This window comes from Fundulus heteroclitus, chromosome 4 (assembly GCF_011125445.2).
Source record: "Fundulus heteroclitus isolate FHET01 chromosome 4, MU-UCD_Fhet_4.1, whole genome shotgun sequence".
NCBI classification, from domain to species: domain Eukaryota; kingdom Metazoa; phylum Chordata; class Actinopteri; order Cyprinodontiformes; family Fundulidae; genus Fundulus; species Fundulus heteroclitus.
Window position 1 is genome coordinate 4109451 of NC_046364.1, and position 61806 is coordinate 4171256.

A 61806-nucleotide genomic window follows, 5' to 3' on the forward strand; every position below is an offset into this window, starting at 1 on the left:
AATAGTTGGAATAGAAATTAATTTATGCATTATTTTATGTATTTTTCCAGGTGGTGAAAAAAAAAAGAAATGAAGCAGCATGTGAACAGGACTCCAACTGATCTACATTAGGTCAGGTGTAGTCATGTTCACTTAAACATGCAGCCAGCTGGAGCCGCTGGATGGTCATCCTCCTCTGGATCCACCTCCTCATCCTCCACGTCAAGCTGGTCCCCTGCCTCTATACTAATATTGTGAAGGATGCAGCAGGCGGCGATTACTTTTGGGGCAAACATCGGCCAGCCAGCAGAGGGTCAGCAGCACCTCTGTCTCCTGTGGCCATCCATGGACCTTCTGAATGGACAGCAGCTGAAGGAGGAGGACGATGGTGGACCTGTTTAGCCTGAAGGCTGGTCTCAGGTCTCCTTCATTAAAAAATAGTTGGAGGATTGGTACCGAGGTGTTTATCCTCACATATTTTGTTGCTTTTTCTTCCTGTAAATAAAAAAGTCCAAATGTTACCAAATTTGTTTGTTTTTTTTAGTTCTCACCTTTTCACACCATAAAACTATACCTGCTTAACATGCAGATTAATATAGTTCTCAAGAAATAAAAAGTAAAATGTACAGTGCTGTAAAACTAGTCATATATAGTAAATGTAACAACTGGCTTCCCTTCTCTGGTATTTTTAACATTTCACTTAAAGAATGAGCTGAACTTACTGCACATAATTTAAAGATTAATCACTGTAAGGGTGGGCAGACATAGAAATGACTCGTCCTTTCTAAATATTCAATGCTGGAATGGTCAATAAGTGCAAATGAAATGGCTTAACACTACTGACATACTGTTACTAATGTTAAAATTGTCTTTTTCTTCATTGAGCAATAGTCACAATTACAACCTGCTCACGTGTTTAATACCATCCTCAATGTTTTTGTTTTGTTTTTGTAAAGATAAAAGTTGAAAACAGGCTGTCAATCTTAAAATGCCTACCAGTTGGAACAGGTGGGCGAGCAAAGCCTGCCTTCTGAGCCTCCTCTGCCGCATCAATCTCCTCCTGGTTCGTATTTGCCTCCTCAACTGCGCCGCCCGTTGTGCAGCCTGCTGGTAAAGGTGACTAACGGCCAAAGCAACAGCAATAGAGCGCCTATTGCTCATTTTATTTCCACAAAGGAATGATTTATTTGCAAGTCTTAATCGACGCTCCAACTACGAGCAGCACAACTCCCAACAAAGAAATTCCCGCGACTGCTGCTTTTATACCCACAGTTCTGTTAAAAAAAATAGATTTTTTAGGCGTTTTAAAAATTAGAAATGTTTTTGAAAAAAAATCAATAAGATTTATTGTGGTGTAGTGTATAAATGGTTTGGAATGCAAATGAAATGCTAAAGAATTGTGCGTCTCACAACGTCACGAGTACGCTTCTGTTCCAATACACAGTGCGTGCTGCGTGCTCGCGTTCTCGTCAAGTCCGATCTTCCTGTGTTCTTACCGAGAACAGACTTGACGAGAACGCGAGTACGGACTCGCGTTCTCGTGAATTGAGAAACGGCCCATGTGTTTTCCAGACAGACGCAGCAGGGTGCATCTGCCGGGCTTTCTGGAGACTTCCGGTTGGGTTTGGACCGTTTTGGTTGAACATTTGCAGAATTTTCTCTCAATGCAAGGTCGAAATTATAGATAAAAACACTCGTTTGGGTAAATATATTTTAGCCTCTTGCAGTTAAATATTTCTCTCTGGATATTTGAGCCTTTTGTTCAGCAGAACTAGTGAATTCATTTTATATGAACTGGCTTCGTATAGGTGGCGTATAGGTATATATATATATATATATATATATATATATATATATATATATATATATATATATATATATGTATATATGTATATATATGTATATATATATATATTTATATATATATAAGTATATATATGTATATATATATGTATATATATGTATATGTTTATATATATATATATATATATATATATATATATATATATATATATAGACCACTATGAATGTAAATAAGACATCATATGCCCATTCCTATTTCTTTTTTGTATTTTTTGGTATTCTTTTTGATCCATCGTATATATGAAGATTCACTGTATATAACTGAATGCACCTTTCCTACTCTGCACCTTCTTGTACACTGCAAAAACGGAACTTAAAATAAGTATAATGTTCTTAAAATGTGTGTATTTGTCCCTGATTTGAGCAGGTAAATAAAATGATTTGCCAACGGAATGAGAGTTTTGCACTTAAAATAGCAACAACTTATCGCCATCATCTTGTTTCAAGTGCAGGATGTCTAACTATCTTATTTTAGGGGTCAAAATACTCATTCCATTGGCAAATAATCTTATTTACCTGCTCAAATCAAGGAAAAATACACTCACTTTAAGAACATTTTACTTATTTTTAGATCCGTTTTTGCAGTGTATGAGCCGATGTGACGAGTGAATTTCTCCATTGTGAGATCAATAAAGATTATCTTATCTTATCTGACAAACCTGAGTTTTTAGGCATCCATCCGCTGTCTTTGTCCGCTCCTCTCTGCAGTGCATCTCCAGAGTTCATCGGTGCAATAGGAGGCCACATACTGGACAGGTCGCCTGTCCAAACAGTCATGCAGACACATGCTTACAGGACAATTTCAGGGCTATCAGTTAACCTAATGGTCATGTTTTTTGGACTGTGGGAGGAAGTGGGAGTACCTGGAGAGAACCCACACATACAGGAGGAGAACATGCAAACTCAGTAGAGAAAGACCCGAACCCAGGATTCAAACCGTGGAGCTTGTTGCTGCACGGCAGCGGCGCTAACAACGGCACCGCTGAGCTGCAGGGTTCAGGGTTTGGGATTTGGAACGGCAGACACAGTAGCGTAATGTCTGCCTCCGTTATCCACTCCAAAACCAGTTTTGATGGTAAGAATTTGAGGGTAGACTTCTCCTAAACTAATCCTGATGCTGCCTCCACCATGCTTCATGATCTATTGTTCAGTTTGGAAGCCTCACCTTGTCTACTCCAAACATATTTACTTTTACTGTGACCAAGCAGCTTACTCTTTGTCTCGTCTGACCAGATAACTTTACTCCATACGGCATTTGGCTCGTTCATGTGGGCAGCTTGAGATGTAAAACTGGCCCCACTGTGGATGGGACTTCATGGCAGGCTTGGGAGTCGGACTTTTAGCAAAGTGATGACACACCTGACCAAACTGCACCTCTTAACGGTCGCTTACGTTTATCAGTTTGGAATCTGCCGTTTCTTTTTAGAGAAAGACTATGACAAAACTTTCCTAACTTGTGGTTTTGACCTGATCTGCCAGTGGAAGTTCTTCTTTTGCAGACATTTTAAATCTTCTGAGCTGCAGTGGCATTTAGGTTTGATGTGGTGCAGTTTGTAGCATTTGCTGCTTTGCAGTAAGAAGGCCATGGGTTTAATCCTGGCCTTGGGCCTTTCTGCATACAGTTTGCACATCTTCCCCATGCATGCATGCATGGATCCTTTCCTGCTTCCTCCCACAGTCCAAAACATTACTTTTTGGGTAACTGATTACTGTAAAATCACCCTTAGGTTTGACTGCATGCATGGTTGTTTGTCCTGTGTGCCTCAGAATTGCCCTGCAACACATGGACAACCTGTCCAGGGTGTAACCTGCCTCACAGCCACTGCACACTAGCTACCCTGCAGGGACCCTGCAGGATTAAGCAATTGACTGTTAGATAGTTTCTGAATGTGTTGCTAGAGCCCACTGTTATTTAGCTTTCTTTGTTACAGGTTGGCGGATTCAGTCAAAGAAAAACAGAAAAAAACTGTGAAGGCATGGAGAACCTTGCACTCCAAATGCAGCCCCTCCTTAGAAACATCTCAAAGATGCCCTTTAACACAGAAGCAGAGAATGAAAAACTGTAGGCTGTCAAACACAGACACACAAAGGCAGCACTAATGGCCTCGCATGTTACCCGCACGGACGTGAGGATTACTGTAAACACTCAGCTATCAGTCTCTCAGTAAAGAGGCTCGGCACTTAACGATGAAGTGTGTGTTTTCTGTAACGATGGGGGAACCGAAGGGAGGGGAAAGCTCTCTGCGGGCTGGGACAAGTTCACAGAGGCCAGGGCTCCGAACTAATCGTTATAAACAGCAAGTAGCTGCAGAGGCACAGCTCACCTGCGAAGGAAACATTTAGTCAGCACTGCCATCGAACTATTTCATTTAATTCAATAAGACTTTATTTGTATAGCGCCAATTAACACATGTCATCATCAAGGTTCTTTCCAAAGTCAGACTCCATCAGATCCTCCAGGTTGGTCAGAAAGTTTCCTCTCTAAGGAAACCCAGCAGGTTGCATCAAGTCTCTCCAAGCAGCATTCACTCCTCCTGAAAGAGCGTAGAGCCACAGTGGACAGTCGTCTGCATTGTTGATGGCTTTGCAGCAATCCCTCATACTGAGCATGCATGAAGCGACAGTGGAGAGGAAAACTCCCCTTTAACAGGGAGGAGAACCTCCAGCAGAACCAGAACCAGGCTCAGTGTGAACGCTCATCTGCCTCCACCCACTGGGGCTTAGAGAAGACAGAGCAGAGACACAGAAAGCACAGAAGCTCACATTGACCCAGGAGTACTTTCTATGTTAGATGGGAATAGAGGATGATCTGCCTCCCCTGATGATGTCACAGCTAACAGAACACCAGACCAGGTGTACCTTCTATAAAGAGAAAAATGATAGAGAACAAAAAGGTAAAAACTGAAATAACAACAAGCAATGCAGATTGGAGAGCAGTAGGAGAACTCAGCAGAGAGAGAGAAATAGACCCTGATGTCCTCCAGCAGCCTAAGCCTATAGCAGCATAACTATAGAGATAGCTCAGGGTAACATGAGCCACTCTGACTAGAAGCTTTGTCTAAAAGGAAAGTTTTAAGATTCGTCTTAAAAGTAGACGGGGTGTCTGCCTCACGGACCAAAACTGGGAGTTGGTTCCACAGGAGAGGAGCCTGATAGCTAAAGGATCTGCCTCCCATTCTACTTTTAGAGACACTAGGAACCACCAGCAGACCTGCAGTCTGAGAGTGAAGTGCTCTGTTAGGAACATACGGGGTAATCAGAGCTCTGATATATGATGGAGCTTGATTATTAAGGGCTTTATACGTTAGAAGAAGAATTTTAAATTCTATTCTTGATTTAACAGGAAGCCAATGAAGGGAAGCTAAAATTGCAGAAATAAACACTGTCATTACTTTTGACTCATTCCATCCTTTCCTCGGTTCTAACAGTCGACTCTTTCAGGGAAACGACCATCATCTGCATGTCAGGACACCGCTCCAGATTAATCACCTCTTCTTCACAGGAGCGTCAGTCTTCGTACCTCTGAGTGTAACTGTATCCTTCAGGCATCTACTTGGTCTCTTTCTGGGTGTTTTATTTCTGACAAGCCGTAGCTGCTTCTAGCAGCTTCAGGTTCACCACCCTGTGACGTAGGAGGCAGGCCTTCTCTAGTTCTCCTCAGCTGCCGATCTCATCGGATGTCTCGGTGATGGTGCAGAAGCCACTTGGCCTTTCTCTGAACTCAGAGCCCCGTCTCCTCCTCCGTCTGCCGTGTTCCCTTTCTAGCGGCGCCAAAGGCGAGGAAACAACTCACCCGAGCCGGGCTACAGTTTCAACACGCAACCTTGAACCATCATCCGGAGCCGTGCAGACACAACAGAGGAAACATCAGAGCCTTTGTATCTCCAAACGGAGCCGAAGGAATGCTTGAAGCAGTGTCATCTGTCCAAGTGTCTGATTCATGCGGCAAGTTTCCTGTTTTCTGCCATCCGGGGCGTGGAAGAGTTTTAGTATATTAGGTTAACGAGAGCAAGCTGCTCGGGTGCAGAGACGAGACGAAGCAGTGAAGGAGACAGCAAGCAATCATCTGCCAGTGTTGTAGTCAAGTCACTATGCCTCGAGTGTAGAACAGATTACTAGATCAATGTGTGCTTCTGTGCTTTTTTGTTTCTCTTGTTGTGTCTCTGTTCTGTCTTCTGTAACCCCAGTCGGTCGAGGCAGATGACCGTTCATACTGAGCCCGGTTCTGCCGGAGGTTTTCCTTCTAGTTAATGGGGAGTTTTTCTTTCCACTGTCGCTTCATGCTTGCTCAGTATGAGGGATTGCAGCAAAGCCATGTACAATGCAGACGACTCTTCCTGTGGCTCTACGGTTCCCCAGGAGTGAATGCTGCTTGTCGGGACTTTGATGCAATCAACTGGTTTCCTTATATAGGACATTTTTGACCAATCTGTATAATCTGACCCAATCTGTATAATATGATTGAACTTGATTTTGTAAAGTGCCTTGAGATGACATGTTTCATGATTTGGCGCTATATAAATAAATTGAAATTGAATTGAATTGAATCGAGTCCAAGTCCAGGTTCGAGTCTCCAGTGTTCAAGTCCGAGTCAAGTCCAAGTCATTAAAAAAAATCCGAGTCGAGTCACTATTGATCAAGTCGAGTCCAAGTTCCGCACTAAAGTAAGCATTGCCTACGTGTTTTTAAACTAAAAAAAAATCCACACTCCACCACATTGCACTAATAATTTAGATATTAAAATCATACACCAAATAATACTCTAATGACATATTAAAATTATAGCCTAATGATATAAAAAAGTCAAGTCTTTTTCTCAATTTCCGAGTCAGAATGATCTGAATGTAGGAGTCCGAGTCCAAGTTCGAGTCATCAGTGCTCAAGTCCAAGTCAAGTCACGAGTCTCTAAATTTAGCTAATGACTCGGACTCGAGTCCTACAACACAGTCATCTGCCCTTTCAGCCTGAATCCTACAGAGACAGATTCACAAATTACCGCTGAATAAGGCGTTCAGCTCTCTATGACCTTCATACCACTCTGGCCTTCTCAGACATCAGTGTTGGATGCTGAGCAGCGCAGTAACAGGCTTAGCTGAGCTTTAATCCTGAACTAACAGCTGATTATTGGACCTCTGGTGTAATGGTGACCCAGTCTCATGTTCATGTCTTCACTTTTGGTTTAATCCGTTTTTGGCGGTCGGTTCTGTTTTTGCTCCTTGTTTTGTTAAATATGATAAACATTCTTGGCAATAGATTTCCGGAATAATTTTGAAGGTTTTTTTTGGAATTTGGCCATTTTTCCCACTTATAGTCGGGACTCGTACCTGAGCAGGACAGAATAACCTGCAAATTGGGATTGAAAAGTGAACGACAAATCATCAGACCTAAAACAAACATCTCCAGCATCTGAAAGTCATCTATAGAGTGGAAACAATTGTGTTTTCGTGTGGAAACTATTTGTCTGTCCGCAAGGTGCTGGAAAAATATAGACTTAATTAAATAAATGAAGCAATAATTTGATTTGGGGCCCATCAGCACTGCTAACGCTGTTTCAGTACCGCTTTGGTAAAATCTGGGAGGGTGGCCCGAGTTTCATGGCTGAGCTTTTAATTAATTATAAATAATTTCTTTTTATTTGCTGAGATAACATTAGTTTCTAACTATGGTAACAGAGCAATCAAACAATGAAGATTGTTCTTTGAACTTTTACATCGTAAAGACGCCAATTCCTTTCAAACATTCATTTAAAGTTTAAGCCGATTAAAATCTTTTAACTTATCAAATGTAATAGTAATCTCACTCTCAATAAAATAAATAAATGCAACAATGTGGCGCACAGACCAAGCTGCAGCCTTAAAGATATAATCCACACGGCTATGACGCTGGATCCAAAAAAAAAACAAGCTTAAAAAATACATTTTATTTGTAGTCTACAAATATATTTAATCTACATGTGGATTTTTAAAATGGATTTACTGTGTGCAGGTTTTTAAAAATGTTCTTATTTGTCTGCAGAGAGATGCAGGTGTTTCCTTCTGGGTTTTAAGTGCCTGGACTTCAGCCTGAGAAGCAAACATCTAACAGAATCGCCGTCATGTTGTGTTTCAGACATGGTGGTGGAGACAAAGCTTCCACTCATCTCCCCGCGTGTGATGGGATAAAATCAGTTGACTTTGAAGATCAGAACCAACGTGATTTTTTTTTTCAGCCCCGTTTGTCCCTGAAACCAGCCGTTTCTCCTTTGGTTTGTCTGCCTTTGAAGCTCGAGCTGCAGGAAAAACATGCATTATGTTGTAACTTCAGGTGATTTTAAAAGGATCAGAGTCCTAATTATAAACAGGGAAGTAGCTGAGGAATTACATCATGGATGAGTTATTTACGCAGGCAAAAATAAATCAATTTTCCAGGTATAGTGCTTTATTTTGTGGTTTATTTCTCCTTTGCAAGCAAGTAAACAGAAATGGACAAACATTTTCCTAAATGTTTAAAAAACAAACAAAAAAAAAAAAACATATGCCCACCCAGATGCATGCTGGTCCTACCACTGACAGCCTATTTATTACCTATTTATAAACATAATCTACCCAAATTGCTCATAACTAACCAGAAACAAAGAAACGTAACTAAATAACCAAAAAACATAATCTCAAAACAAATATCAAACAAAATAAAATAAATAACCTTAAATAGATTATCCACAAAAAATAAAAATGTAATTAATTAATAACAAAAAATAATTGGCTCCTACACTCCGGTCCCTAATTGTGCTTACACTTAATCACAATTACTGTTATTTTTATAAGATGAATAACAGTGTTGGTGCCTAAATCCATCTGTCCATGGAGATGTTGCCAGTCCATCACAGTTCATCCTTATTCATATATTTAAATTAAACAGCCTGTCTCCTTTATCCGGGCCAAGAGCCTGTAAACAGGAACCAAAAGAGACAATCTGGTGGACTTTCTTGACTTTATTTGATTAATTAATCTAAATAAATATATTTGACATAAATAAATATATTTATATAAAATCTTTTATATATATATATATATATATATATATATATATATATATATATATATATATATATATATATATATATATATATATATATATATATATATACACTCTGCAGTAACAATACTGTTACACTCTGCAGTAACAATATAAATGGACAAAAAAAGGAGCGAATACAAATAAATTTGTCGATTTAAAAGGTGAGATAATGATGGTAACTAGCCTGGACCAAGGGGATGATAATCTTAGTCAAGGAAAGTCCTGTTCCTCTCAGACATCTGATTCTTGGAGCTCGGCCCGCTAAAGAGACCCGGTTCCTAAGTAGCCTTCTTTTTTTGTTGCTTTGTCAAAGTTATTACCAAAAACTGGGTAAAACTGTTAATTTGTAGCACACTGACTTGTGCATAATTATTATATCAAATATTTGCAGAAATGGCCAAAAAAAACTTTACTTATGTTAAAAGTAGTCGTTCACAGAAAACCTCTCAGAGTAAAAGCTAAAAAGTATATGGTAAAAAAAAAAAGGCGACCCAGAGCTGAGTAACAGTTTGATCACAGCATCTGCGTTAATTTGTGAACATAATGTGATCAGACAGACAAAAATATAAAGTTATGCACAAATTATTGCAAAGTAATAAAATAAAAGTAAAAAAAAGATGATGTATGTTTGTCCTTTTGTGTTTGCGGCATTGACCTCTGTGTTAACATAAACTAGTTAGTTAATTAGTTAGTTAGTTAGTTAGTCTGGTGCATTTTTGGGTAAAACATGTTGGATCTTAATTAAGTGAAGAAACTCCCTGTGGCTCTACGGTTCCCCAGGAGTGAATGCTGCTTGTCGGGACTTTGATGCAATCAACTGGTTTCCTTATATAGGACATTTTTGACCAATCTGTATAATCTGACCCAATCTGTATAATCTGATTGAACTTGATTTTGTAAAGTGCCTTGAGATGACATGTTTCATGATTTGGCGCTATATAAATAAAATTGAATTGAATTGAATTGAATTGAAATCAAGGGTTGGTGGTGTAGCCAGAAATTTCAGTGAACTCCTTCAAAATAATACTAAAGTAAAACTTATGGAGCAGTAAAACTACATTCTATTAAAAAGTCACTCTAGTAAATGCAACAGGTTCCTAGAAACCTGTGAATGAACAGCCTTCTCTCTCGGGATGTTTAAATAGAAAATACCAAGCAGGTGCTGCATGGAGTTTTTTTTTTTTTTTTTTTTTTTTGTAAAAAAGGAACTTACGAGAACAAAATAGAACATAGAACAATCATTACAAACAGATACAATATCAAAGGTCTTTATAGAACAGAACAATCATTTTAAAATGTCCAAATCAAATCTGTGGTGCTGCATGAATACCAAATCTCTGTTGGCCGTACGTGACGTCATCACTTCCCTGCAACTTTGGGCTGTGACCTCTGCAGCGTTTTGAGGCATTTCCACATTTTAGTGGGAACATTAAACTGGGCTACAAAACATTGCAGATGAAACATTTTTGCCAAACAAAAACTATAATAAAACAAAAACTTTTTAAAAACTGCGCCTTTTTAAAAAAAAGTAGGTCCCGAACAGCCCAGCTGCGCAGCGGAGGCGCTTAATAACTTCTATGTGACTCCTCTTAGTTGTGCGCAGCTGCTGGGCTCTGATTGGCGCAGAGAGGCGTGTTCCCGGCAGGAATACGGCGCTCAGGTGGAGGCAGCGCCGCGCACCGACCTCACTGCGCTCCCACGGCACGCAGGACCCGCAGCGCTGCGCGGACTGGTGAGAGGGGACGGCTCCTGGAGGAAGCTACCTGCTGCTGGCGCCGGGGATTGAACTTGGAAACGGTCTGAGGGAAAGGTTCATGTCTCATTGGGGAATAATTGGCTCATGACTCACGGCTGGAAACGTCTCTCAACAAGTCACTTCATGCACCCGAGTGTCCTCAAGAAGATGCGCGTTTTTCACATTCAGCTTTCCCCGGAAGACTACAGTGATGTGATGCGTTCTGGGAGCTGGTAACGCAGCTGCTCGGATGGATCAGCTCTCCAGCTGAAGACGAAGGAGAGTTAAAAAAAAAAAAACAGTCCCTTTACGCGTGGAGTGGATCAGGACGTGGGAAATCGGCAGGGTTGGGTCTGGTCAGCCGGGATGCGCCATGCGTCAGACGTTTCACAGCATGATGCTTCATCAAAGCCGCACCTGACACGTCGTCCCGGTCCGTTTTAATCCACCAGGAGCCACGATGCCCCCAGCGCGCCACAGGTGAGAGAGAGCCGGCTTTCAAAACGAGTCTCAAAGTTTCCCTGCAGATGCATCCGTGCTGGGGAGGGGGGGCACATCCCCCGCCTGTATGTGGAGACCGTGTTAATGGCTTCATCTGTGCTGCCTTTAAATATTTACCTTGAGGTCCTTTTTCCTTGCAAGGAGCTGCAAAGCCTTGAACATTTGTTGCACCACAGTGAAGGATGGGAGGTGATACATTCCTGGGAAAGTTTGAGTTTTTCCAGGTTGGAAGATGTTTGTTCTTAGTTTTGCTTCATTATCTAAACTGCAGAGTTGCTTTTATTGCTGCGGATATGGCAAAGTTTGCGTTTGGCTGTTTGTTATTCGCTCTTTGTGGAGAAATAATGGGAGGTGACCCTGTCTTCTGCTCAGCTCTACGCCCCCTCCCATGATTAGATCCACTCATCTCGGTAACTCCAGTGTCTCCGCAGCATGATGCGTCCCCCGCCGTGTTTCACTGTGGGGACGGCGTGTTCATGCAGATGTGTAACGCCAGTCTTCCTTCACACGTGGCAGTCTGTCAGAAAGCCTTCTGGTGCCGCGGGTCTCTGCAGCTCCTCCACAGTTACGAAGGTCTCACTTGATTTTTGGTTCCGGGGCGTCAGAGTGAAGTGAGCTTGAAACTAAGGGTTGTTAAAGCTTTTAAAGTAAAGAAACATTAAAAATTAATGTGTCATTTGGCTTCTACTTCACAGTAATGTGCAGCCTTGGTCTATCATGAAAAAAAAAAAAAAACAATAACATAAAGTCAGGGTTTGCAGCGTGAGAGGATCGGTTGCAGGACCCAGCGTAGTTTTCTCCACCCAGGCTCCAGCGGGTGAAGCGCTCCTCCTTCCATATCAGGAATATTGCCACTCCTGACTCCACACGTCCCGCTGCTCCACCTTTATCTCCTCTGTGTCAGCAGCTATAAATACTCATATTTTATCTGATCCCGGCCCCGCAGCAGAGCACGCCGACAAAGCAGAGCTCAGAGCGGCGCAGCCTGTGCTCCACGTTTTCCTAATCTGGCTCCTGATGGCAAACCCTTGTTGACTGTATTATCTAAACACGTACAGCAGACGGGGAAATGTTTGCAGCTGGATCTGATGAGATGTGTCATAAAAATTAGCATCCTGACAGTAAGGGCTGACTGGTCTACAGGAGCAGAAGTTTGGCTTCGGGCCCTTTTTTTCTTCTGATGACTGTCAGGAGGAATGCGAGTCTGAGACGGAGCCATCAGCCTCATGAGCAGATTTAATCTCCTTAGCTCAGAACACGGAGCATATAGTGTTCAAAGCGAGGACGCTGATTTGATGTTATGATGTCACTCTCCGCTTCGGGGAGGAATTTGAGGCCTGAGGACGCGTGGTGCGAGCACCAGGTATGGACACGAGTTTCTCTGGAGAGGGATTTGTTGTTAACAAGGGAACAAGGCTCAGGACGCCAGAACAGTTCAATCAAGCTCTCGTTTGTTGATTAAGAACAACTTTAGGTTCTCCAGAGTTGCAGCGAGGAGGTCCATCACGGCGGTGCGCGGTAATGGAGAGCAGATGCGGGATAGAAACCCACAGCGGCCGCCGTAAAGTTTCAGCCTGAAGCGACGTCACCGACGTTTCTGTAGCAGCATAAACCTCTAACTTATCTAATTTACACTGAATATACGTTAGGATCTGTTGGAGAAGCACTAAACACAGACGTCCCTGGTCAGAAACTCACATTCACACATCAGAGACATGACTATAACAACAATTTTAACAGTTATTTATATAAAAAATGTCCAGAAAACAATAAATACCGATGATTATTTAAAAACAACAACTGGGTTCACAGGAATAAAATCATTGTAACGTCACACTGGCTCACATTCAACCCCTTTAATTTTTGGGTTTATTGTTCCTTGGCAGGTTGCTGGACTCTTTGCAGCCATCAGGCAGGTTCTGGTGCCGTTCTGGTTCATATCTGAACTCTCTTCTGGCCAGAACCACTTCAGTTCATTTAAACTGGTTGGCTTCCTGATTCGGCTTTCAAGCGCAGCCCATTTATTTGTTACAGGATTGGTGTCGGACCGTTGAGGCAACTCTTTAAGCCTAATATTAGTCCGTCTGATCCGTCCCAAACCCATTTGTGGATGTTTGTTCGGTACCGCCGTCCTGCTGGAACACCAAACTGTTCAGGTTTGGGCCATTTAGCTTTTAAATTCTGACTTACGTGGAAGAATTGTGGGAATTCAGCACCAAACTACCCCAAAGCATGATGCTGCCGCCACCGTGCTCGGTTTGAAATCTTTACTTTTCCAAACATGCGTCTTGTAGCAACGCAGCTCTATCTTGTTTTTTTTTCTGAGCATAAAACAGTTTTTTTTGCCCACAGAAGGTATTTGGCTTGTCCGTTTGGGAAGCTTCATGTTCATGTTCATGCATCGCTGGTGGCCTCTCAGTCCATGGTGACGTTAAAATGTTGCAGCAGTTTCCAGTTGGTGAGCATTGTTGGGTTCTGGGTTATCTCTGAACTCTGTAACCCGTTTCCTCTCATCTAAGGGATGGGTCCGGTCCAAACGATCAAATCTTGGTTTTCCCAGCAGGGCAATGATCTCAAACACTCATCTGAAGTGATTTAGGCTGGATGAAACCGGCTCACTATGACGGTTCTGCTGCAGCCTTCCCAAACCTCAACCCTGCTGAGAATTTGTGGACTTTGATGAAGTCTTGGTCAACCGGATGATTTTCAACAAGCTCCTGCAGTTCCATCAAGAAGAAGTCAAATACGTGGTCATAATGACATGTAGCCCAGGTTTAAATGCGTATATTCCTGTCTAATTCTGACTCGGTGGGGATTAGATATAAATTCACAACTTATTCAAACTGGTTCACGAAATTGCTGTTTTGTAAAATCGCCGAAGCAGTTTGATGCGTAATCGTTCCCAGATGGAAAAAAGAACGCCCTGGATGTCTTCATGAAGGATCAAAGAGATCAGAAACACTTAATTGCGTAATCTCTGTATTTGTTTATTGTATTTACCGCCAGCTTTGTGCTTTAAGTCTCAGATGGGCCTTTTGGATCAGGTTGTTGTTGCATCCATGTTTGGTTTAGCATCAGAGTTAAGAGACCTTTAATCTCTATTTCGTCTGGTTCAGTTCTTCGTTATTCTCTTCTCCTCTCGCATGTTTTCTACCTGAAGGACGCTGCAGATGTTTCAGGAAATGTTTTCCTCCGTCTCTTTCATAGTGGACAGCTTTTTATCGATACTACAAGCTTTAGCATCCTCTTACCTTTCCAAATATGTTCAGTGCACTGCAAAAACGAAACTAAAAATAAGTAAAATGGTCTTAAAATTTGTGTATTTTTCCCTGATTTGAGCAGGTAAATAAGATTATCTGCCAATGGAATAAGATTTGTGCACTTAAAATAGGAACAACTAATCTCCATCATCTTATTTCAAGTGCAGGATATCTAATTATCTTATTTTAGGGGTCAAAATACTCATTCCATTGGCAGATTATCTTATTTACCTGCTCAAATCTAGGACAAAAACACAAGTTTTAAGAACATTTTGCTTATTTTTAGATCCGTTTTTGCAGTGTGAATAAACACGTTTCACCTCCATGAATTACATTATTCACCATTTAAGTGAGAAATGCTACAATGGGGTCGAATGACTCAGTTTGTTTTTGTCACACACCAAAAATGAAAATAAATGCCACTGCGGTAAAACATCCTCCAGCTTTGACATCCTGCTCCTGATTTAAAACGTCTCACAGTCCTTCCAGCTGCAGCTTGAATCTGCAGGTTGGATAAAGGAGGTTTTGCGCAAAAAAAAAAAAGGAAAGTTAAAGAACTAATCAGCGACTCTGAGGGTTCAAATGGAGATAAAATGAAGCTAAATATCCAGCTTAGTTTAAGTTTAAGTGATCGGATCCCTTCTAACCCAGCGTTAACTAACCCAATTCACAGAAAATGATAATAATAATAAGTTAGTGATTATACTGATAAAACGCCCGTTTCAAGGTTCATCCAGATAAAACTTTACAGCTCTGCGTTTGCGTCTCCAGAAATGGACGCATGGAGGTGTCTGAATGCTGCGGCCTCAGGCGCCCAGCAGGCATGTTCTTCATTTGTTTCGTCTGCAGGACAGTGGAAAGCCATCGTCCTGCAGATTTTCCATGAAATGTGGCGGATTTGTTGGTTCCAGTAGCTGTAGGTACGAATCTGAGGGATTGTAGTCCTGCCTGGTAGCTCAGCTTTGAGATGCTTCTTGACATGTTCTTAAAACTGTCAAAATTAAAGTTCTTTTTACCACAGTGTCGCATATTTGCATCCCCCCCCCCACCCCCCAAGTCTCTCATGTTGCAAGAGCGTGATTGCAGATGACCTTGGAGGCTCTGCAGAAGGATAATCTCATAATCCCTGAGGTATGATGGTGTACTAAGTCCGTGCTCTTTGTCATGAAAGGAGCGAATTAGGCAAAGAAAGGAGAACAAAGCGCAGCTGAATCTGGACACGTTGCCAACAGGAAAACTGACAATGTTTTGTGATTTTTCTTCTCATTTCTGTTTTGCAAACAGCGTCATCGAGTAGTGTTTCACCTCAATGACGTGTTTTTTTCTTCCAGACCTTCTTGTAATCTTCTGAGATCATTAGCTCCTTTCTGGATTTCCTTCCCAGTTTAGCTCTAGACTTTGGCTGCTTACTTAGTTAGTTTAACCCCCATATCTTATCGTTTTCACATGAAGTTAATGAACTTTTACGTGACTGACCAAAACCCAGTAAGGCATAATTGGGAGATGGAAGGAAAGACGCACGTTTATTTTTCTGTGAATGCACATCTGAAAAGTGTTTTTACTTTCTTTAAGCCGAAGCTTTTTAGATCCACATGTTGCTCACATCCCGGCTGTCTTTATCAGACTTTCACATCTAATAAAATGAACATTTCTACCAATTTTTCTTTGCAAAGCAGCTCAAGCTCAAGCAAACTGTCTGGAGAGAATCGCTGGACTTGAGTTTCAACGTCCCACCACAAAATTGTAATTGGATTTATGTCTGGACTTTGACTTGGCCATTCTCACTCTTGAATATGCACTGCAAAAAGGGAACTAAAGGGAACTAAAAGTAAGTCATGTTTTCTATAAGTGCATTTGCATTTTAGTGCATTTGTCCTTGATTTGAGCAGATAAATAAGATAATATGCCAATGGAATAAGATGTTTGCACTTAAAATAGGAACAAATCATCTTCATCATCTTATTTCAAGTGCAGTATATCTAATGATCTTATTGTAGGGGTCTAAATACTCATTCCATTGGCATATCATCTTATTTACCTGCTCAAATCAAGGAAAAATACACTAATTTCAAGAAGATTAGACTTAGTTTTAGTTCCCTTTTTGCAGTGTGCCTCCACGGAAAGCCTTTGTGTCTCTGGCTGTATGTAGACTTTCTTCTTACCACTTTTATAAAGACTTACACAGATAAGTCAGATTTATAGAGTTCCTGAGGGAGCTGTGGATCTCTGCAGCTCCTCCAGAGCCACCATGGTCCTCCTGCTTCTCTGATCAATGTTCTCCTCTCCCAGCCTGTCAGTCCAGGTGGACGTCCATGTCCTGGTAGGTCTGCAGGAGGTCCATCCTCTCTCCGGGTCCAGATGGATTGATCAGAGCTCTTGGAGACGTTCAAAGCTTGGGATGTTGTGTTTGAACCTAAACCTGCTTTAAGCTGAACCAGAACTTTCTCCCTGACCGTTCTGCTGGGTTCCTCGGTCCTTATGGAGCCGGTTGTTCTCTAAAGAAGTCCAGAAACAGAACAGCTGGATTTATGTTGAGATGAAATCACACGCACATGGTCTATTGAACTATTCACTATTAAGATGATTGGTTTCGCTTCATTCCTTCACAGTTCAGCTCACGTAAAACATATCTTTAGACACAGCAACGTGTGTCGCAGGATGAAGTATCAGCAGGACAACAGGCTGATGAAGGCATTAGGAGTTGTTTAAATCCTCTTTGAGGGAACCGTGTTTTATTATGTCTCAGCGAAGCAGCTGCAGCGGCACAAAGAGGCTCTGCTTAAGTGGCTTGTTTTGTTACGCCGTACCGACCGAAGGCCGACACAAACGCGGGGTCAGAGCCCTCAGACGACACATCTGTTCCTGCTTGTGTCAGCCCATTCAGGAGCGTGCTCAGTAGAACCATCCAGCAGGAATTCCCCAAACTCTGGGCGGGTCCCGGATAAACCTCTGAGAGACGTGCGGCCTCTCTGGATGTCTGCGGGGTGTCGTGTAAAAACGCTTCAGCCGAGGTGTCTCCAGCGCCCATTCCCACCTTCGCTCGGGTCAAAGAGGACATTCTCACCTGGAACGCGGTCGGGCCACATGTGGAGGTGCGATAACGGCGTAGAAGCGTTGTTTATTTGTGCAGGAGGTGAATGATGGCGCTACCTGCCTCTCAGGGCGTGTTGCAGACGACGTCTGTGAGTTAAACCAGCCAGATGTAACCTGGGGAGGGGGCGACAGCGTTGACTCCTGCAGGTGGAGCTGTTTGGGGAAAGATGCCACAGAGTGAAGCTTTTTTTTTAATGTTCACTCTGTTTTTAACCCCCAACAGCGCTCACTGAGGTCTGTGTGGCTGTAAATACGTCTGCAAAACTAGCAGAGAGCCAAACTCTTCCACATTTGCCACATCTGGAGGCTGACTGATGGACCAGCAAGAGGCAGAAGATGAAGAGGAGAATCTCACAGAGCACTTTTCAGTTTATGGTCTGAACATGGACAGAGGATGGACCATCTGCACATCTACCCAGACAGGAAGGAGAGCATCACGCTCCACAGATCTGGACGTCAGGGAGGAGGAACGGGCAAAAAGCCGCTGCTGAAAGAAGTCCATAAGGAGGGTCCTGTTTTCTGTTCGGCCCAATTTATGTAGGAGAGACGCAACAATCAGGTGGGAAAAGGTTCTGTGGTCAAATAAGTAGCCATGAAAAACCAACCCTGAACACGCCATCTCATAGTCCAGGGAGGCTTTTCTCCAGCAGGGACAGTGAAGCTGGTCAGTGTTGATGGGAGGATGGATGGAGATAAATCCAGGATGAAAACCTGTTGGAGGCTGCAGAAGAGCTGAGAATAGGGTGGAGGTTCACCTTCCATCAGGACAACAACCCAAAACATACAATCGATGGTTCAAATCAATTCAATTCAATTCAGTTTTATTTATATAGCGCCAATTCATGAAACATGTCATCTCGAGGCACTTTACAAAGTCAAAATCAATCATATTATACAGATTGGTCAAAAATTTCCTATATAAGGGAACCAGTTTATTGTTCAAAGTCCCGACAAGCAGCATTCACTCCTGGGGAACCGTAGAGCCACAGGGAGAGTCGTCTGCATTGTACATGGCTTTGCAGCAATCCCTCATACTGAGCAAGCATGAAGCGACAGTGGAAAGAAAAACTCCCCATTAACGGGAAGGAAAACCTCCAGCAGAACCGGGCTCAGTATGAACGGTCATCTGCCTCGACCGACTGGGGGTTAGAGAAGACAGAGCAGAGACACAACAAGACAGACAAAAAAGTACAAAAGCACACATTGATCTAGTAATCTGTTCTACATTAGATGGTAGTAGCGGGTGAGCCGTCTTCCCTGGATGATGTCACAGCTAACAGAACGTCAGACCAGGTGTACCTTCTATGAAGAGAAAAATGACAGAGAGCAAAAAGTTAAAAACCGAAATGACAAGCAATGCAGATTGGAGAGCAGTAGGAGAACTTAGCAGAGTGAGAGAAATAGACCCTGATGTCCTCCAGCAGCCTAAGCCTATAGCAGCATAACTATAGAGATAGCTCAGGGTAACATGAGCCACTCTGACTAGAAGCTTTGTCAAAAAGGAAAGTTTTAAGATTAGTCTTAAAAGTAGACGGGGTGTCTGCCTCACGGACCAAAACTGGGAGTTGGTTCCACAGGAGAGGAGCCTGATAGCTAAAGGATCTGCCTCCCATTCTACTTTTAGAGACTCTAGGAACCACCAGCAGACCTGCAGTCTGAGAGCGAAGTGCTCTGTTAGGAACATACGGGGTAATCAGAGCTCTGATATATGATGGAGCTTGATTATTAAGGGCTTTATACGTGAGAAGGAGAATTTTAAATTCTATTCTTGCATCTTTATGTACTGTATTAGAGTGGCCTGGTCAAAGTCCAGACCCAGATCCAGTTGAAAATGTGAAGCAACCTGATGTTTACCGATGCTCTCCGTCCAATCTGACTGAACCTGAGCAGTTTTGCAAATAGGAACGAGGAAAAATCTCCACCTGTAGACGCTCAAAGCTGGTAGAGACGAACACTAAAAGTGTTTCGGTATTTTAAGGCTCTTAAGTATCAACTCGGGTCAGAATGCATACGAAAAAAAAGAAAAAAAAGAATGCATACGCACACTTGCATTTATACGACCCTGTTTACTAACTGGGTTGGTTGAAGCGGATTTTATTTAAAGGAAGATGGAACCAGAGGGTTTTTATTAGGAAAACAAAAATGGGGAAAAAACGATGTATCTATCTGCACTCCTTTGTTGGTCTGTCACATGATATGCCAATAAAAATCCTGAAGATTTTAGTGGTAATTGGAGAAAATACAAAGAGGTTTTATAAGGCGCTGCATACTGGAGATGGCTGCAGACTTAATGCAACGTCTGTTTTTTGATCAAATGCTGGCCAAACGTTCGCAGCTGGTTTCCCATCATGCATAGAGGCGTGAGTCGGTCCCTTGAGGCGAGAGATCTTAAACTTGACTTTGACGTCCTGATGTGGCAAAAAGTGTCGCCTGAAGCGCCGATCAGCCGCGGTCAGCCTCACCTCATCTGGTCTAAATCAGCGCTGAAGAGGCTCTGGCACTTTTAAACTGTCTGTGTGGCAGAGGTTCTGGCCCCTGGTACAAAAATGTCTAAACATACATTTTTCCTCTTACCCTGCATGCTATCTGTCTAACGATGGCATTGCTTTAGTGTTATATGCGTCCTGCAGGCACAGGACTGTGTCAAACGTCCTGGTTGTGTCAAAATTAACAGGTCGTCTCGCATTGATTAAAGACGTTTCGCTCTGCCTGCCCTGCAGTTATTCACTAATGTGCTGCTATAGGCGTAATGAGAGCAGGAGGAGGCAGCCTGACCGCTGCTGACCTCTGGAAGGGTCCCCCTCAGTGACGGGGGGCTTAAGCAGTCAAAGCCCAGGTCTGCTGGGTTTCCAAAAGAAGCTAAAAACATGAACAGAAACGCGGATAAATTGCTTAAATATGTGTATTTCATTAAGTTATGGGTGGAAACTGCCTGTAATAAGAGACCGAAGTGAGAACCCCCTCATTAGAGACGTTTCCATCATTTTTTTTATGGGTATTCTGAGGCTGAGTTGGAGCACAGAGGCTGTAAAACTGGAGAAAAGTCGGGTTCAGTAAAATAAATCTGAGTTTTGATGTGGTTGCTGCTCTTTAAATGCATAAAGAAACTTATAAACATTAATCTAAACTAGAAAGTTCCTGTTTTAGGGTTACCACAACAAATGGCAGAATAAGGAGAGATGAAAAGGTTTAATGTGAATTTTCAAACACAGTTTTCACTCTACAAAGATTAATGTGCCTTTAAACACACGGGGAAGTCATTAAGCTTCTGATTAATTCTCAAAACTTGAGTTAATTAGAGTAAAGCAAACTCACTAAGCACTGATCTAAACTTCTGATCTGGTTCTCTGCTCGTTTCAAGATTTTACGGCGGCACAAATTCGTTAATGAAGATTGAAAAACAGTTCATTTATTTTTAATGTCGATTATTGGCCAACTAGTTTTTATAATTTGTTTTGAATAAACTTTGAATGTTTGATACTCCATGTGAGGATTTACTAAAATAAAGTCAATAAAGCGAGTACAGAGACACCAATCAGGCTTTTCCTGACACAAGGATCTCTCCCGTTCTTTGAGATCTCACCTCACACACGCGTTTGTATAAATACTGTCTTCATTTATAATTAAATGCTGCAAACTGTGACCGTAAAAGGAGAGATCTGCGGTCGGTTCGCTGGTAGAGGAAGGGGTTTTAAATCCAACAGAAAATAAAGGGATTACAGGATTATCTCCGTTTATGCATCAAAGGATAGGTTCTACCTTTATCAGATTTCTACTTAAGTCTAAACAAAAGTTGCATTAAAAGAACAGATTCTTTGTTGACGCGTTTCCAAGACAAAAAGAGGGTTTTCAATTTTGATGCACTGAATTAAAAGAGAGAAAAGAAGTAAAAACAAAAAAAAGTGGTAAAGTAACAGTAACAACCACCAGGTTCTCGCAGGTTTTATGTCTGTTTTTTTTAATGGAATAAAAACAACTTTTGTTTGTTCTTTTGTCGACTTCTTTTACGGAAAAGCTCAAATCTTTTAAAAAGTCACATAAAGATCGTTGAAAAGCCCCACAGCCGAGATGCTGGAGATCAAATAAATGTGTGCGAAAAGGACGAGGCCTCTTAAGTCCTTATTTATGTTCTGTTTGCCTCTTGCAGTCAGTGTGACCCTCTTTGTTCCCCCATCAGACCTCCCCCATGTAAGGCCAGGACGGGAGCCCAGGGCTGCGAGGGGAGAGGCTGCTCAGCCAAGCGTGAGGGAGATGCGTATCGTTTAATTGGACGGGGCAACTTACTGACCTGGGACCGAGCCAAAAGCCAACTCCAAAAAGCTTCGCGTCAGCTCCGTGTTTATGAGCCTGGAGAGAGATAAAAGAGACAAAAGAGGCCGAGAGAGACGGATGGCAGGGAGGCCGGACCCGGGATGAAACGAGGACAACAGAAGGAGGAGAGGCGATTGGGTTGCTGTAACTTTTAAAATGCAATCTGTTCCGGCCTGGTTGCTTAATGAGCAGCAACCAAAAGCGACGCATCAGGTCAATGGAGAGCCTTAAATGCGTGACACGCTGCAGCTGTCGCCAGAGCGGCCGCTGGAAGCCATCAAAGTGAGAAAGCCGGGGCTTTTCCAAGAATCGCCTCTGGCTGAGTCAGACGGAGAATCTGTTGCCTCGCAGCGTTTGCCTGGAGGAAAGAGCGCCGATGAGGCAGTTTGTGGAGCAAACACACACAACCCGACGCAGAGCTCCTGTCTGGCAGCGGTGACTCAGTGTTGGAGCAACAGTCAGTGTGTTTGACTCAGTGCAGCCAGACAAAAACAAGCCAACAGAGTCTGGCATTTATACAGCGACAGGTTGGTTTCCAAACTATGAGCAATAATCAGATCAATGGGCTTCTAAAGACGGTTTTACCGCTTTACTCTGATCTGATGGACTGAAGGGAGCAAAAGATCTCCCTGCAATCAACCATTGCTCAGACGTCTTAAAGTTCACAAAAATCTTCACCGTTCTTTGGAGAACTTAAGATCTTAGCCTTAATTATGTTTTTCCCATCCATCTCAGAAAACTAATTGTAATTGTAATCTCATTTTGAGTAGAAAAGAGGCATTTTAAGTTTTCATTTTTATTTTACATTTTTCTTTTAACCCTGAGTAATGCCCATTTACTGATATCAAATGTAATGCAGTGGTAGACTTTATGAAAACTATTATTTTACTTGCTAAAGTAAACTTTAGTAAGTAAACTGTGTTCATATAGCTCATTTCACAGATAAAAATCACAAAGTGCTTTACAGAGTGTAATAAATACCATATAGAAATATCACAAGAACAGCTGACAAGGATATCATCAAAAATACGTACATTTAAGTCAACACTTCTCTATGCTGGTGAAGATTCTCAGTCATCCAGGGCATGATCATTCCAAAAAAAAGTTAAAAAAACAAAACAACTGGACTTTTTTATGAAGTTTGAAGACGTTTCGCTTCCCATCCAGAAAGCTTTCTCTATTTAAATGAGCTTAATATAAGGCTTGGAGCTCTTCACTACTCCTGACAGCCTTTCTTTTTCTAAATTGTAAATGAATGCATAAAATGAGACTCTCAGATCTACCAAGCTGTTCTATGACTGTTCTCGTTGCTGCAGCTTTTTTTTGACATGTCTCTGTACCTGGTGGCAGAGCGTGTCGTTTATGTCAGGAATATGTTTTTTTGAAATGTGCATCTGTAGCTGAAACGTATAAATAAACACAGCAGGAAGTTTTGGTTTTGATGGTGTTTCTTTTTCCTTCGTTAAAACCAGTAAAAAGCCTCACGCTGCTGGCTGATGCTGTTTGCAGGCACCGAATGTGTGCAAACCTGATTCAGCTTGAGACTCCAGGTTCAGTTTATAAAGTGCCAAATAGCAAATGTGTCTCAAGGCACTTTAAATCTACTTTGTACCGAAATCTGAAATTTCATCCAATTAGTCAGACTCAACATTAATTAGATACAATCCAAGTGGATCCTGGTTATAAAACACTGCAGTCAACTTCAGGTTATGGTGATTGTTAGTAGTTTAGTTTTCAGGGAAGTTGATTACATCTGGAGGAATCCCTCTGTAGCTCTGCAGACAAAGTAACCCTCTTTTAAATGAGGTTTTATGCTTGTATTTGAAAGAAAACTTGCCCATATTTATATACTTTTTAATAAAAAATAATAAACAACAGTAAAATGCATCAAGCTCTCAGAGACCAAGGGGCCTCGTCTATACAGATTGCGTACAAACAAAACAGGAGTGAAACTTTTGCGAACAGCACTTTCCACACAAAGGTTGTGATCTAAAAAAATAAATAAAAAATAAACGGGAAAATGTGCGGTTCTCACGGTAACTCCGACCCAGGCACACATTTTGGAGACGGGGGAAATTGGCAGTGCAGACGGTAAAGCGGTTAATTGCAGCCAAACTGCACGATGATTCCTCTCAGACGTTCAATTTGATTCCATATCAGACTTTAATCACAGGTCGACTTAATTAAAAGCATTTAAAGCTGAAGTGTAACTACACATAAGGACCTTTGAAATAAATAAAATAAATGCCCATAAGCCGATTTAAATCTTAAATGAAAGTCGGCATAACATTTCATCGGAGTTGTACCATCACATTCCTCTCCCCGATGATCACCAGGGTGACGTGTGCCACAGATTAACACATAATTGCGACAAGGTGCGAGGCAATTACTTTAATTGCTGTAAATGGTTAAATACCCTCGTGGATGAATTGGCACGGCTGGACGGAGGTAGATCAGATCGGAGGTTTTAGGGATCAAAGATGTGACGACTGGCTGATATGCTGCTTTAGACCCTGCTATAACAGAATGCTATACACCCGCACATATGTTGTCCACAAGTTCTGTTAATCTGTACAACAAATGTGCTTTTACCTCTGATTTACACTTTTAATAAAACGTTGTTTTATTTCAGTTTCTTTACTCTTTTCTTCATGGTTGCCATTTTTAACAATGATACTGGACTATTATAATTCTTTACTATCAGGAAGTCCACAAAATGCAGTTCAAAGTCTTCAGCTGATCCAAAATGCTGCAGCAAGAGTTCTGATGAAAATCAACAAGAGGGTTCAGATTTCTCTTATTTTAGCTTCCCTTCATTGGCTTCCTGTTAAATCAAGAATAGAATTTAAAATTCTTCTTCTAACGTATAAAGCCCTTAATAATCAAACTCCATCATATCTCAGAGCTCTGATTATCCCGTATGTTCCTAACAGAGCACTTCGCTCTCAGACTGCAGGTCTGCTGGTGGTTCCTAGAGTCTCTAAAAGTAGAATGGGAGGCAGATCCTTTAGCTATCAGGCTCCTCTCCTGTGGAACCAACTCCCAGTTTTGGTCCGTGAGGCAGACACCCCGTCTACTTTTAAGACTAATCTTAAAACTTTCCTTTGTGACAAAGCTTCTAGTCAGAGTGGCTCATGTTACCCTGAGCTACCTCTATAGTTATGCTGCTATAGGCTTAGGCTACTGGAGGACATCAGGGCCTATTTCTCTCACTCTGCTGAGTTCTCCTACTGCTCTCCATTCTGCATTGTTTGTTGTTATTTCAGCTTTTTACTTTTTGTTCTCTCTATCTTTTTTCTCTTCATAGAAGGTACACCTGGTCTGGAGTTATGTTAGCTGTGACATCATCAGGGGAGGCAGATCATCCACTATTACCATCTAACATAGAAAGTACTCCTGGGTCAATGTGAGCTTCTGAGCTTTCTGTGTCTCTGCTCTGTCTTCTCTAAACCCCAGTGGGTGGAGGCAGATGAGCGTTCACACTGAGCCTGGTTCTGGTTCTGCTGGAGGTTCTCCTCCCTGTTAAAGGGGAGTTTTCCTCTCCACTGTCGCTTCGTGCATGCTCAGTATGAGGGATACTCATACTGAGCCGCTCAAGAAACGCCTCGTCACACAAACCTCTGTGGGAAGAGAGAACAGGTTGGTGACTGGGATGCCTTACTGACAACAGGAACCAGAGATTTTCCCCTCCACTAACCTGCCATCATGATCCCCAGGCTGATTTGTACTCTGTTCTTTATGTTCTGAGGATGGTACCCTCTCTCATTTACCCTTTAATGTGGGTCATTTAGTTTTATATTCTGTTTATTCCTATTTGTTCTTGTTAGATTCCTGTTTCCTCCCCGTTTGCCACGTTGTTGTCCTCCCTCTGCTTCAGCTCTGCCTTCATTGCTTCCACCTGTGTTTTCATTATCAGCTGATTAACTCCACCTGCCTCCTCTCTCCCCGTCCTCTCAGTATTTAAAAAGGTTGGTTTCATGTACCCCAGGCTGGTTCCTTCCTCCGCTTGTTTTCCTGCCTGTGCTCCTTCACTTGCCTTCCCTGTGTGCACCAATGAAACTATTAAACAGATATTAAACAGTTTTGTTATCCAGCATCCAAAGCGAGGTCAATATTCAGGCAATGGTCCTTCTCAGAGGGCCGGTGACAAAGAAGCAGAGTGAGGGTCGGTACGGTGGCACCAAAGCGCAAACGTGGCGTGAAAAGTTATAGATCTATGGTTTCTTAAAGTTTTAAGTAAAACCTTATCAGGTCAGGTTTTCACTGCAGAAACGGAACAAAAAATAAATACAGTTTTTTGAAAATAGTGTCCTTGACTTGAACATGTAAATACGATTGTCCGCCAATGGAATGAGTATTCTGACCCCTAAAATATGATAATTAGACATCCTGCAGTTGAAATAAGATGATGGAGATGAAATGTTCCTAATTTAAGTGCAAAAATCTTATTCCATTGGCAGATAATCTTATTTACCTGCTGAAATCAAGTACAAATACAGTCATTTCAAGAAAGATTTACTAAGTTTTAGTTCCATTTTTGCAGCGTTCTGTCTCTTTGTAATGACTTCACTGGATCTGCTCTGGTTGTGCCTGAAAAGACGATAATCAAAATCATGTGCAAAATAGCTCCTGCTCTGAATACCACCTGAATTTAGTGCGATCTATTTGGTGAATCTGATGCATAAAAAGTAGATAGATCCAAAACAGTTGTTAAAGGTGGAGTTTGAACTTCCTTGTCTGTGCTCAGACGTTGCAGCGTGGAACGTACTCCAGTTGAGGGTTTTTTTTAATGAGGAATTAGTGAAGGAAACCCGTTTATGCAAATATCTGTAATTCTTGCTTTGTAGTATCAACTTATACAACAGAGTCAAAGGTTGGGCCAGAGGTGACGAGGAAGCGGGTGAAGTTCCTGAACTTTGCTCCTGTTTTTAGTTGTGTCGAATCTTCTTTGTAAACATCAGCAATACCTCAGCCTCCTCATGTCCACCATCGTCAATCTCCTCCGCTGTAGCGACTTAAATCTGGCTGGCTTCATTTATTTGTATCTAAAAGCAACAAGGAGGGTATCAACAACAGTCTGACAGTGTTTACTTCTCTCTCTCTCTCTCTCTCTCTCTCTCTCTCTCTCTCTCAGGAGGCTGACTCTGAACCGGGTCCTGACCTTTGCCTTGCTGCTGGCCGCCCCCGGCTCCCTCGCCTCCCCGCAGAGCGTAAGTCCAGCCGTCCCACATTAACATAAATCTCTGCACAGCCTCAAACTAAAATAACCCCTGCTAAAACTAACCCTGAGAATAGCTCGTCACCTCAGGTTCCTTTTGAAATCACCGCTATGAAAAGCTTTTGACGCAGAGGAGCAGGGTTTCCATTCAACTGCTCCGTGACCCAAATGAACCAAACTGGGGCTGCAGCCAACCGGCGCTGTCTTTGTCTTTCTTCACTAAATATGTTTAAGTTACTCTAAAAAACTAATTTTTGCTAACAGGTGTCTTCACTGCAAAAACTGAACTAAACATTTTCTTGAAATGAGTGTATTTGTCCTTGATATGAGCAGATAAGTAATGTCATCTGCCAATGGAATAAGTGTTTTGACCCCTAAAATAAGATAATTAAGTATACTGCACTTTAAATAAGATGATTGAGATGAGTTGTTCTTATTTTAAGCACAAAAATCTTATTCCATTGTCAAATAGTCTTATTTACCTGCTCAAATCATTTCAAGAAAATTGTACTTTCCTTCCCTTTTTGCAGTGTGTTGCTGCTGGAGAATTAGCATTAAAACAACCATCTTTGTTTTCAGAGTCATAGAAATCTCACCAGACTAGCTGCCTATGAAGTTATGGATAAATGCAGATCTGACAGTTTCAACAAACTGTGCTTATTTAATTTTACATGTAGACGTCTGTTTTTCTAACCTGCCTCAGCTCTAATGCATGATATCCCACATTTTCTTGTGACTGTGTCTGATCTGTTTATCTAACCAGTGACTGAGGTAAATGTCTGAGGAAGCTTGAGCCTCGTATTTTGTCGTCTTTCTGTGTCGTACTGGAGATGAAGCAAATAAAAGATTTGTCATCAAACGTTTGATAAAAATCCCTTTCATCAGTTCCTTTATCACTCCTTAATCTGGATTTTTAAAGTTGAACTCTCGCCTTTTGGTAGATGAGTCTTTTTCAGGAGGATTCCTCGCTTCCTTCCACTGATCTCTGACATTTGATCTCATAACTCATTTTGTCAAACGCTGTTTTATGAAGACATGATGTTTTCACTTCTCCATCCAGAGTCTTTGGCATCTCCTTCCTTCTGCCTCTTTGTGTCCATTTTGCATTCCTGCCGTTTTGTTTTTACCGGCTCTAAACACTGAAATCAGCTGCGCTGGAACATGTTTTTCTGCACACGGTGTTACTCAGGTCCCTCCCTGTTGTTTTAACAAGCAGCTCTCATGCTAGGGGCCACTATTCCCGTTAATCATAATGATGCAACGTTTTTTTTTGTTTTCATTTCACACTCACTGGCACATTTTGAATTGTGCATTAATTATTTATTTTTGGAATGTTTTCCCCTACTTTCTGCAAATATAGACATTTATTGCAATAATTACTGTAAATTGGAAACAAAATGCAAACGTTTTATCAGAAAAACAACATAATTTCTACCTATATGCAAATTAGATACAAATAATTAAGCTTAAACAATAAACATTGTATTGGGAAATGGAGCTGAAAGTGCAAATACAGCAGCCTCCACATTTTTTGTCGAATAGCTGGCAAAAATAAAATCATCCACCCATCGTTGCAGGAGGGAGGCAGGGAACACCTGGACAGGTTGCATCACTGAGCAACACAGAGACACACAGACCAGTCACCTAAGGGCAATTAAGACTAATTAACATAGCAGTCGTGTTTTTGGACTGCGGGAGGAAGCCAGAGTACCAGGAGAGAACCCACGCATGCACACAGAGAACACACAACCTCTGTAAAGAAAGATCCCAGGTTGGGATTTGCATCCAGGACTCTTGTGCCACAAGGTAACAGTGCACTGTACAGCTGTCAGAATATCACCTTTTAAGAAATAATAGTTTTTAGACAAAATTTCTGGTGCCACAAATATTAATCCTTTATAGAAGATGGCATTTTGTCTGTTCGTGTAGCGTTTCATGAGGAAAGGTGAAGAGGCCCGGAGCATCACACAACCTCCACTGTACTTAACCATCAGCATGAGATGCCAATCCACATTTTCAATCCTTGTTTCACGGGAGACGGCAGAAGTGTCTGTTGGTTAATCAAATAAAGTGTAAAATTAGTCTCTGACCGAAGCACACAGTTCAGGACAAAACCTCAATTACAAACAACAAATCTGCTACTTTTATGTTCCTGATGGTAGCAGAGAAAAGCCTTCTTCATGGCATGGCTCCTAATCAATCGGGACGTAGTTTTTATGCGGACTTGGTGACCCTAAGATGCCGTTCTTTGCTCCTTGAACAGTGAGCTCTGGGTTTTTATCGACTTTACTGTTCTCCTGGTGGGGACAGGATAACCTTGGGTTGTCCTCCAGCACTGTTTATCACTGTTTCAGTTGTTTTAAACCTCTTAACTCTCACAGCAGATATAGTAAGTTTAAGCCAAAGGTGGTTTTTAATATATTTGTGGAAACAGGAATTTGTAGAGCACTCTGGTCAATTAAAAAAAAGTACAAAAGATGGAAATCCTTTATTTGTATAAACTCTACAGGAATATAATTACCAGCGCGATCCCATTAAACTGCAGTAAAAACATTTAGACACAGTAAACAAAAATTCTCAAATAAAGTAATTTTCACACCTGTTTTCTGATTAAATGTGTCAGACTTTTGATTTTTAAGCTTTCCCATTCCATTTTGGGTTTATTTGATGCTATTCTTTTGAGTAGGCCTCTTAATTTTAATGTTTCAGCAGCAAGGAACACTGGGAGATGAGTGTCCGTGTCTCTAATTGGTTAATTAAAGGTTCTTCTCAGGGAGCAGCTTTCTGCACCAATCAGCACTCTTTGTGTCATTTTTCATCCAGTCAAATTAAAGAATCACTCCTGTCAATCAAAGTCACACCCCTGACAGATTAAATCCACATTTCCCTCAAACATACGGATACAGAGTCAGACAACAACAACAAAACAGGAGAAAATGCCGCAGCAAAACAAAATTAGCTAATTTACTTATGCCAGAGGATAAAAGTAGATAAAGGAATTTGGACCAGGCAGACCAGACTTAAAAAGTAGAGTTTATTGTTGTAATCCCCGATCTCCAGTGGGATTTTTTTACTCTTACTAAATAATTATAGGTTACATGGTTCTAAAATGTTCTGTGAGATTATACTAGATGGATCTTTTCAGGGGGTTCCCACTCATCACCGGCGGCAGTGCCAATAAATGTGCAGAGTGCTTTCAGGGATACACGCCATAGTATAAAAACAAGGATCTGAGAAAGTGTTTGACTCGTCGTCTTTTTAAATCTGCTCTGAAAACCAACCTTTTCTCATCAGCTTTTGATTTAACATGACAGAGCTCACCTTATTCATTTATTCAAGTTGCTTATAACATGTTTTATATTGTATTTTATTGGTTGAATTGGTATTGGTTGAATGAATGAATATTATATGTTTATTCTAATATTATATGCATGAAAAGGTGCATATCTAGTCCAGATGTTTGTTTGCATAACTTTGGAGACTAGGAGAGTTTGCTGATCTGAAGCATTTACCTTTGCTCTCGTTTTTTTCCCCTACGGCTTGCTTTCTATACAAAGTTTCTTTTCTTCTCTCTTTGAGTTGAGGAGGGGGAAGGAGTGTACTGTTAAGGTCAAAGGTTGCTTTCATTAATCTAGAAAGCCAGCTCCCCCCATCTCCAACTGTTATCAACGCTAATTTGAACGGGAGTAACACTAATGAGGGCAACCTCTGGAGACCCTGCCAAGAAATTATGGGGAGTAGTAGCACAGGTCGGGTTTAAGCTCAGTGTGTGTGTGCAGAATGAGTCAAGGAGACCCGATTAGTTTGGTTCTTTATGCTGTAACTTTAATTTTCAAAGGCTACTCAGCTAAATTAATGTTTGATTTGCAGTTTTGTTTTTGTAAAGCTTTTGCGGAAATTACTAATTTAAGCAATAAAGTGGTTCAGGGCTGTTTTTGAGATTATGTCTAAACAGCCCTGCAGTAAATTAATAGCTTTCATGAAAACCTGCTGCTAAAAAATATATAAAATTCCCAGCTTGAAAAGTCGCAATGATTATTAGAGTAAAACGATGTTGGAACAGTGTTTAGTAAAATATTCAGTCATAGGGATGGGTACCTTCCACATTTGAATTGATTTGGTACCGATACCCGGCATCTGGGAATCAGTACCTGTACTCAACGGTACCAATTTTTGGTATTTCTGTGTGTTTATGTCGTAATAAATGTTAATTAGTTTAACAATGACATCTATAAACTATTGAATTTAACATGTATTTCTCAATATGCCCTGCGACAGACTGGCGACCTGTCCAGGGTGTACCCCGCCCATTGAACACTGGAGATATGCACCAGCTCCCCTCACCACCCCATGAGGGATACGCGAGTCAGAAAATGGATGGATGGATGGATATTTCTCTATATATAAACTTTGTTTGGATCTCCAAATTAACTTTATGAAATAATTTATGAATTTGAATACATTGCTTAAATCCACACCACATAAAACAAATTGTACCAAAAAGACCGTTATCAGAGGCACACAAAGTGAACAAGGCGAATAAGTGACTGAAGTTGTGTGTGAACAAAATTCAGAGAATTATTTTACTGCAACAGGAAAAAAAGGACTAGGTTGGAAACATATTTTATCCCATTTTGTGATCCAGGGCACAATACATGTGGAAACGGAGTGGATATCCTCTCTAATCTCTTTGCTCTGACTGCACGCGGGTTTCAGGATGAGGCTGTTGCAGCAGTATGTTTTGATTTTACATGAATAGGTACTCAGTAGAATCTTTGGAATTTGGTAGGTTACTATAAAAATAACAAATTCGTTACCCATTCCTAGTCACTGCTTTAAAAGAGATAGCTACAACTGTAACTCCTCCCGGCCATTAGCTGGCACACTCGCTCTTGCCCACTCTCATTCCAACCTTTAACTCTACCATTTGTAAGCCAGTTGCCAGTTCCGGTAACATTAGCATTAGCAAAATGGTTAGCAATAGCAAAATTTAACGTACTTGTACAGAAGAAAAACAGCAACTTCCGTGTAGCTTCTGAGTCCCTTTGCTTCCTTAAGTCGGCACCAACGCTCAAAATCTTGACCAATGTGCGTCGTTGTTTTATGGTCTGCTTGAACCTGAGATATGTGAATTCGAGAAGAAGATATTTTTCTGCGGTAAAAGGGAGCTACTACAATCACGCAAAAACTGAGCTCTGTCTTACGTGACTACAACCGACTATTCCTTAATCTTGCCTGCAAGATGAATTTCTTGCGGCAGGAATATGCTTTTACATGGAGGCGAGTAACTCGCCTCCTTCCCAAGGAAGTGGAGGAATCTCCACTTCCTTGGGAGATTGATTAAAAAGCAAGAGCAGCTGAATAAAATAACATTTTAACCAGTGACATTACAGAAATTATTTCTGAACAGGCTTGAGGGCCCCATATGTGGTCCATGGTGCACCATGTTGACCCCTGGTCTACACTTTTGCATTTTGTTTACACGCTATTCATTTAGTTCTTCAAAAGTGCATCTTTAAAAAAAAAAAAAAAACTTAACCAGCTTTGAGTCCAGCATTGCTTTTATAGTTGGGTTCTGAAGGAATTGGTTAAAATTGGTTTTGTTTCCTTTCTCTGTTGTGGAGGGGATTATGGTTTGATGCAAAGCGTAACTTTTTTTAATAGTTTGCACACTTCTTCTTCTTTTGTAACATTTTTATTTTATTTTGCGCAGCGGAGTCCTCAGACGCCTCTGACTTCAGCTCCTCCTGACAGAACGTGAGCTGCAGCCGTCCTCAAAGAGTTAAACCTGGAGCTCGTTCAGCGGCTCCTGTGTGAGAATCTGGTGGGACGGCTGCCAGTTTCACTCCTCCTCCGGGGCAGAAACTCTGGAATGTGTTTGAGGAGAACCACAGAGATTTCTCTAATCACTTTTATTGTTTTGCTCTGCTGATCCTGATCCATCAACCTCACAGAGTTGCTTTGTTATTTCTAGTCCCATCAAATGTTTGAAGAGATTTATCTTCCTCCTAGATTTCTGTTGAAAATATAAAGAGGGCTTTGTTGGGAGTCACATGGAGCTTCATTGAAACCATTTCTCTCACACAAGGTGGCAGCTCATCAATCTGTGCTTAGTGTTTTCTCTACATCTTGAACACAATCATTGCGGGCTGCTGACAATTGAAACGTGCGTCGGGACAGCCTAAAACACGCACAGTGCCGACGCAGAGTTTTGGGGTTTCTTCAGCTGTTAGCGTTTACAGAACAGAGAGCAGAAAGGAAATAAAAGAAAAATTTATCTCAAGATTCTTGTGATTCTTAATATTTCTGTTTTTTTGTTTTATTGCTTTAACGGCTTTTGTTCACTGACGTCCTGCCATATACAGTTTTCATCTTTACCCAGACACAGTCGTTAAAAAGTATTTGCTCCTTACAGATTTTGTCTGTTTATGCTTTTTCACACTTAAATCTACTCTGACGCGTAGCTGCAGTCTAAACAAAGGATAAAACAACAATGTTTACCAGATCTCGGGAAAGAAGCACGTGGCTTTTAGCAAGCCATGAACATAATCAACAGTAAAATTCAGAGATCGAAAATAGAAAATATGGCAAAAATAATATAAAGGCACTAATTTTAAAGACAAACTACAGATACATCAGGTTTTAAACTCTTCTAGGAGTTTATTAATATTATGTCCACAGACATTCATGGCTATGTTACCTTCATGCAGCGAAGCCATTGTTCTGAAGATTACCCAGAATCCCTTGCTGTTCATACTACTGACTGCAGGTAGAGACCAAACAGCAGATGGTGCTGTTGTTCCATTTAGCAGCATTCATCTATAACGTACAAACTTTTTGTTTTTGTTACACCTGCACTTTATTTTCTGGACACAAGAACGTTGAGGTTGTTCTCTTCTGTCCTGTTGCTCATTAAGCGCTTTACTGGGTTAAGGTTGTTTTTGGATGTTAAACCCTCCCGGGGAGGCCATTTATGCCTAAACTCACTTTGTTATTGTTGAATCATAACCGTCGTCCTTAACTGAGCAGCTTTGGATGGTTCTTTTATGACTCCTGGATGAGTCCACAATGCGCTCTTGGAGTATTTCTGTTAGGCTAATCATTCCTGGGAAGGTCCCTCACAGTGATCAGTTGGTGTCCCAAAGATTGCCATGAGTTTAGCTCCATCCATCTTCCCATCAACTCTTTGTAGCGTCTCTGTTCCCACTGAAGAAAAACATTCCCGCAGTATCACACCCCCACCCACTCTTATGTCTTTGTTTTAACCAAGATTGTCCTCGATAAGTGGCAAATTTGTGGAGTCCATTACCAATAGTTGTGCTGCGCAGCTCCTCTGAAGATGCTATGATTGTTTTGGCTTTTTCCTGTTTAGGTAACTTCTGTAGCCAGTTGGTCTGGATTTACCAGAGCAGCTGGTGGCTGAAAACCATTTTACTCCACACTTTTCAGAGTTTTATTTGTAGAAGTGTTGCAAAACTCTCCGTCATTTTCTTTCCTTTTCATGATCATAAACTTCTTCCTGTCTGTCATTTTAAAAGCCCAATAATGTAGATGTTGGTTCCTGGAACATTTTTTGGATAAGGCTCAAAGGATGTGAATACTTTGGCGAGGCACTGAATGCATTGATCCGTTACAGCTGAACCATTAAGAGATAACTCTCGTGATATTATGGAAAGTCGTACCACATGTGGGTCAGACTGTTCTATTTAAATGTTCCACGCAGTAAAAAAATCTGCTAATTTATGAGAAAAATATATTTTTGAAGCTAAGAATTATACTGAATGACTAAATTACAAACAGGTTTATTATTAATATGCTGAGGTGTGAAAAATGTGCTAAAAGTGGCCATCCCTTAAAACCTTAGCATGTGCGGGTCTGGACGCATTAGTTACTCACCAACCTTTTCACTTAATTGTCAATTTAGGCTTAATAACTTAAGTTGTTCAACATGTCAAACATCTGGTGCAAATACTTAATACCTGGCTGTGCATTTGGACCAGGAGGGATCCATTTGACCGTAACTCTGTGTTTAAAGTTGTGTTCATGTCTTGCTGTTTCAGGCCTCTTGGAGTTCTGTGTGGGGTTCCTCTGCTGGTGACACCTCACCGGGGCGTCCGGGACGCACACGACGGCAGCTGCATTTCAGAAACGAGTGGGCGGAATGGAGCGGCTGGTCCATATGCTCACGCAGCTGCGGGGGCGGAGCCTCTGTTCGAACTCGCACCTGCATCACCAGGTAACGCGGTGCCAGAAAGGCAGAAACGGGGCAGGATGTCCTATGATCTGTTATCTGTCCAAAGATCTACCTCAGGTGTTCAGTGACTTACTTTTATTCTGGACTCTGGCCTCTTGAGGCAAATTAAATTAGTATTTCTGGATATAGTGAGATTAGAGAGATTAAAAATATACAACAGTTTTTATTTTTGGCCTTTATTTGGCAGTAAGATAACCAAAAATATAGTCAAGAAAGAATGGGAAGAAATTTGGGGTAAGGTCCACAAGCCAGGGCTCAAACCCGGGACGTCTGTGTCGAGGACTGAAGCCTCCAAACACGCGGCACAGGTGTCCCATCCTTCCACATCATGATGCCTCCACCACCGTGCTTTAAAGTTGGTACATTGTCCTCAGATTCAAAGGTTTCTCCTTGATTCTGCTAATTTTCTTTGTCTTGTCCGACCACACTGCAAAAAGGGAACTCAAAGTAGGTAAAATCCTCTTGAAATGAGTGTATTTTTCATTGATTGAAGCTGGTAAATGAGACTATTTGCCAATGGAATAAGATTTTTGCACTTAAAATAAGAACAATTCATCTCCATCATCTTATTTCAAGTGCAGGATGTCTAATGCTCTTATTTTGGGGGTAAAAATTCGAATTCCATTGGCAAATAGTCTTATTTAGCTGCTCAAATCAAGGAAAAATATACAAATTTTAAGAACATTTTACTTACTTTTAGTTCCCTTTTTGCAGTGCATAAACCCGTCCGCCAGAAGGCAGTTGGCCTTTCCGTGTTGGAAGCTGTTTACTTGTTTATTTATTTGGCACAACACTATTAAAAAAGTTTGTGCCCTGTTACAGAGTCCTTGATGTAGCTTTAGTGTCTCGCTTAAAACAATACAAAGCAATACAAAATGGCATTTTTAAATCATGATTTCATTTTTTACACTGCAAAAACAGAACTAAAAATTAGTAATATTTTCTTGAAATTAGTGTATTTGTCCTTGATTTGAGCAGTTAAATAAGATTATCTGCCAATAGAAAGAGTAATTTTACCCCTAAAATAAGACAATTAGATATACTGCACTTGAAATAAGTTGATGGAGATGAATTGTTCCTATTTTAAGTGCAAAAATCTTATTCCATTGGCAGATCAGCTTATTTACCTGCTCAAATAAAGTATAAAAACACTCATTTCACGAAGATTTCATCTTATTTTTAGCTCTGTTTTTGCAGTGTAGGGAAAAATGCTAAGCAATAACTAAAGGAATTAACCAGTTTGGATGGACAATCATTAACACCAACCATAAAGTAATATATTAAACAAATGAAAAGAATGTAACGGCATGTTTTCAGTCTATGTGTGGAATTAACCTAGAGTGGATTTTTATTTAAAAATCCACAAACAATTCAAACATCAGCTCCCCTTTATTGTTTACTTTATTTATCGATCAATCGATCAATATATATCTATAGATATCTATCTATCTATCTATCTATCTATCTATCTATCTATCTATCTATCTATCTATCTATCTATCTATCTATCTATCTATCTATCTATCTATCTATCTATCTATCTACATTTAGATATAGATATAGATATATAGATATATATAGTGGTGATGTGCTTATTTTTAGATGAACCTTTTTAAAAAGTTCATTTAAAAAAGGAAAAATCTTGAATGCCATAATGAAATCAACATTCAAAATGTTGACATGGCAGAAATATAATGTAGTGAAAACACCCAGGGACTCCTTTGTCTTAACTAAAATAATTATACTGTGTATGACGTGCAGGAAATGCACCAAACTAGACCCTTTTGTAATGATAACTGCATTTAACTGGTTATGGGCTAAATAGGCCTTAAGCTGCTTTTGGTGAAATGTAAAATTCTTTTTAAGTCCGCTTGTAAGATTTTTGTCTATTAACTTATTTTTCTGTGTTCCTAGAAACCCCGTTGGCGGACCGTGTGCAGGAGATCCCAGGCAGTACAAGATCTGCAACACCAAGGTCACTGGAGCTCAAATGTTTTCTCTCTGAATGAAAAACTGTCCTTCGGCATGGAAAGTTTAGAACAACGGCCAATGTTTGCTTTACAAATTGGTCTCGTAGGTGTGTTCAAGGTGCGATCCGAAGTTTCGCTGACTCATCCGCCTGAGTTTTCACTCCAGCGATCTGTGTTGAACGCAGAGATTTCAGACAATCCGGCTGCCAGACCTGCTTTTGTGGTCTGAGCTCATCGACTATCTGTCACAGATGTGTGTGGGTGTGTTGGGACAGCCATTTGTTCTGTCCTTTATTGATCAAAGGAAAAACCAACCGACCAGTTGAAGCATGTTCCAGCAGCTCTCAATGAGTTTAATTTATATCTATGATGTTGTAGTAAAAACAACATCAAGCAGAGTTATCAGTGTCAAGTCTGAAAAGAAAACCTCATGAATAAGATACTTAGATAAGATAATAAGATACTTCAATCAAGATTAGGCTTTAAAAAAACATTCAAATACTTGAACACCGATGGATGGATGGATGGATGGATGGATGGATGGATGGATGGATGGATAGGTAATGAGTGAGTTTGTTACATGAATGGATGCATGGATAGATAGATAAATGAATGAATAACTGGTCAGTTTTTTGGATAGATGGCCGGCTGGATAAATAATGTGTTCATTGGATAAATGTCCAAACATCCAAATAGATGTATGGAGGATTAATTAGTTACTTCGTTGGATGGATGGGTGATTAACTGATTCACTCATTGGATGGATGGATTGATTGATGGATGGATGGACAGACAATTAATGGATTTGTCCATTGGGTGGATGAATGGACGGATGATGCATTAGTTTAATGATGGATGGATGATTAATTGATTCGTTTGTTGGATGGATGGATGGATGGATGGATGGATGGATGGATGGATGGATGATTGATTAATTAAATGATGGATAGATGATTAATTAGTTTAATGGATAGTTGGACAATTAACTGGTTAGTTGTGTAAATGGATGGATGGATGGATGGATGGATGGATGGATGCTCAATTGATTTGTTCATTGTATGGAAATATGATTAATTAAATGATGGGTGGATGATTCATTTATTTGTTTGATGGATGGCTAGATAACTAATTGGTTAGGTCTATGGATGGATGGAAGGATGGATGGATGGATGGAAGGATGGAAGGGTGGGTGGGTGGGTTTAGTACCAGGTATAAATGGGTGGATGATGGGCTATCCATTAGCCAGGGATGATTTCTTGTCTCCATTTTATAAGGTTTATTTTATTCCGTTTTTCTCACTTATCAGGATGTAAAACCCCTAAATGACACATATGGTCAGATTTTAATTGTCTTTAAAATCCAGCATCAATCACCGTTTCATCCAGAAACACGAACAAGCGTAGCTGTCAGCTGTGCCCTGAGGTTTTCCCAACATCCTTTAAACATTGGCGCAGAAAGACTGTGGACACGTGTTTAAGGAGGAGTTCAGCTTTAAAATGATTCTTGATGTATATGACTGATTATTTTGGTACAGATACAAATGTTATGTCAGATATATGTTAATTCTGAAGGTAATTGGCACGATGGTCTCACCTTGCAGCATTTTCTTGACGCATATCCCTGTTTGTGCAGGAGTGTCCCCCTGGCTCGGAGGATTTCAGAGCCATGCAGTGTGCTGCCTTCAATGACAGACCCCTGGTGTCGGGAAACTCCTTCAGATGGACCACGTTTCATGGAGGTTAGCAGGAGAAATTACATTGACTGGTCCCTCAGATTTGTTACTGTCCAATCGGCTGAAGGCATGCAGACTGCCAAGATCTCCTCACATTACTTCAGAGTAATGTGAAGGGAGCAGAGGAAGTTTTACGCACAGATTCCTGCTTTGTATCTGGAGTCATCTATTCCTAGTTCCACATCAAATCGTTTCTACAGACATAAACATCTTTTTTTATTTCACACGCTAATCACTTCTACACATTCACAGTCCTTTTATTTTCCAAAGATTTAATCTCACCATTTTACAAGCTTGATGTTTCTCCTATTTTAGCTTCCCTTCATTGGCTTCCTGTTAAATCAAGAATAGAGTTAAAATTCTCCTTCTAACGTATAAAGCCCTTAATAATCAAGCTCCATCATATATCAGAGCTCTGATTACCCCGTATGTTCCTAACAGAGCACTTCACTCTCAGACTGCAGGTCTGCTGGTGGTTCCTAGAGTCTCTAAAAGTAGAATGGGAGGCAGATCCTTTAGCTATCAGGCTCCTCTCCTGTGGAACCAACTCCCAGTTTTGGTCCGTGAGGCAGACACCCTGTCTACTTTTAAGACTAATCTTAAAACTTTCCTTTTTGACAAAGCTTCTAGTCAGAGTGGCTCATGTTACCCTGAGCTACCTCTATAGTTATGCTGCTATAGGCTTAGGCTGCTGGAGGACATCAGGGTCTATTTCTCTCACTCTGCTGAGTTCTCCTACTGCTCTCCAAACTGCATTGTTTGTTGTTATTTCAGCTTTTAACTTTTTGTTCTCTCTCATTTTCTCTTCATAGAAGGTGCACCTGGTCTGGCGTTCTGTTAGCTGTGACATCATCAGGGGAGGCAGATCATCCTCTATTACCATCTAACATAGAAAGTACTCCTGGGTCAATGTGAGCTTCTGTGCTTTCTGTGTCTCTGCTCTGTCTTCTCTAAGCCCCAGTGGGTGGAGGCAGATGAGCGTTCACACTGAGCCTGGTTCTGGTTCTGCTGGAGGTTCTCCTCCCTGTTAAAGGGGAGTTTTCCTCTCCACTGTCGCTTCATGCATGCTCAGTATGAGGGATTGCTGCAAAGCCATCAACAATGCAGACGACTGTCCACTGTGGCTCTACGCTCTTTCAGGAGGAGTGAATGCTGCTTGGAGAGACTTGATGCAACCTGCTGGGTTTCCTTAGAGAGGAAACTTTCTGACCCACCTGGAGGATAAGTGCAGCTGACTGTATATTTATGACACCATCACTGGCTTTAGCAGCCATAAAGCGATGCATCACTTTTGGCTCCATCTCCATGTGTGTTGCTTAAGTTAGGAAGTCTGGAAAGCTCACAGGTGCTGCCTGATGCAGGTGTTTTGACTTTAAGTTATATCCACCAGTTTCTTCCAGATTTCTCCCACTTCTCACTCCAGTTTCCTGCGTTTTATCTCTCTTCACCCCCCTTGTCCTGTTTCCTTTCATCCCCTCTTGTTCCATAAAAAACTGATGATTTACTGACTGCAGATTTTCCCCGCCAGGTTCCAGCCCCTGTGAACTCAGCTGCCTGGCCCTGGGACACAACTTCTACTACAACTTTGGTCACGTGCTCGACGGAACGACCTGCGATGAAGGATCTGGAGCAGTGTGTGTAAACGGACGCTGTCTGGTAAATGAAAAAAGCCCTGGATGTGTGTGTTGTCTGTTTTTTTTAATCCACCACATAACGTTCTGAAAATCATCACACAGGGCAGCGAAAGCAGACAGTTTTACGCTTTGTCAAAGTTGAGCAAATTATAGTGGTTCTAAACGTTAAAAAGTCTTAAAAAGACAACCATTTAGTCAGATTTGCACTTTTATGTGTGCCGGATAGAGAATATATCAGTATTTTAGCTTTGGCTGAAAAATTGATACATGGATTTAATCTATCTTTACATTCTGCTTTTAAAAACTGAACTAAGGTAAATGAAGATTTCCAATTTTGTTGATCAAATGACTGAACTGGACCCTAAAGATCTAGTTGAAACCAGGAAGCCAGTGGAAGGACTTCAGAACCGGGTCCATATTCTTTACGTTCTTAGTCTTAGTGACGACTTCAGAACCGGGTCCATGTTCTCTACGTTCTTAGTCTTAGTGGAAGGACTTCAGAACCGGGTCCATGTTCTCTACGTTCTTAGTCTTAGTGAGGACTTCAGAACCGGGTCCATATTCTTTACGTTCTTAGTCTTAGTGAGGACTTCAGAACCGGGTCCATGTTCTCTACATTCTTAGTCTTAGTGAGGACTTCAGAACCGGGTCCATGTTCTCTATGTTCTTAGTCTTAGTGAGGACTTCAGAACCGGGTCCATGTTCTCTACGTTCTTAGTCTTAGTGAGGACACGGGCAGCAGCGTTCTGGATCAGCTGCTGCGTTCTGATCCACTTTTTAGGCAGACCTGTGAAAACACCGTTGCAGTGATCAGTTCTACTAAAGATAAACATGGATTAGTTTTTCCAGATCCTGCTGAGACATCAGTCCTTTAATCCTGGAAATGTTCTCCAGGTTCTAGAAGGTCCACTTTGTCTTTAGATGGAGGTTCAGGTCTGAGTCCATCACTACTCCCAGATCTCAGTGGTTCCTAGATGAAGCTGTGAGCTAACTTTTTGATCTCTCCTCTATTGGTCCAAAGATTATTACTTAAGTTTTGTTTTTATTCAATTGAAGAAAATTTTTGCACATCCATGCGTTGAGACAGAAACCAGAACCGCAGCAACACTGCATGAACAAGCAGGTATAAACAATGGCTGGATGGATTTTTTAAAGACGATCGTAGTGCCTAGGAACATTTACGTAAATACTAAGTGGTGACTTCCTGTTTCCCTTCAGTATAAATGGGATGTAACCCGTAGCAGTTAGTCACTCTTCCAAATACAGAACATGCCATTGAAGTAATGTGGCTATGCAATCATGTCTCTATCATTTAATTTAATCAAATGTTTCGTTTTAAAAGACGACATGTGTCTGAGGCCATACTTACCAAGGCGTACGCTCACTTTGGAGACGGAAAAATGCTTAAACAGATGGTAAAGTGGTGAATTGCAGCCAAACCGCATCATGATTCTTCTCAGACGATCAATTTCACACCATATCAGACTTTAATCATAGATGGACCTTATCAGAAGCTCTTAAAACCGCTTCAGGAGGGTGAATTATAAACACAACAGGAAGCTGAGCTAGACTCAAAGAAAAATACAAACCAAGGAGGAAACGGCTAACACTGATCTAAGACAAATTAATTCAAAGAAATGAACTAGTATGGCAACACCTTTCTAGCAATAATGTACACAGAGAAGTTCATTTAAATAATAGTAAAGAACTCAGAAGTGATAAAACACAAACCCAAATGAAAAACAAAACCTAAAGTCTAAAGCAGCATAACAGGCAGACTTGTTGGATTCCAGTCCTAATTCTTCAGGGAATCCTTTGCTTTTGCCGTGCAGCTCTGTTTATTTTAGCTTCTATTTGGTTATGTTTTATTCTTTTCTTTAGGTTTTATTTGAAGTTTCATTGACTACATGTTTTATTACTCAGCTTGTTTGCTTTGGAGATAAACTTTAACTTGACGGGCCAAAAAAAGAAGAAAAAAAAAAAAAGTTGTTTGACCTTTTTTTTTGTCAGAGTTTCGAGCTCATGTTTGATTTGGAAAGGCTCCATCTGTGAGTCGCCTAAATATATTAATAGGTCTTCCACTTCTGGAGAGACGGCTGTCTGTAATAAGAGTTAAGCGCAGGTTAAGTTTGGGAAACGCTGGTCCTGACTGTCGGGCTCCACGGCATAACCGATGTTGACCGCTCTGACCAGCGCTCCCAGGAGAAACGAGTCCCACGCTGGGCGTTAGGGCCGGAGTGCACTCATCAGTGTGGACTGAAGCCTTCAGGAAGCATTACCGCTCAGCTGAGCACAGAGTCCGCCGTTTCACTCGCAACAGGTCGCCCTCACACAGATGGGGAAGGTTGGCAGTGAGCGGCGCAATACGTAATCCTCCGGAGAGAGACGTCTGCTACCAGAGCTGAGCGGCGGGATTAGTGTGTGCCTGTGTTTACATATGTCCATGTGTGTGTGTGTGTGTGTTGCTGTACATGCTCTGTATGGCATTTTGGTGTAAATAAGCGGATTTATGGGCCGCCGCGGCAGGCTGGGAGAGGTCAGAGCAGCAAAAGGCCTGAGACAGGAAGCAGATGCAGCCTGCAGCTGGAGTTGAGGACCACAGGTCAAATACTCATGACAGCCTGAAGAACACATGCTTGCTTTGGATAGACTGCAAAAAGGGAACTAAAAGTAAGTAAAATTTTCTTGAAATTTGTGTATTTTTCCTTGATTTGAGCAGCTAAATAAGACTATTTGCCAACGGAATAAGATTTTTGCACTTAAAATAGGAACAATTCATCTCCATCATCTTATTTCAAGTGCAGGATGTCCAATTATTTCTTTTTAGGGGTAAAAATACTCATTCCATTGGCAAATAGTCTTATTTAGCTCCTCAAATCAAGGAAAAATTTACTAATTTCAAGATATTTTTACTTACTTTTAGTTCCCTTTTTGCAGTGTATAGACTGCGACATGTGTAGAGACAGCGCCAAAGTGCAGCAACATAACATTTAAATGAAGCCAAATAACCAAAAGTGTATGAAGAACATTCTCACCTTATGTCCTTTTACAACCAATTTCATTATTAATGTTATAAGCCATCGCAAATTAGTTCATTCTAATCAGGAATGATAATTATTTAGTTTTGTCAGTAAAATGAGAAAAGAGCTTTTGGATTCAGCCCCTCCTTTGATCTGAGACCCCTAAATAAAGACGCAGCCACACATCCACTGAAGCTGACCTTCAGCTGTTTTGCAAAGAAAAACAGGCAAATATTTCAGCCTCCAGATGGTAAAAGACGTCGGAGAGATACCTTAAAACGTCTACAAAAGTCATAAAAACCCGTACAAAATAAATTACACTGGTGCTTCTGGTTGTAATGGGACAAAATATTACATCAAAAGTTCAATACTTTTGCAAAGTGCTGTAAATGTCCAGATGGCTGTATCATAGGAACTCTGGATGTGGCAGGATTGATGCTTATAGTACGCATAATATGCTGGATAGCGGTAAAACAACCCTGAACCCATTTTTATGTGCACAAATGAATTCTTCGTGCACAAAGCTTGTCTCACTCATTTAACTGCATATTTCCTCCCAGATGACTACTGAATGCCCGCTTTTTGGACTTTTTATCTCGCTCTTTGCAGCTCTGTTGTCTCTGCTTTAGTGAGGCCCAGTGTTCCCTGAGCTACTATGTCACAAGGAGCTCATTTCCTGTTGTGCTCGCAAAGATTCTTCGGGTGTTTTGCATCTTCAAAGGAGCCTTGGAGGATGATTATATGTTCGTTAGATTGTTGCTCTCTTGCCTGGTAACCTCCCTCTTGATTAACTCGCTCTGCAGATCAAGGCAGGCGGTGAAAGCAGGCGGCGTAATCTGTCCAGCAACGAGACGCTCCGCAGGCTGTAAACCATCCACCTCTTGCTGTTTGTCCACTGCAAAAATGGATCTAAAAATGAGTAAAATGTTCTTAAAGTTAGTGTATTTATCCTTGATTTGAGTGGGTAAAATGGATTATCTGCCAATGGAATGAGCATTTTGACCCCTAAAATAAGATAATTAGACATCCTGCAGTTGAAATAAGATGATGGAGATGAATTGTTCCTATTTTGAGTGCAAAAAATCTTATTCCATTGGCAAATAGTCTTATTTACCTGCTCAAATCAAGGACAAATACAATCATTTTAAGAACATTTTACTTATTTCTAGTTCTGTTTTTGCAGTGTCTTCAGCTTTGACAATTTATAATTTCTTCAGGAACAAAAAAACAACCTCTAATGACGCCCAGAGTAGCTGTTTTTCTCTGCAGTAAATGTCGGTAAGAGATGAGGAAAATGACGCACCGGAGCAATTCGGCGGTGTAGATATCTAACGTGACGCAAAAAGCAAAGTTTTCCATCCGAATGCAAGTTCAGCAGCAAGGTTTTTCCGTCTGTGTGAAATGCAGAAGCCCGGCTGTGACTCCATCTTGGGTTCAAAGCAGCAGGAAGATGCCTGCATGGTGTGCGGAGGACACAACACCACCTGCCTGCACCACAAGAGCGTGTACCAGAGCAGCGGGCTGGAGGCAGGTAGGACACAAACACACCCACGCACACATTTAGACCATCGTCCTGATGCAGAAAGTCGGTGTGGACATCAATCCTGCGCTTTGCTTTCCTTTCACACCCGACAGTTATTCATTCAAGCCTATTTAGCTGATTGAGTGAGTATTATACACGGAAACAGCTTTGCAACACAACAGCGACTGGCTGCCTTCCCAGAAGGACTCCAGCTAACGGCAGATTTAAAATGACTGTGGTTAAGATTTCAGGAAGGAGGGGGAACACAAAGATCTTCCAGCTATTCTGGCTGAGGGCCAGTCGCACATGTTTACCTTCACTGGCACCTGCAGGTTGAAGGCTAATATAGGGTCTGACTGCATGCTGGGAAGAAAACTAAATGTTTTTTCCTCTGTCATATCCATATGCAACACTCCCTGTTTTACAAGAAATAATAACGGGTTATGGTGAATGCCGACGACTGACTGGGGGGCGTTTTCTTTTACAAGCTGGAAGTAGTGCATTTTATAGCGTCTTGTAAACCAACAGAAATCCTTGTTAACGAGGATGATTTTGTCTTAAATTATAACAATCATAGGGTTATTTGTAAAATGATTTTCTTTATTTGATCTGAATGATAAGTCTGCAAAATGGAGGAGTCCCCAAATATTTTCTGCCTTAAGCTTTTGGGTATTTACAAGAGTGTGTCATCTGTATAGAAAAGGATGTGTGCGTACGGAATAGCCTAATTGACACGTGTTAATATATAACCGTTAAGTTATGGCACACATGATGTTTGAGGCGCCTCAGAAACAAATTGTCTGACTTTTATTCTATAATGGAGTTTCTGCAAAATTCGGTGACCAACAGACACGAAACACGCCGCACCCTCCTTCGCTGCTACGAGCGTTAGACGCGTGGCTTTAGTTAGTAGCCCAACCTTATTTATTCTGATTATTATTCAGATTATTTTACATCAATAGAAAGATAAATTCTTCCAGACTTCAACAGCATTATATTCATTTTCATACAGGGATGCTTGAAACTGCCAAAGGACGTCCTAAAATTAGCTAAAGCAATTAATAAATTATTGAAACAAATAGTAAAATGGAGTAGCTGCATAAAGTTTAGTTTGAATGTTTACGAGCCTTTAGAGGTAAAAATGGTCTCACTTTTATTCTGTAGTCGTCTCAGATTGGTTTGCTTTGCAGATATGGAAAGAGGATTTCCTCAGTTTTCCAAAAGCATTTTATCAATTTTCATACAGTGATGTTTGAAGCTCTCAATAGCTGTTCTAGAATTAGCTAGAGTGATAAATGATTGGGAGAAAATGTCTTAAAGGGGCCTAAAATGTCCTTAAATGATATAATAGTGTGTAAAAATGGGAGAATTGTGCAGAGGAAGATGGAGAAGCGAAATCAAGACTGAAAGTCCCAGAATGAACGACTTCATTTCATCAATATTTCCCTATGAAGAACACATTAGCTTCATGAACAATCATTTTAAAGTCCTTTTACAGCAATGCATGCTTATTGAAATTTTTTGTAAACGGAAAATGGGAAATACTTTAAATACTTTAAAACTACCACTGTTAAAAATGCTTCCTAAAGAGTAAGTTTGATTCCTGAGTTTCTATTATTGGTAAAGTACAAACTTGATCTAGCTTAGACTGTTTTTTTGTGAATTAGACCAAACTAAAGCAAACCTTTATTTCTAATGCCCAGGGGGCCCGTTTGGATACAATGAAGTGACGATGATCCCGGCTGGAGCCACTCACATCCGAGTCACGGATAACAGCAGGAATTATCTCGGTAAGATGGTTCAGCCTTTCTCTGTCCACTTCACACGCAAGAATACTTATTATTACATCCTTTCCCCAGAGACCGAGGAGGGGCTCCACGGTCCCATCTGGTGTTTTTTACCCAGCGTCTTCTTTCCGAGTAACATAATCGCCGAGGTTATCTATTCTCATCCTTGTGTCGGCGACACAAATAAAACGGACCCCCAGAATGGCACATACCGTGGTTTGGAACGGTGATGCTCACAATGACAGTGTCTGGTGGCATGGGCAGAGCAGGCGAAGGTGCTTGTTTCCATCTTATGTCATGGAAACTGCCCGTCTGCGCTGCCTTAAATAGCCGTAGCGATGTTTACGCCGCCGTCGTCCTGAAATATTTGTACTTCATGAGAAGTACTCGACTCTGTTTTCAAAAATGTTCAGTGACGCCAAATTCTCCGTCCCTCAGCTCTGCAGAATGGCCGAGCCCAGTTTGTGATCAATGGAAACTGGAAGATCAGCGGTCCGGGTGAGTACAACGTAGCCGGGACCAAACTGCTTTACCGGCGCTCTGCAGACACCTGGGAGAGCTTCGAGGTGCCGGGGCCGACCCAAGAAGACCTCCATCTCATGGTAAGACTGAGGAAAGATGCTGTTTAACAGAGAGTTGGCCAGAAGGCCTTCTTGCTTTAGTTTGAGTCTACATTTCTTTTAAGTAATGCTAATCTTGTGGAAGCTTTTTAAAATTGTATTCCACAGGTTGCACATTATTTTGTTTCTAAAAAAAAAAAAAAAAAAAACGCCCTTTAAGATGTTCTGGAACAGCGGTTCCCAAGTCCAGTTCTTGAGAGCTACTGTCAACTTTAGATGCATCTCTTCTCCAACATATTTACCCTGAATCAAATGAGTTATTTATAAGCAGGTCTCTGCAGAGCTGGTTGGGGAATTCAGGTTTTCTTGGTGCAGGGATGCAGCTCAGAGCTGCAGGATGGCAGCTCTGGACGACTGCACCTGGGAATCTCTGCTCTAGAATTTGCCAACAGAGGGAGTTGTCAGATAGGAGAGGCTCGTTTTGCCTGTGAATGAGAAACCCGCTCAGGTGAAATTCAGACCGACATGTAAAAGAATTATTCTTATTTATTTATCAACGGGATGTTAAGTCATCCACTTTTTGCAAGCTTGGCATCCCAAAGCGCAATGCAGCATTTGTTCAGCCATTGTAATGCATCTTATTTTTAAATAATATGAAGTTATGTTGGTTTCAGGTAGTTACCAGAGGATGGGTAGTAAATATTATAGGGCCTCAAGATTATCTCCTTTTATGGGGCGTTAAAAACACACTCCTTACAGAGTCTTTGTACTTTTTGGTATTTTTTTTAATTTTTTTTTTATAATATGGATCTGTTCAACACCCATTTGTGTCAATGGTTATTACTTTTTTCCACCACTTACATTAAGGCAAGGCAAGGCAAGGCAAGGCAAGGCAAGGCAAATTTATTTATACAGCACAATTCAGTACAAAGACAATGCAAAGTGCTTTACGTGATTAAAATATAGCAAAATAAAACAGAATAAAAGCAAGTAGGAATAAAATGTAGATAGAAAAAAGGAACAAAAAAGTGGTGATTCAGTTAACTAGAACAGTTAAAGGCAATCCTAAACAAATGTGTTTTTAATCTTGATTTAAAGGAACTCAGGCTTTCCGCACCTTTATGTCATAACCACCTCTGACGTTGTACATTAACAAATACAACGTCAGAGGTGGTTATGACATAGAATAGAAAGGAAATTAGGGAAATATGCTTTATTGTGTCTGATTGGGAAAATTTAAGTGTACTAGCAGCGAAATGACGAAGCATAAATATTCACATCAAGGTAAAAAATAATGTGAAAATGAGAAATAAGAGATTGTACATTAAGTATTTTCTTTTACATATTTCAAGAAGATTTAAAGAAATGTGCAACTTCATATAGCATAAAAAATGTGCATGTATATTTTGTCATACGGAGCGCTAAAAGGAGAAAGTAATTGATTAATTGTTTCACAACTGTTTTTCACTGCTGGGTCTCCAGCAGCACCAACTGGTTGCTGGACCAGAACAAAGAGCTGATTTTATCAGGGGGATGAGAGCGGGCTTATGGGAATTAAGAAGAAGGTACTAAAGTGTGGTGAGCAGCATGTTTAAAACTCCAAAGTTGGCGTAAAGTTTAGTCTGCTTAATTCAAAAGAGGACAATGAAAATGCTGAGCTTTAGCTTCAAAAAGAAGAGAAATTATCTCTGGAACAACATGAGCTCATCTTCTCTCATCTTCCTGGTTTGCATATCGCCAGTCGAACAGTGAAGGATGGGCTGGACAGAGCTGCATCCACAATCAACGTCGTCATTATTCCTGCATTTATGAACGGGACTTTTCTCACCAACATTTAGCTGGAAACAGTGTGACTATCTCCCTTTTTATAAATCCAAATCAGAGGTCAGATTTACCAGACAGCATAAGGAAGAATAAACATTTTTAACTGTTTAAAACAGCAACTATAAACTATACTGCTGATATTAAAACATGTTTGCAGAGGTAAGATAAACCTTTTTATGTCCCCCTGTTCTCCACAGAATCTCTGAATAGAGGAGGAAAAAACACTGTAAATGTTATAATTATAAAATGCCGTATTTCAAATCCATTAGTACGGAAGTGGAGAGCGGACGTGTCCCTCCCATAATTTTTGACGATGGTTTTATTGAGATAACGAGGAAATTTTCTCGTTATCTAAAAATAACAAAGACCGTTTGCTTGTGATAATGGGAGGAATTATCTCAAGAAAACAAACTTCGTCTCGTTAAATGGCCGTTTTCTCTGAAAGTTTTCTCTACAAGACAGACAAATTGCAATTATCAGCCTGTGTTAGACCTGGAGAGAAGTGAAATCTGCCGGGTTCCCCACGATCTGACATTTTCAGCTTGAGCCTGTTCTGGTAAGGCTTTAAGCACACTGAGAAACGTGGTTCCTTCGTACGGAGATATCATGTAAATCTGTCACTCGGCCTGCCACATTCGTGCTCAATGTGAACACACCTTTTGTCTCATCCGTTAAAAAATAAAACAATGAATAAAACTTGGCATATTAAAGCCTCGCTCCATCACTGATCTGTGGTCCATGCTAGTTAGCAACATCTACTTCCTGTTTATTACAGCCAACGTCAACGTATGACAGTGTTACGCTGTGCGTCTCCTGGGTAATTTGTTACAAACCAGCAAATGGAAACACGTCTGATGCGCATTTTCTTTTTTGTGAAAATTCGCTCAAAATTTGCATGAGAATTGGATGGAAACACAGGCAAAAAAAAAACTAAACGCTATCCATTATCTTGTGATAATTATTGTTTTCTAGTGATAACAAGATAGTTATGTCATTATCTCGAGAAAAGAATGGAAAAGAAAGGATTTAAATAGGTCCGCTCTTGGCTTCCGCTCATTTCAATCGTTGTACCTAATTAAATTTGTTTTTAACTCCACCAATCGTTGCATTGCATCCATCGCAGGTTTTGTGTCGCTCTGGCATCATGTTAATTGCCAAAATCTTGCATTTTGCGTTGCTAGAATTGCCTCTTTGGCTTCGTGTAGCGTCGCGTGCCACGTTCAGGCCCAATGTGAACGCACCTTTAGTCTCATTCGTTAATAAAAAAAAACTCGACACATTAAAGCCTCGCTCCATTACTGATCTATGGGCCATGCTAGTTAGCAGCATCTCTTCCTGTTTATTACAGCCAACGTCAACCTATGACGACGTTACGTTGTGCGTCTCCTGGGTAATTCCCTCAAAATGTGCATGAGAATGGGGTACCGCGCGCGAGCTATTTTTAGAAACACAACGTCACGATGACGTCACATCACGTGGTACGCAGTGGGGCAAACTCCGGAAACCTGCCGCTGTTTCGCTGTAAAAGAGACGTGTGTTAGCCTAGGTTTTACTCGGTAAACGACTGCTTTTTCCAAATATAAGACCATGGTTTTTAAACATTGTTGCTATGGAACGTGCAACAGCGACTCAAGTTACGCTGATCGGCCGCATATGAAGGATGTTTTCTTCAAGACTACCAAGGAGAAATGTGTACGCTTGGAACACCGGGGCGGTCGGCCTACACAACAGTTCAACCCGGAAAAAGTTACCAAATTCAAGTACATATGTAGCAAGCATTTTGTCGGAGGAAAGGGCCCAACCGAAGAACATCCTGACCCAATTCCAGCGACATCAAGTCAAGGTAAGAGTATTTTGGTGGCCGACATGTTAATAAAGTAGCGCCTGCTACCATGACAGCATATAGGCTATCATGGTAGCAGGCGCTAACATGATAGCCTGCTACCAGGATAGCTTACTCAAAAACATTTCAAATAAGACAAACATTAAACATATACCCATTCCTGGACGGTGATTGCAAACAAAAAAACGGCCGACGAAGCCATGACCGCCGCGCAGGAAAAAAAAAACAAAGCTTACCGTTCATCAACTCGGCCAGTTTTCCAGTCTTTTTAAGCCCTCGAACCTCAAGCCATCGTTTGAGCTGAAGGTTGGTGTGTTCTTCGACAGTGCGACCAGTAATCCGTGCGTCTGGGACATCGTCTTGGGAAAGTTTAACGGCTGTAAAGTCGGTAATATCGCTGGTTCTGTTGCGCTTGTAATAGCTGGGTTATCCGTGCTTCTTTATCTGTGTGCCCTACCTAAGCGGCAAAAGGGGCGTTGCTCTTGAGACGGTGACGTCACGTGCGCGGTACCGCATTAGATGGAAACACAGCTACTGACAGCGTTGAGGGGGAATCTGGGAGAGGGGGGCACCTTTAATAGGCCGAGCTGAATAGCGATAACAGATGATTGGTTATCATCTGCTACGACGTGTTTGTTTAAGACGATTGAACTTGTAGCATCAGATTGTAACTACTTCCCAATTCCTTCAAATTTAAATTCTATTTATGGTCTGTGATCAAATTCAAGCATTAATGAGAGGCCGCTGATGCTTTGGGGCCTCTAAGCAGTGGCTTGGTTTGCTTTTGTCTTGTGCCGTCTCATTGTATACTCTACAAAAGCAGTACTTGAGATTTTGTTGGTCAGTTGTTTGGTTGGTTAACTGACAGCTTGACTAATTCAATGGCTGACTGATTGATTGATTTGTTTTATCCGCTTCTGGCTTTCATGCATCCTTCTGTCCTAATGTGTTCAGGTTCTGGCGACAGACCAAAACCCAGGAATCGAGTACGAGTACTGGCTTCCACCTGACCAGTACGCCCTCTACCATGGGAGGCGGAGTCCTCTGCGACAGGCTCACCACTCAGCCAGCTACTCCCCCAGGATCCAAGCAACCACTTCCACCACAGCCTCCACCACCACCACCACCAGAACGCCACCAAACACCACCCGCAGACCCCACTGGTGTAAGGATTTTCTCTCTGCTTCCTTTAATGAGCCAGCTAAAGCACTAGGAACCCTTCACAAAGCCTGGAGAGCTTTTAGACAACATTGCTTTAAAATATTGAACAGACTGCCCATGACTGTTTGGAAGTAAAATATTAAAAATGAGGAATGATTCAAAAGATTTGGCTCATCCTGTGTTTAGTGCCTTAGATACAGGTCTGCAATATAAACAATTCTAATTTAAAAAAGGTGTCTGGTCACTAAATAAGGTCTCAGGAAGAAAGTACTGGTAGGTTCTAGTTAAAGGTGCAATAAGTAATACTGACACCTAGTGTTGCAAATCGGAACATCACATACACAACACCTTCACAGAGAACAGCCATTTCTCAATGGTCTGTTGCTGCTGTGAATCCCCACTGAATTTTTACTTCCACAGAACAGGTCTATGATGTATTCTGTTCTAGTTCTGCTCCGCTTCTCTTATTGGCTTCCATGTCTGCAGGCTGCTGCTCTTTTGCCAAGATAAAATACCAAATGCTGCGCTCTGTGTTGGGAACCCTGGGAACTCTCATATGATTGGCTCAGGAACCAGGAAGTAAACACGGGCTACACTCTGAACCAAAGTAGTTTGGACCGAACCTCTAGGTTTGAAAGGAGAAAAACGTGACTAAGACGTTGATGGAGAGGACTGATTGTTTATAGGGAATGTTACTAATATCCTGGGTAAGAAATGAGAATAATTTAGGTTGATATTACAGTAAATATCTTAATTATGGCTCCTTTAACGGATGCGTTAGACCCGTCGCTGTGAGCGGCTACAGATTTCTGTCCATACCGGTTCAAATGTAGACCCAAAATGAGTTGTCTGACAGGGCGATCCGAAACACACCAACACTTGCATTAAATAAATGGATTATGCTTATTCTGCATAACTCAGTTTTATAAGACACTCTTTGGTTTTTCCTGACCCCGGAAACCAATTAAGAGCAAATTAAGTTTGTAGTGAAGGTTTAACTTCCTAAGAGACATTTGATCAAATTATTTGATGTATGAAAGAATTAAGGAAAATTCACAGTACAATAAAAAGTTGTGGAAATCCATCCCAAGTGACAAGTGAGAATGATTTTGGAAATTTTGCCATAAATGTATTTCTTATTGCTCCTGTAAATTCTCCTGAAATTTCAAACTTGCGTCTCAGGGTGTGTGACACATTGCCACTCAGTTGTGTTTTACCTAAAGGTGTGAATCTCTGGCAACAAAGTAAATTAAAATGCAGTTCCACGTCATTTATTTATAGTTCGGGAATAGTGTTGGTATACTAATTGTGTGATTAACTTTAATAAACCAAGACTGCAAAAATAACTTGTTGAAGGCTGCAAAAGATTTGAGACTGGGGTGGAGGTTCCTCTTCCAGAAGGACAGAGAGAGATACGATGAGATGGTTTAAATCAAAACGTATGGATGTGTTAAAATGGCTGAAGTCCAAACATAAATCTAATAGAGATACTTGGAAAAGGATGTTCACAGACTCTATCTATCCACGCCGATGGAGCTCGAGCTATTTTGTAAAGAAGATTGGAAAAACGTTTGGTCTCTAGATGCATGAAGCTGGTAGAGACATACCCCTAAAGATGCGAAGCTGTATTTGGAGCAAAATATGAGGATGTGCATGAACCCCTTATAGAATGGTGAAATTATTGCTTGGCTTAAAAAAAATACATTCCTGAAAAAACATTTTAGCCGCCGTGGCTGAAGAGCGATGGCTATTTTTAACAGGAAACCACTAGGCCAAGATTAAATTGGTACAAATTGCCGTAATTGCACAAATTAGACAAAGCCCATTTGGTTTCAGTGAGTGAAAACATGTGTGGTGTTTCCACCTTTACCCCACTGTGGATCTGCACGCTGATCTCCCTGCAGCTGGTTGATCTGCTCATATGAGCATGGAATACAAATGTTTCAAAACAATATTCACCTCCCTAATGTTCCTAAACCGCGTGCAAATCTGCACCCAATCCGAGGACCTTCAGGCGGATTTCATCCAATATCGCTGTGAGTCTAAGTAGCCTCTCAGAAAATCTATTCCAGCTGGTGGATCGCAGCCAAAGTGAACAGATCTGAAATTGTTGCCAGAAAACCTTGCATTGCCTTGGAAAAAGGTTAACCTTCAGGTGGTGATTTATAATCTTGGATCAGGCGGTAATGAGCTCATCCTCACCTGTAACTCTGAGAACTGTTCTGTCTGGTTCTAATCAGGATTCTGCCAGCGTAGAAACTCCACATTTCAACACACTGAGAATCTATATATGTTAAAACTGATCAACACCGACGGCTTTTGATTTTTAAAAGGTCTCTAAAATGCTTCCACGTCTTCTGCAATAACATTTCTCCTTTGTTCTTTTACATCTTATTTAAAAAAACATGTGCAGGGAAAAACTCTTAAGGCTTTTAAAAAAACTCTTGTGGCAAATATTCACAGGAGAACGTGCAGCCAGATTAGCTTTAAACATCTGACTTTTAGCAGTTACTTGTAATTTATCGGTGTGTGTTTGGTACGAGAACGAGGACTTTTAAGGGAAAAAACACCGCTTTGATTGAAGGGTTGTCCTGAATACGTCATAAAACCTGCCAGTTGCATAAATTGGCTTTGTTGTTGCTCTTTAAACCGTGTTTTTTTTTAACGACAGTCAATATATTTTTTTATGTATTTTCCTTAGATGATTTAGCTTTATTTATTAGAGGTGTTCAGTCATCCCACTGTCTTCAGGACAAAGCAGACAGCTCTGTAAGGATCATGTTCTTTGATTTCTCCAGTGCATTTAATTCAATTCAATACAATTTTATGTATATAGCTCCAATTCATGAAACATGTCACCTCAAGGCACTTTAAAAAGTCAAATTCAATCAGATTTGTCCAGAGTAGACCAGATTGGTCCAAAAATGTCCTATATAAGGGAACACAGTTGATTGCATCAAAGTCTCTCCAAGCAGCATTCACTCCTGGAGAAGCGTAGAGCCACAGTGAGAGTCGTCTGCATTGTACATGGCTTTGCAGCAATCCCTCATACCGAGCAAGCATGAAGCGACAGCATTTAACACAATTCAGCCTGGTTTGCTTTGTCCGAAACTCCAGAAGACCTCAACAATCACCTGGATCAGAGACTACCTGTCAAACTGACCGCAGTTTGTGAGACTGGGGTTTCTAACCAGGTAGTCAGCAGCCCAGGAGCACCTCAGGGGACTGTACTCTCACCATTCATTTTCACCCCGAATTTTATTCCTCAGATTAATCCTTCTAGATACTAGAAATGTTCTAGTACAAGACAGAAATGATTCAGATGACTCTGCAGTCGTCGGGTGTATCAGAGATGGACAAGAAGCTAAGTCTATGAAGTTGGTGGACCACTTTGTGACATTCTCTGGAAACAATCATCTCATCTTGAATGTGAATAAAACAAAGGAGATGATTGTAGATTTCCGGAGAAACAGGAATGGGTCAAAGACTACTTCCATCATGGGAGAAAAAGAGGTGGACTTTAAGTAGATCCATTTCAGCAGTCGCATCTTCCATAAAACTGTGTTTGTTTTCTGTCTTCCAGTTTTAAATTATTTAAAGCCTCCGCGTCAGGCTCTTCCCAACAACCACCAGCACCATCCTCGCCAGCCCAACACTCGTCTGGAGCGGGAGGAAAACCACAGGAACCTCCTCCCTCAGATCCCACCTGGAAGTACGTAAAGTTCCATAATTCTAACAACTCATGAACCTTTATACCTTCTAAAATACTGTTCAGATGCCAAGGGGAATATTGAGGATATTGCTGGAAAAGCCTTGTAGAGACTTCTTTTATACTCCTAAAACCTTTCATATCCAGCTGAAATGCATGAAGGGTGAGGAATGTTTTATTACATTAGATCCATAACTTCTTGTTTGTTTACGAATGCTTGGGCAAAGGTTTAGAGACCAGCTTTGGGAACGTTTTATCATGTGACTCCCCATCAACATACAAAAATGTTATGGTCTTCTGAAATGACTTCTTGGTTTATTCCTTAGTGCATTGTGGAAAATGCCGGCGAGTTAAAGGACGAAGGGAACGCCAGAGACAGTATTGCCAAAAGGATTTCGGTAAGAACTTCACAAGGGAGAGTTTGGTTAAAGTAGGGTTGTATAGAGCAGTCAGTATCCTACCAGCAGTAAACGGCATTCATAGTGATCTCACTCAAGAGAACGAGGAAAGATTCTCACGAGGGAGTCAGGTAAATAACTCCTGCCAACAGGAACAAACCAAAGATGTTCAAGTTTGACATTGGCACGCTTTCCTGAGCTGCACAAGCATCTGTTTGGTTATGCCTAGTTACACAGAATGAGGCTGCTAAATCTGCTGCTCCTTTAAAGCTATAGCTGGTAATCCTGTTCAGAAACACTTCTTATTATACTGGGTAAAATGGTCCTTCCATCCTGAAAGTAGTCATTATGTATTGAGAAAAAGAAGGTTAAAAAATAGATCTCTGTGGGAGAAAACTCTAAGCTATACTTGCAATTCAGACCAAAAGGCAGGGACCCCCGTCTGTCCATCGAGTTCTGGGGGTATCATCTTATTCAATTCAATTCAATTTTATTTATATAGCGCCAATTCACGGAACATGTCATCTCAAGGCACTTTCCAAAGTCAAATTCAATCAGATTATACAGATTGGTCAGAAAGTTTCCTCTCTAAGGGAACCCAGTTGATTGCATCAAAGTCTTGACAAGCAGCTTTCACTCCTGAAGAAGCGTAGAGCTACAGGGAGAGTCGTCTGCATTGTTGATGGCTTTGCAGCAATCCCTCATTCCGGGCAACCTATAGGTATCTATAGGTTGTCCCACATGCCGATCATTCTGACACGCTCACGTAACGCCAGTGTGCATGCTCGCTCCTTGTTAGCTCCTGCGCACTTCTAGTGTTTATGTATCCAGTTAGCTTAGCGCTTAGCTTAGCTGTTAGCCGTTCATTGTAGCTCCGCTGCTCTCACAGTAGACTTTGAACATGGCTGAGAGTCACATGAAGCGAACCGCGTTAAAGTTTAAAAGAAGAAGAGGAAGGCCTCAGTAGAGAGAAATAAGACCACAGTGGATTTGGGAGATTTTAATCACGTGATTCCCCTGAGGAGTGGAAGAGCAGGGAAGACGTTCTTGATTAAAACAACACCTTAGAGACACAGCTGAACAATATCTTAACAGTTTTAGCAAACACAATCAACAGTGGCGGTTCCTGACAAATTTATCAGGGGGGCAAATGATATGATGAATGCTAAGATGACCCGTTTAAATGGTAAAATACTAATAAAGTCAGACACAATGGCGCCACCAGAGGGTGGCCACGCCGTGCCATGTATTAATGATAAGATGTATTAATGAGGCCCAAAACGTACAAGGTCACTCCGAGTGAAATCCCCCAAAACATGGCGAATGATGCAAGGGTTGAAACAGTCCGTTGTCTTTACCTGCAGGGACGCATGGGAGCCAATCAGGAAGAAGGACTGGGCTGCACGTAATACTGCGGCCTTTATTCACGCTCGAAAAGTTCTCGGTTTGTTATCTGAGTTGCTAAAAGTTCCCTCTGAGCAGATATTAGCTTTATTCAAACGCCTTCCTGATTCTCCACACTGAGATCCGTCTGACTGCTGTCGTCTGTTGTTAAGATACTGACTGTCGTAACTACTCCGCACTATCCCACTATAAACGCCCTGAGCTACTGTTTTCTTCTCTGGTAGTGTTTCGTGGCAGAGTTCTTGGGAAGCTGTACAGGGGCGAGGAGACTCGTTACGACATCCAGATCATCCACACGTACCGGAACCGCTACCGCCTGGAGCACCGGGAGTTCCTGTGGGTGCCGAACCTGTGCGACTGTCCCGGCCTGCAGGTGGGGAAACAGTACATCCTGATGGTGCGCCGCCACATCAACTACGAGCAAACGCTGAACCGCATCCTGCTGGAGGAGGAGAGCTACGTGGTGCCGTATAGACCCAGAGAGGACGAGCTGCTGCGACCGCTGGAGAGGCTCTGCAGAAACAGAGGGCCCGAAGTCTCCACAGAGGAACGGGCCAGACTGTAGTTCACAGGGATGAAGCTCAGACTTTGTGTGATTTGCTTCATATGTGGACTTTAAAATGAGCTCAGCGTGACACGGCATGATTTTCACCTTCATTTGAAATGTGCCGCATTATGAATGCAAGGAACAAACTTCACAGTTATTTAAGAGCTTGGCCAGCAAACCAATTGAAGCACTTTAGGTGGGTACAACCCCCACCTTAAACAAATACCAAAGAGAAGGACAGCGACTGAAAACAGCCTTTTTCTCATTACTGGTTTTTCCACAGCAACCTCTTAGTTTCCATTCTGTGTAGCCTTTGTTACGTTTGGAACATGCTACAATGAATTTTGCAGATTTATTTCCCCAAAGACACATTACAGATGTTTCTGTGTTTGTTTCTTTTTCTTCTTCTTTTTGCTGAAACTTGTGTTCTGCATCTGTAGGTATTAATAGAACTTACAACAGTGAGTTAGCGGCGAATAATGATCAGCCTGGACTTTATATACAGTTTTTTAACATCCCTTCGTGTAGCAGTGAAGTGTCAAATAATGGAAAATTCAGCATTTTAATGGATTCTTTCAACTCTGCACCTAACGCAAACATAACAGCGGTTTGAACGTTAATGAAAGTGTCTGCATGGACCGCTGTGTGAAGCTGGAAATACATCAGCATGGCAGAAATGCACTTTGGTCTTGGCTCCGCTCTCATAGCTGTTAGCTTGCAAACTAATCTCAGTTTCAAAAGGGCCAAAAATGAGGCAGATGACTTCAACTGGTTACTCTAGGCATCAACGATGAAGGAACTCCAAATTCTTCAACTTCATCTCAAATCAACAGCCAGGTGGTTGAAACCTGGAGACACCTGGGCGGTCCGACGTCCGGGTGTCTCAAGCTGCTTTTAAGGACTTCCCAAATCTCTGATCTCACTTCTATCTGTGCTTTCTTCGTCTGTGCTACGTTTAGGTGGATACATTTTATTTTTTCCAGGAACAGTTGTCTGACATCCAGCCAGAATGATGCCAGATGGGTAAACAAAAGTGTGCGGCCAAGGTGAAGCTCTTTATGGACCATTTAACCAAATATAAATTGAGTTTCGTGTATATTTCTGACCCCATGTGGATTAGAGTAAATCCACAATAAAGCAATACTTGTGCGTCTATTTCTTGTTTTGTTTTTAAATCCTCGTTTGTGACATAATGATCTCACCATGGAAGAAAGGAACAGTTCAAATAAATCAGTGGCAGCTGAAACTGGTGCATCTGCATCCATGACTACTGGAAACTTTACTGCATCTTCTAGAAGTAGGATATTTAAAAAAAACTCTGTACTATGTCCTGAAAGTGTCTCAAGAGTAATCCTGAGACGTTCTGCTCAAAATTACCTAAATGGTAAGAAGGTAACCTGTAGAGCTCCCTTGTAAACTTCTTTAAGAAACCAGGGAGTTTTCCTTGTCCAAAAGTCCTTTGTTTTATCAAAGATTTCATTCATTCACAACTAGATCCCCTTTGTTTATAAAACTGTACTTGTGCACATCAGTATTTATCTGCTTTTAAACCAAACTCTCCTCTTTGTGAGAATGCATTTGCCATTGTTTAGCAGTTAATGTTCGGTAGATTGTCCAAAAGACCGATTCACCGCCTGATGAATTGATCTGTTCTGATTCTTATAGTTTAACCAGAATTTCTTTTTCAGCATTTTAAAACTTTTTTTCTTCTTCACTGTGGCCTTAAACGTTTGTTGCATGTACAACAGAGGCGTAGTTTCAGCTCCAAAGCTGCAAATAATCAACCAGAATGTCGTTTAATCGGGTCCAGGTGTGACCTGTTATGAGTGCGCGCCACCTGGAGCTCAGTGTGACCAGTTCTGGTACATTTCTGTTAAAAAAGTCAGACATATTGGGGAAGAAAGAGTATTATTGAAGAGATGAAATATAAGTTTATTTTTTTCTGTTTATCTAAAAATGAGGTATAATGGTTCACAATGTATTTTTTTGTATAAAATAAGTATAAATCTTGACCCATTACCTGTATGTCACTTGTATAATGGGCTTCATAATGTATTCTGATTATTTGTGATGATATTTGATGCTGAATGCTTATCAGTAACATTATTTTCTGTGGCACGTTGAATAAGTTGAGCTTTTTGATGTTTTTACAATATATAAATATTTAATTATACAGTTGTTTTTCCCATTGTGTGGCACTGATTAGCTGCAAATAAGTATAGTTTAAATTGAATTATTCTGAGGGAGTGTGATATTGTGCCTTTTCCACAAATCTGTAACCTCTTGTTGGCTCTCAAACTTGTGCATGAATGTTTCTGCATGAATGAGTCACTAAAACAATAAAAGAAACATTCAGTGCCGATGGAATTTTTTTTTCTTCCAGAAAATCCAATTTGCATTAATCCTCCTCTTTTCAGCATTCCCGTTCCATTTTGGGTTAACTGCCCCATTTCCACCGGCCCGACTTCATTTCGCCCGCCTCTACTCATGCACTCACTCACACCTAAGGAGATTTAGAGATTAATTAATCTAACAGTCATGTTTTTGGACTGTGGGAGGAAGCCGGAGTACCCGGAGAGAACCCACGCATGCACAGGGAGAACATGCAAACTCCATGTAGAAAGACCCAGGGCAAGGGTAGAAATTGAACCCAGGACCTCCTTGCTGCCTGGCAACATTGCTACCCACTGCGCTGTTGCAGTAATTTAAAAAAAATCATTATAAAGATAAACATAAAAAATAATCTAATAATGTTTGTATAATTGTATGTGCAGGATTGTCTTGGATATTTCTAAAGGTAAAATAATCAATCGGGATGAATATCTGGATCACACGTCAGCTTAAACTAATAGTAAAGAAAGGCAGAGCCTCTCTCTGGTTTTGTCTGTGTGGGACAGAAGCAGAGAGGGGTAACTAGACAGTGATCTGCTCCAAAGTTTGGAGTTAAAAGTTGGATTTTTAACCACAGAGAACTTATTTTATAGGTTTGATATGGCATTCAGTGGCTGAGCGGGCAGCTCCCTCCGAAGCCCTCGGTCCCCCGGAGGAGCCAGCAGCTCTTGCTCCTCCCGTACTTGATGGACGGATCAGCAGCCATGAAGACATTTTTGAGCCAAAAGCTCTTTAGAGACAAAACTTAACAGCTTTCAGTGTAAAATGAGAGAAAGCCTTGTTAAAAACCGCAGGTCTGATCCAGCGCGTCTGCGTGCAGAAAGCCGAATTGTCCTTTCTCTTTCCGTTTTTTCTCCCTTCTGCCGTGGTTCATTGTTTGTAAATAGTAAAATTATATTTCGGTTTGACTCACTCGGTTTATAGTCTTTAATATTAATGTCGTTGCTCTTCACTTATTCCTGGACTTCCTTGGAGAAAAACCTCCTAGTTTCTCCTCGTCCCTCGGCCAATCACTGAAAAGCAGGGTGTTGACG

At 41.2% G+C, this 61806-nt stretch overlaps 1 protein-coding gene across 1 annotated transcript; it reads left to right on the forward strand.

Annotated features, from left to right (window-relative positions):
- The first annotated feature begins 10516 nt into the window (after positions 1-10516).
- Positions 10517-60743, forward strand: adamtsl5 (ADAMTS like 5). Its single transcript, XM_036135901.1, has 13 exons — positions 10517-11113; positions 26933-27008; positions 35077-35252; positions 37185-37245; positions 38873-38978; positions 40501-40628; positions 45034-45157; positions 46852-46938; positions 47374-47537; positions 52117-52327; positions 55907-56035; positions 56359-56430; positions 58059-60743. The coding sequence occupies exons 1-13, from the start codon at positions 11094-11096 to the stop codon at positions 58397-58399; spliced, it is 1695 nt and encodes a 564-aa protein (XP_035991794.1). The 5' UTR covers positions 10517-11093; the 3' UTR covers positions 58400-60743.
- Positions 60744-61806: the final 1063 nt, after the last annotated feature.

Excerpts from the sequence above, each read along its gene's own strand:
- adamtsl5 (XM_036135901.1), top strand. The coding sequence starts at position 11,094 with ATGCCCCCAGCGCGCCACAG. Across the intron at positions 46,939-47,373 it reads TAACAGCAGGAATTATCTCG|CTCTGCAGAATGGCCGAGCC; the intron begins GTAAGATGGTTC and ends TCCGTCCCTCAG. Across the intron at positions 56,036-56,358 it reads CCCTCAGATCCCACCTGGAA|TGCATTGTGGAAAATGCCGG; the intron begins GTACGTAAAGTT and ends TTTATTCCTTAG.